The sequence below is a fragment of the Pinus tabuliformis genome, chromosome 4_2 (genome assembly GCF_031772625.1).
Source record: "Pinus tabuliformis cultivar Carrire ecotype Pingquan chromosome 4_2, CPIR1, whole genome shotgun sequence".
NCBI lineage: Eukaryota > Viridiplantae > Streptophyta > Pinopsida > Pinales > Pinaceae > Pinus > Pinus tabuliformis.
This window is the reverse complement of record NC_142304.1, coordinates 87,542,512-87,614,600: the sequence shown is the minus strand read 5'-3', so window position 1 is coordinate 87,614,600 and position 72,089 is coordinate 87,542,512. Positions and strand designations below refer to the sequence as shown.

The following is a 72,089-nucleotide window of genomic DNA, read 5'->3' as shown; positions in this document are numbered from 1 at the left end:
TTTTTTCCATAACATGCCAAAGAAGAAAAACCTCCTTCACTTTTTGCACAGGTGTCATGGTTTTATAGAAATGCCAAAATTACAATCGCTGGATCCAAGGAGTTTGGCCAAGGCACAGAAATGGAAGAAGAAGATCAACCCCCTCCGTATCTTGGCTGAGGCCCCTCTCACTCACCATGATACTCATTAGCATCCTCCTAGCAGCAAACCCAAGAAATTTTGAGAGTTTTGAAGCATTTTTGTCATTTTTGGGAATTTTACAAGTTTTGGCCATTTGACTGGTCTCACCCCGCGCACGACCATACATGGGGGCAACTCAGAATGGGGAAAAATTTGCATTTTTGGAATTTTAATGCAAAAATACACTTTCCTATGGATGGGTTTCAGATTTTATGGAGATTGGGGCTTCCAAAAGCTCAAAATACATGCAATTTTTGACTTTCTGCCCCTATTTTGAGTTGCAGAAAGCTGTCTTGGGAGAAGTGACTTTTGAGGGGTCAACTCAACTCCAAATTCAAAACTTCCAATTGGGTTGGAAAGTTGACTCACAGACCTTTCCAACAAGCCCACTTTTTCTCAATTTTGCCACCTGAAAGTACCCCAAACAGAGCTCCAAAGGGGCGCGACCAGTCAGGCAGGGGGGCGCGACCAGTCAGGCAGTTTTTTGCCAGATTGCACTGTACAGCCCAGAAAACGCAGATTTGACTCAGTTTGACTTTTTGGGGTGGAAGATGATTATCTTTGATGTAATTATTGTAACTCTAAGACACTTTTACTCTTGTTTAACACTTCTAGAAGATTCATTCATGTAAAGGGTAAATATTTAATGAATGGATTGGTTTCCTAGCTTATAGAGGCAAGTTGTTTTGACTGCCTAGATTTTAGTGCTCAGTTTAGAATTGGTTGAAACAGCTCCTAGAAGGATGAGTTCGAACCCTAGAGGCAAGGGAAGAGGTTGGATTGCCTATATTATGTATTTTCTCAATCATTTTCAGGGGTTGGATGGTTGGACTTTTGAGGGAGAAGCTCCTATTGTATATTTTACTTGTATCTCTGCAATTTGAGGAAAAGGAAGACCAGGGTTTTGCAGACATCATTGGGATTCTTGTGGACTCTTGTGTTGATGGTGTGTTCTCTTATTGTAATTGTAAGTGTGTTTATTTGTTCCATCTCTTTCTTTACTGCAGCTTATTAAACAAATGAAGTGATAAAGTTTGAATTCATGCTTGCCATGCTCAGCTTTCAAATTTGTTTAATGTTTATGTTTTCCACTGTCTAGAGAGGATTCAAAGTCATTGTTTGCCCTCTTTAGCCTTCTTATCATTCTTCCTTTATCATCCATCTCAGCTAAAGGCATCAGCACAAACTCCTACCTTGCCCCAAAGACCCACCTGCAGAAACTGTGTCAAATCCCCACACCCTAAAATTGCAGATCCTCAATTTGCCACCAAAAAAACCCCAAAAACCCCCAAATCAACCTTTTAATCAGTTTACTAGCCTAATATCAGTGTCACTGTATTGGTCATCTCTGTCCATTGAATATTTTACTGAGATTGACCGGAGAGAGCCTTCTCATACCCCGTAGGGCTAGCTACGAGGTGAAATGGTTTGATGTTGCCTTGAAGGTTTACCTTCCTCAGCCTAGGGTGAAATCTCAAGCGCTAACAGTAGACACCTAGGTTTTTATTTCCTGCTGGTGATTTTTTGAGAGACATGTGTCTCAGATGTACAGAGAACATAGACTCTATTTGGACATGTACACTTATTTTTGAGCACCTCGGTGCGCCACACGATATATATATACATATTCCTATGGTCTATTATTGTGTTTACATGCTTCTTGTATGCTGTTTTGATTACATTTTACGCAAATGTCTGTCTAATACATGATTAGCCAATGAATCAATTAACGTGTTTAATCATTATGGAATGTGCTGATATGTAATGAAATCAAAATTCCTTTCTAACAATTTAACATGTAAATACAACCTTAAAATCCGATGGTCTCTGACGGAATATCGCCCATTGAGCTGGTGGACGACAATTTGAGAGTCCAGGTTCACAACCAATATACAAATACCGAGATTAATTGCCTTGGCCAGTAACTCAATCACAGCACTATATTCAGCGACATTGTTTGTGGTGCAACCTAAACAAACACCTTGAAGGTCTATCAACTCACCATGAGGAACGTAGATCACCCACGCCATAGAGGACAAGTTGCGAGTACTACGGCAGGCAACATCGGAAAAACCAATGTAAGGTGCACCAGACATCTGCACAAGAAGCAAGAGACACAATAAGCGGCAATCATGCCTTCACACCAAGCCAAAAACATGAAAACACACACAAAAAACACCTGTTAAAACACACGTATGTACAAACCAAAGTGCATAGAATTCACGCATAGTACTTTTTCAAGTAAAGCCCATTTTGGGGCTTATCGAGAGGATTCCCTTCATAATCAATTATCTTGTAGGCCCCTTTCTAAAAAACTCTCTTTACAATATAAGGCCCATGCCACATGGGCTCGAGTTTGCCTGCCCCCAGCTTATCATTCGCCTAATTGTAGAGCAAGACTAAATCTCCCTCAACAAAAGAACGAGGATGGACAGTATGATCGAAGTGAGTTTTCACTCTCTTATTCTATGCTTCGATAGCTAGAGAGGCTAGCCGACAGGTCTCATCCAGCCGTTCTAGGTAAAGAAGACGTTCTTCTACCAGAGTAGTGTTGGGGAGTAATTCGACGACCAATTTCAAAGAAGGGATCTCGCACTCGATTGGAAGGGTAGCCTCCAGTCCATAAACTAATTGAAATGGAGTGAAACCAGTGGAATCCTTCACAAAAGTTCGATAGGCCCACAAGGCGGAAAACAAAATCAAGTGCCAGTTAGACTTGTGCATGCCAACGGCATGTTGAAGCATCGTAACTAGAACCTTGTTAACAGCTTCTACTTGGCCATTGGCCTGCGGATAGTATGGAGTCGAACTATCATGCTGCAAGCCTAACTGGGTTATCAACTCAATCATCATGTGATTATGGAAATGCTTCCCGTGATTGGTGACGATAGCCTGAGGGACTCCGAACCATGAAATAACATGATTAAAAAAAAGTTGCGCCACTATGTGACCGTCTTCAGATAATGTGGGCATCTCCTCGGTCCATTTTGTGAAGTAATCGATGGCAATGATGATATACCCATGCCCCTCGGCCGAGCGAGGGTTACAGGTCGTATAATCAATGCCCCATTTTGCAAAAGGGTTGACGTAACAACAGGGTGCAATGGAGTGGGAGGCGCACGCATCTTCCGTTAGTAGCTCTAGCACGTGTGATAGGAGCGAACGGCAAGAATGTAATCCTTGAAGATGGAGGGCCAAAAATAATCGGCACAGAGGATCTTTTGAGCAGTAGCATATCCGGACATGTGACCACCACAGCCGCCAGAATGGCAGTCATTCAAAACTCGCTCAGCTTCCTCGAATGTTAGGCATCGGCGAAGAATAGAGTTGGTGCCGAGACAGTACAGGGTGTCCCCAATAATACGATAGGGATGAGAATGATGACAAATCCATCGCTGATCATCCTTAGACACATTGGGATGAAAAGAGGACGTCTGCAAATATACAATGATATCCCCGTACCAGGGATCGAGGGTGCTAATTAGGAACAGAGTTTCGTCCAGGATATGGTCCTCTAACCAAGAGGGCATGGTAGGAGATGGCAAAGAGCATAGTAACTCAGCAAAGACAAGGGATTCATTAGACTTGGTAGTGGTGAATTCCAAGTCGAACTGTTGGAGGATAACGATTCACTTCGAATGCTTTCCCCCCAACCACTGACGTGACAGGATGTACGTCATCGGGTTGCAATCAAAAACCATTGTCGTAGTATGCAACAAGATATAATGGCGGAAATGTTGGATAGCACAGACGGTGGCCAATGCCAACTTCTCGACGTAAGCGTACCAAGTTTCCGTATCTAGAAGATTGCGACTGAGATAATATATAACATGCTCAGTGTCATCATTGTCATCTTGAACGAGAACCATGCCAATAGTGGTATCGGTAGTGGCCAAATACAGAGTATAGTCACGATGATAATTCAGAGGATGAAACAATGGAGCGGAAACAAGGAGACCCTTGAGACGCTCGAAGGACTCTTGAGCAGCGGCATCCCAATGAAACGGGTATCTCGCTTTAATAACCTAGCGAAACCTTTAGCCACTTTGGCATAGTTCGGGATGAATCGTCTCAAAAAAAATTCTTTGTCGTACAAGCTGTTATCTCAAAATCAGACCCTGATAGGCTGTTGTGATTAGGTAGACTTTAAGTAACTATTTCAAACCTACTTTAGGTTGAGGCTTAGCCTCCCCAACCTGAGAGGAGTCTCTCATAGGATTAAAGATTTGGATAATGAATAAGATGGCTAACTCTATGAAACAAAATGAACAAGTATAAGAGGTTGAAACACAATTGAAAAGTATCCATTAGGCTTATGGAGTCAGATATGCTTTAGTATTGACAGTTAGGTTAGTTTTGCATAGAAGTCAGGGCATTCAGAATCCAACATATTTAAACACACCAAACACATAGAGGACCAACACAATTTACAAATATATGAAGGAAATTAGAGGAATGTTAGTGATTTATAAGTAATCAGACATTTATAACACTGTAGATAATAGGAAAAAGACAACACAAGACATTTAGAACATCGAATTCCTTTTGATTCCTAAGAAGCAAGGCCAATACTGTATTACTAGAAAACAAAGTCTTTACACAAAGCACAATATGAGAGCTTTTCTCAATAATTTTCCAACCCTTGGTACATTGCTCTGTCTCCTATATATAGAATTCTTGAGATTCCTCCTCTAGCATGAGGGGAACTCGAATCCTGCTTGCTATGACACCTACTCAAACTTTAACTAACTATTAAATGCAACATACTACTAACTGGAAGTTTTTAGAGACCTAAGACAATTAGGAATCTAACTCCACATCATGGTGGTAATAGTATTTATTACAATCAAAACTCGTTATCTAACAAGTGGTCTCCTTCAGTTTAGATTTGGTGGATGTTTAGAACTCCTTGATGGCTCTTAATGTCTCATCTCTTTACTACTCCTGGAAAGTAGGACACTGCCCCTGATTTTCTGCTTTTGGTCTCCTCAAGGACATTTGAAATCAATTATCCATGATGTTCTTCTTTGATTACACAAAAATATATTGGAGTGCCACGTTCTTCATGTGATGTAGACCATTCCGATATACCTGTGTGAAGATAAAACCTCTTCGAAGCTGTTTGAAATGTCATGGACAATACTAGCGGTGATCATTTGTATAACAAAAAGTTTAGAGTTCATATATCTTTTCCTCTGCTTGTTTTACCCTTTCTGGTTGCTTGCACATTATAAATGATCTTTTTCTGAAATCCCCTTTCAAAAAATTTCCCCTTGATTACTCAAAATTGGTCGACTGATTTTAATTATGCAGCTACAGCAGTTTCGAAGCACGCTACGAAACTGCTGTGTAATCACAAAACATAGTTTTAATACCAAAATTTGACTGTCTTGAGCCTCTTTATATTGAAATGTCCCTTTCAATTTCCCTGAAGCTATTCAAAATTGAATGTAGATGGATCATTCTTCAAGAAAAACTGCAACAAGGTAAATCATCAAAATTTGGGATATAACCTTACTTGTTGTGTGATTTCCTAAGGAAATCCTTCTCGCTAGCTTAGCTGTATCTTCAAATCCTCAATTTGCCTCTTCATAACTCTGATCCCAGCTCTCAGTTTCATATTAACTCTTCTGATGAATTTTTCTTCCTTTATTGCAGAAATTGACCAAGTGTAGTATTGAGCATGACAGTCAACCACCTCGGGTATTTGAATTGTTTTGTCTTCCCAGAGAGCCTCCATTTTGTTAAAATGAGCTTCCTTGATTGCATGTTTCCTTGAGGCTTTCTTCAGTTTAACAATTTCTAGGTTTCCTAATTTCAACTTCTTTTTTAACTCTTCAACACTATATTCCTCTTGAGGGATAACTGCCTTACCTTTATCTTTTTTATGCAGCTGAGATGATATTTTTGATGAAGTCACAAGTCCTTCATGAGACTGTGCTATCTCCTTTGTTTCACTTGCTTCTAGCAATGTCTCTTGTACCTGTCTTGAATGCCTCATCACAGGTCTTCTTGGCTTAAAGACAAATTTAGCAATTGGATCATCAAACTTGAGCTTTGGGCTTTGATCTTTTTGGTCTTGTCCTTTCCTGATTCTATCAAATCTGCTCGAACTAAGGGAGATTCTTCAATATCAATAGCTTGCAGTAAGTCATTAAGACTTCCCTTTGAAACTGAGCTTTCCTTAGTAACCATTGTCTTGCCTTTTTCCTTAGCTAACTGTCTACTTGTCATTATTCTCTGGACTACTTCACTTGTAGATGATTCATGTATGCCCTCTTTGATCTGAGTTTTCTCTTTCTAGGACTGTTGGGGTGTGTCTTGGATTATCAGTGGTTTGGTGGGTTCCTTTACCTATTTCCTAGCCTTCAATTTTACAAATCTCCTGGATCTTGTTTCTACACATTGGCCAGTTGCTGTTGGAGAATCTTTTGCAGCTTGAGGACTAAGACCAGTCTCATTCTTGAAACCAGAAATAAACATGAACGTGGGCCAATCCCTACCTACTTTCTAGAGCTCATACAAAATGATTAATTTAACTAAGTCGTGATGAAACAATGAGGTCTCATAGGCTTCCCTTTTAACTACACCTTGTCACACATTTTGCCTATGCTACAAAACAAGTAGAAAGGTAAATCAAGAGATACCTTTCCTGTGAAATGCAGTAGAAGCTTGAAGTGATATGAATACACCTTATGATACCTTCCCTCACAGGTAAAGTACATCTGTATGCAGGTAAGTAAATTGGCATATGAGTCCTTGACAAAATTCCTGGGCACAGACTTGTTTAAACCTGAATCAATAAACTCTGGTTTCATAAATTCCTTGCAGGGGGTCATGTCAAACTTGAAATTTTAAAACCATTTCTCCTGCCCCCTCGGAATCTCAGTGACTGTAGATATGACCTCTGGAGTGATTGGTAATTCAAACATCCCAACTTTTGTATTCAGTCCCGTGAAATTGAACGCAAACTCCTTGGTGATTTGCATATGGCCTCCTTGAATCTTTTCGCAGAAATTCCAACAACCAACCTACTTAAATGTGCGTTCAACTTCTATGTTCTTTAAGATAACGTCTAAACCTTTAGGTTCATTCCTCAAGCACCTGCCTGACCTGTGATCCTTTCCTTCTGTATCCCTCTCCATGGGATTCCAATGGAATGAAAATTTGAAAGACTGGCACTATTTCAATTTTCAATCGGTGCCTCTCTTGAAAGTTGCCTCACTTGAAAGCTAGCTCGCCTGATTTTCAATGAATTCAAATTGAACACTTGACAATTTATTCCTTACGCATGAATCCAACCACAAATCATGACTGTGAATACTTGGCTCTTCTTGAAACTTGAAATCTGAGCGTACCAAGGTACCTAACGACTCTAATGATGAGGATAAGTGGTTGGACATGATAGGCGAAGTGTATAAACTAAAAAATGATGATGTAAACATAACGGGTTTTGATAGATATGACAGTTGAGCAAGATTTGGTAGCAATCCGCACGAATCCCCAATTTCATAGCGCAGCCAGTGCAAAATCTGGGTTTTGCGCTACAAAAACACCTAAACAGAGTTTATGCACTACGAAAACTCCTAAACAGTTTAATAACACATAATAACCTTCGAACAAAGCTTATACATGGAAAATATGTGAGTTATGAGACCAGTGATGAATAAGAACGGATTATTGTCCTTCGTTTAACCATACCACCAAGACTCCTAGACACTACATTAAACATGGAAAGACTGAACTTAGACTAACACCTAACCTTTACAATTAGACTGATGTGAACAATTTAGAAATTGCTTCTTAAGTGATAACACAAGCTCTGCAATTGTTGCAAAGAAGCAGGGGGAGGAAGATTCAGGATAGCCTCAACTTTAAGGGGATCCAAGCGGATGCCCTCTCGGGAGACGATAAACCCGAGTAGTCTGCATGACTCAACACATAAGACACACTTATGAGGATTAATCCTGATGCGGTAGTGTCGACAACAGAGAAATATTTTGTGAAGATGAGTAGGATGGTCCTGGCATTTTACTGAATCAGCTGGTAGATCATCCAGGTACGGTTGTACAATTTGATGAATGTCATGGAATTCATAAGTCATTGCACGTTGGAAGGTAGCACCGGCGTTCTTCAAACTGAAAGGGAGCTTTTTTTAGGTGAAAGTGCCCCACAGACAGATAAAGACAGTCTTGTGCTGATCTGCGAGTGCAATGTTGGTCTGGTTATACCTAGAAAAACCATCCATAAATGAATACATTTCACTCCTAGCACACTCATCAATGAGCTGGTCAATGAAGGGTGTGGGGAAGTTATCTTTGGGATGGCTTGGTTAATATCACGATAATCAACACAGACTTGAATGGTACCCTGTGTTTTAGTTACAGGGACAATATTGGAGACCCAATCTGTGAGTGGTATGGGGTAAATAAAACCAGCCTTAAGAAGCTTTTCAACTTCTGCTTTCATAGCCACAGCCTTTTGGGGGTTCACAGGGTGTAGACGTTGGCGAACAGGCTTAGCACCTAGATACGTAGGTATCTCATGCACCACTATAGTAGGATCAATGTCGTGCATTTCTTCATAGGAACAAGCAAAGACATCACGAAATTCATGAAAAAGATCAGTATAGAGTTGAATTTCCTCTAGAGTACAAGTGACTCCAACATGAATATGCTAGACAATCCTTAGTTTCACAAAGATGTCGATGCGCTGGGTCTACGTGATGTTTCCCATATTTCCTTCAGAAGACACTTGATAAAATTGAATGGTTCTTTGAAGGGGTTGGTATGGGATACAAGGAGCAAACTCCTCGAGATAGGTAAGCATTTCACGGTGGGTAGGGAGAAATGAGGAACGATGGTGATGATTAGACCAAGGGGGTTCCTCGAGAGACATGGTCTCGATAATGGATTCATCAGAAGGAAATATTTCCTTTAAAGGGTCCGAAGAAGCATCATCTCCAAGCCAAGGGGAATGAGCATACGAGTCGAGAGCCCTAATCGGGGGAGTAGGTTCAGAAGGTGGAGCCGATGCAGAAACAATTTCGATGTAGTTGAGCTCTGCAGGGCTTAATGGCATCTCATGGCCCCAAGATTCTACCTGATCAGCAAGGGGGAGAACCCACGAATAAGGGCGGAGATATGCTCCACGAAAGGAACGTTGCCTTCGGAAGAGGAGGAAAAGAAGGACAACTAGTCTATGGTGACAATCTTCCCCTGATGAGGGAAAAAAATAACACGAAATAGAGATGAAGCCACAGCTCGCATGGCGTATGTCCAACTACGTCCCAGAAGGAGGTTTTAGGTAAGATTAACATCAACAACTTCAACTTCCACTTCGACCATCTTCCCTTCCAAAGTAATGGGAAGACGTTGGAGTATACCATAAGGGCGAGGCTTTCTTCCATCAAAGGTTTCCAAGGTCATAGGAGACTAGCTCAGAGTCGGAGAACTAATAGCCTTCCAACAGGCAACAGACATGATGCAAGTTGAAGCGCCTTCATCGATGACTGTATGATGAATCCTTTTGGAATTGATGATGACCTAAATGAGGAAGGAAATTTGGTGAGGCAGTCTTGGTGTATGGCTTTCCAGGTCAAAATTAATCAGATCCGAGTTAGCTGGGTCTATGCCACCGATGGCTGATAACAAGGACTTCCTCTAAGAGGGGCAGCTCTGGAGAACTTCTAAAGCAGACATAGTGGACGGAGCCTGGGCTAAGTCCTCAACGATGCTGTAGTGTTGGGAAGCATGAGAATTAGGGTTGTAAGAGGATTTTTGGAGAACACCTTTAGGAGGGGGTCGAATGGGTGTCTCAGTGCTAGGTCACTCGATATGGAGTGGACCGGAACTGGACGGAGGAGCGCTAGAGGGGACCTCAAGCTCTTTTCCGGTAGGTGACGGATACTCTTTTGCCCGAGTACTAATGTGGACGGGAATCGTCCCAGCCATAAATACTTGAGAACCAAAGGGAGAAGAGGATTGAGATGGATCAACCACCATTTGCGTTTGCTATGAGGGAAAGGTTCTTTAAGCATAGCAGGAGTCCCGGGAGCACCTTTCAACAAACGACTAACTTTAGACCACCTTGGTCAGTCTTTGGTATAGTGATCCTCATCATAGATAAGACAAGGGTACTTGGGCTTGCGTTTGGCACCTTCCTCGGGTGGAGGCTTAGGGGAATCCTGCTTAGGTTGATCTGCTTTATTCTTTCCTTTTCCCTTCTTTGTTCCTTTCGAGGCTTTGTCCATTGTGGTGGACTAAATGGCGTTAACCTCAAAAGTACTACCAGAATTGGATAAAGCCTGAGAAGTATTTTCATTCGGAGCATTTGAATTTTGCTTCCCAGGGTTCGCAAAAGTTTTCTTTGAAGGTGGATTAACGGAACTGATGATACCGTCAACAGATGGTGTTGGTAGGGCTTTTGAAGTTCTGGGTCTCGGGGCATCAGGAAAATAATCATATAGCATACTGGACTTGGAGTAAACCAAGTCAAGGTACTAAGCACATGCAATAGCCTACTCTTCAGTTACACATTCCCCCATAGCAATGTCCCGTGCTATCAGACCGATGAATGAGGTCATGAACCAGTCGGTGAGAAGCTGATCGCGAATCCAAAACTTAATCAAATGATAATGCCATCCCCATTGATGGATGTGATCAGAGATATGGGTAGTCGTTGTCTGTTTTAAGGATGTTAGGAGGTGTGTGCCCGTTTCATATTGAATCGGCAACTGAAAATGAGTTAAAAATGCCATAACCAATGAGTTAAAATCCTAAAAAGATCCACGAGATAACTCAATATACCTTTTAGCAGCAGAGCCAGTGAGTGTCCTTTGAAAAAGGCAGAGCCGGATTGAATCATCAAGCCATGAATTCGATGAACACCATAGATGATAAGTCATGACGTGAGCCTGGGGATATTCTTTAGCTTTACCATGGTCCATCGAATTTGGGACAATCACCGGGAACCTTAGTTGGAACCAGGGGCCAATATGGATTGTTGTGGAGGTAAATCCCCTCTGCGGACAGAGGCGATCCCTACTAGTCCGAACAAGGTCTAGCAACAATCAAACAATGCTAACACGCGGGTTCCTGATTACAAATAAAAGACCAATGATGAAGGTCTACCTGGATTCCAATGCTAATACTTGTAGAAGAGTTGAAGCTCCCGTTCCTTTACTCCGGCTGGTCACAATTCTTACGATCTTCGTGCATGGACACCTGCACATGCAAATAATGATACAAACACAAGCATAAAATCTAGCAGATGTAACTATATATCAGTCAAAAGGATATAACTCAAATACCATCATAAAGACAATAAGAGTGGAACCATAATGATAGTCATCTATTATTAATAAAAAAAGAAGAATACAACCATAGTTTGACGTCAAATCCTTCTCAAGAGGGTCCAGCCAGCAAGTCTCTCAATCATTCACCCTTTAGGGTAGATCTCCCAAGACAAAAACTCTCTCTCTCACAAATTTACACAAGAAAGAAACACTTCACAACCTTCCTTAAGCTCTCTAGCAATCCCACACTTGTCACACCAACTACCTATCAAGCTCACACACTAGCAGCAACACTCCAAGCACTATGAATTCCCAACTAGCAGTTCATGGCAATGGTGGAGGCTTAAATAGGAGAAGGAGTCTCCACGAATGGTGGGAGGATGAGTTTATCTCCAAGGAAGGTGGCTCAAATGATGAAACAGACATGCCAGAGAAGGGAGGGCCACATTTACAAGGCCAACAACTAGGTCTGGAGTCATCTGGAAGGCTAGCTGTTAGAACAAACTCACCCAAACTGGATCAGCGTGGGTTCACAACTGCACTGGGGCACTGACATTACTGATAAATAACATAGAAGGTCATGTCAGCGCGATCAGATATGAATAACAGACGTGCTGTATCAAGAAATTCAACCAGTGTGGGAATCACGTGTACTTCCACGCTGGCAGCGCATTTGGTCTGTTATGGAGCACCCATCAGCACGTTTATTTTGACAACAGTTGCGATGATGCATAAACTTTAGCAAAGTGGGTCATTTGGCAACATTAGAGAGCATGAGCATGGATGAATTGGACTCATGACACAATAGGAAGACTGGTAGGAAGACAGCGACAATTTACTGTGTAACACGGATTATGAAGAATAAGATCATTTTTCAGTTTGGACACATCTGGTAATTCCAACATTGCTAAAAAGGGTAATTGAGGGTTAAAGGACATCTGGGGCCTAGGGTAGGTACCAGAGTTCCAGCTAGCTGCCGGTTGCCCCCATTGATTTTGTCCAGACGGATTTGGCCCAGGGGGGTTTTATCTGTAGGGATTTTGTCCATAGGGGTTATCAGATGGCTGACCTTGGATTTGGCCCCCAACATTCCATTGATTACCAACTTGGCCTACAGGAGCAACATAATGCTGCTGGTAATTCTGATAAGGACTCACCTGAAGTTGTTGATAATTTTGATACGGGGCAAATTTAGTTTGCACTTGGGATTTCTGGAAACCATAAGGCAGCTAGGCTCCAAACTGAGCCTGGGAGACAGGCTGCGTTTGATAGGCCAGTTGGGATTGAGATCCAACCTGCATTTGAAGACTGAATTGGGTCTGGATCCCATCCTGGGGTTGAAAACCAGGTTAAGCTTGAGAAGCAACAATCATCTGAGTGCCCGGTTGAGCAGGCCCAGAAGGATATCCTTGAGAGAATCGAGGCTGAGCCATCTGGCCAGAAGGTTGACCCAGTTGAGATTGAGATTGACCCATTTGCCTAGAAGGTTGAGCTTGCTGGGTGTTGGGTTGTCCTTGCACAACTAAAGGTTGTCCTGATTGATCGGATGGCTGAGCAGACTGGATAGTTGGTTGACCTAATTGGATTTGAGGCTGACCGACTTGTCGAGATGGTTGACCATACTAGATAGTGGGTTGGCCTTGCTAGACATAAGGTTGACTGACTTGCCTAGATGGGTAGCCTTGTTGGACACTATGTTGGCCTTGTTGCATGTAAGGTTGTCCCAGATTACCAGAAGGTTGCGCAAAATAGGTAAAAGACGGACCACCAGAGGCCAAAGATTGTGCCTGGAAGGGTTGTCCTTGTGGGCCTCCAGGTTGCCCTAGATAAGACTTCTTGTAATACTGCTGCCCATAAGAGGTTTGCATGTAAGACGGTTGGCCTTGATAAGTTGGTCCTTGAAGGTGTGCAAGCGATACTTGGCCACCGCCATAACCAATGGCGGTCCAAGCAACGGATAATGGGACCATGACCTCAACCGCAGGCTGAGGTGGCAAAGGTCCATGGAAATAGAGATGGGCCCCTCTAGAATCATAATAATGAAATAGATTTTGAGGATCCAAATTCTGAAGAGCATGGAGATGTTGATCATATGCCCCCTGCTGGAATAAAACCAGAAGAAGGTGGGGCACTTAGTGTAGGATCAACAGCTCCGGGTACGAATGTTGATGGGCCACTATTTGTTGATCCTAAATAAGGTCCAGTAGCAGTGGTCACAATTGAGGATGCAGTAATGGCACTGACAACGAGGGTTGAAGAAGCCACACAGACAGTTGGAATAGTCGGGACAAAAGTGACAGACACATTGTGAATTTGAGGAATAAATTACTCCGAGGTCAGAGTGATGGTGTGTGACCACATAGAACTCATAGGGGGAGTCCTAGAAGACATAACATCCCTCAAAGCCTTATAGCGCAAAGGCAACATAACACCAAGAGGAGTGATACGAAAGGTGCAATTTCCGTTGAGGTGGGAATTTCACCGCTCATCGCAACAGATTCTTCACTTGTGATGGGGGATGTGTCCTCCATATCAGAAGATGACATTGGGACCAAAACACTAGGAGGAGTGCCAGGAATATCTTCTTCGGAAGGCTCCCAAAACGGGTTCCAGTGAATCTCGTAAGTCTTGTCCTCTGGAGCGTGAGAGTTAATCAGTTGGATACTCGGAATAACAGGGAGAGTATCACTCACAACCGGTACCTTAGGAGCAATAGAAGAAGGAGACCCTTGGTTACTTGGAATGGGAGACGGGATCGGCAATTTCACCAGGATGATGACTTCAAAAAATCCTAGGCAAACTAACAAGAAAGGACCCTACTCAAGCTAACACAAAAAAGATCTAATAGGGTAAATGTGAATCGTGGCCGAATAAATTTTAAGACACAGGAACAAAACTTGACCTTTTCATCTTTAAAGAGTCAAGAAAAGGAAAAAAGATGACTCTAGTTGCCTTCGAATGTTTAATGAGCTTGAAGCGACAAATGCTCAGATGGACCTTTTATTTTAGGGAGTCCGAAAAGGAATGAAAGTGATTACTCTGGAGAACTAGGAAAAAAGGTTTACCAGACAAATCCATAAAACTGCATATACACCTTGGCAGTCATATGAAAACCAAGGACATTTTGTATAGCAGTCAATCTTCTCGAATGCTGTGTTTGGTGTGTTACGGCTTGTAAGGTGACAGAAATGACTTCCTATGAATAAAGGATGATAACCTAGTGGGGTCTCCCAGCATATACTCGATGGTACATGGGAGCACAAATCCGTGCTAGACCACTATTGAGTCACAGAAGGAGGAATCACCCAACCTTGAGTGGAAACAAAAGTGACTAGGTTTAATGACGTCAGAGCACGTCTCTAGCCTAGACCTCTAAATGTGTGTGTTATGTTCTAATGTGTTGTTAGATTTATTCAGTTCATTTTAAAGTTGATCTTGGATTATGTTTCAGTTTTCAAGCCTTACCATATGTATATAACAAATCCTAGGATGCAACTAGAATGATGAAATATCCTTTTTCTTATGAACACCTACCTATGGGAGGGTAGAGAGATCATTCCCAAACCAAGCAAACCAAGGCAAAAAAATAGTCACTCAATGCAAACAAACATCAATTCCTAAAGTGCACGGATACTACTATTGAGATATTTAATCATTTGTTTTTCAAAATGCAACTTGAAATGCAAATTCACTTTCACTTTCATAGACTAAATGAATGCAATCATTTTGATTTTGATGCCTCCTAGATCTAAAAGAAACCAATAAGCAATAAACAAATGTGGAAAAGTGGTTGATCCAAACAGTTGTAATCTATGTCCGGGTAGTGAAAAGAAATCGAATCAATGCCGAGATTTGTCCAATAACAACCACTAAACAATCAACCAAAAGTAAGCAAAGGGGAAGGCTCAATCAAACCAACAACAAGCTGCAAATGAATCTTGAGCAACCAAGCAAGCAAGCGAAACTGATCTAAAAGACTTGAAACAATGAAACTAGCTCACAAAGCAAGAAGACAAGATTCATTCCACAAAGCTCACAAGAGAGTGCCTCAACCTATAAACAGTGAAAAACAAGTTATCAAATAGGTGAGAACAAAAAGGGACTAGCAAGATTGACGGATTCAGGAGTCATAATTGAAAAAATCAATTCTACAGCAATCAGCACGAGTGATACACAAGCAACAAGTGCTGATAAAGTATACATCGCAGCAACAAAGCAATGTTAGTGCGGAAGTACACGACTTTTTCGCAATGGTCCAATTTACAAAACCGTTGCAACTGTTAGGCGTAATTACGTGATGAACAGGATACTACAAAAGGGGTGACGCGGTGATAGCACGACTGTTAGATTAAAAGCCGCAATGATGTTCAAAACAGTAATAGGTGAACCAAAAACTCCCAAATTAAAGAGAATCAATCTTTAATCAAATAAGGACATTTCCCAGATCAGGCCAGGAAACTCAGAAGACTGGTAACTAATCCCCAATACTTCAAAAGAGACCAAAACAAAAATCAAGACAGGAGTAAACAAGAAAAGAACAAAGGGCAAGGTTCCCCAGTGGAGTCACCAATTTGTGATGTAGAAAAGTGTTCCCTCTGTGGACAGTGGCAACCCTTCTAGCCCTAGAGTGGGTCTAGTCACAAACAAGGACAGATCAACAATAGCTTTCCTTAAACAGTCATAGTTGGAGGCCTACCTCAACCGGTGGTCAATGGAGTTCCGTTGCACTGCTCCAGCTTCTGCTTCCTTATCCTAATGAGTAATCAACCTGAAACAATGCAAAATAAATACAGAAAAGCACGTAACCAAAACAACAATGATCTATTTACTCACAAAGTCAATAAATCATGAGCTATCAAGTACATTACATACAATACATAGGAAAACATTAGTGATTGAATTAATTATGAAATAAGAGTAAGCTTACAACCAAAGTCTTAACGTCACAAGCCTTCTTAGAGGGATCCAACCAGCCTGTTCCTCAAGAATTCACTCTTTGAAGATGGACCTCCCAATACACAAGTCTCTCTCACTCACATGTTTTACAGAAGATTAAGGGCACTTAACAACCTTCCTCAAGCTATCAACAAACCCACACTTGTCACACTCACACCAGCTATCTAGCAAACTCACAAACACTAACAACGCTATTGGCAACCATTCCAAAGACTAAGAACTCCAAAAACTAGCAGCACATAGCAATGGATAATTTAAATAGGAGAAGGAGTCTCCATGAAAGGTGGAAGAGTGAGCTTATCTCCAAGGAAGGTAGCACAAATGACGGAACAACCACGCCATAGAAAGGAGGGCGACATAAACTAGGCCAACAGCCAGGTTTAGAGTCATCGAGAAGGCTGACTGTTGGAACAAATTTGCCCAATCTGGATCATCGCGGGCACATAATTGGCCTTCCGTGCTGACATCGCTATTGAATAACGTAGCTAATTAGGTCATCGTAGAAATTTACAAGAGACAGTCGTGCTGGCACATAAAATCCGAACATCATGGGAATCAGGTGTACCTCCGTGTTGGAAGTGCTTCTAGGCTTTTTTGGAGCGCCCTTCAGTGCGTTTATTTAGCCAACAGACGCGATGAGGCAAAAACCTTTGGAAAAGTGGGTCATTTGGCAACATCAGAGAGAATTTGTCTAACATGAGCATGTATGACTTGGAAACATGACAAAGTAGGAAGACTGGAGTGAATACAATGACAAATTACTGTATAACATGTTCAGAAGCTTAGTTCGATGGAGGAAGTCAATGAGCACTTGGTTGGTGCACTTGAGCAGAATGCGATGGAGGACAAGCTTGAGGGAAGTCAAGTTGAGCCATGATTGAGTTGCTTAGAAGAGCCAAGCAATGAAGTGACGTACCTTAAGAGAGATTTTGGGTTGGAACATAAGCCAATGGACACTTCTGAGGTCAAATTATTGAAGAAGGTTGCTGATGTGAGACACAAGATAAAGCTGACAGAAGGAGGTAATTCTTTGAAGCTGAGTTTTGTGCAGGTAACCATGAAAGGTAAGAGATTTGTAGCTTTGGTGGATACGGGAGCCACTCATAGCTTCTTGAGCAAGAAGGTAGCATAGTCTTTTGGGAAGAAAGCTAAGATGGGGAAAGAGTGGAGTGCTTTCAAAGTAGTCAACTCTACCATGGAAGTTATTACTGGTGTGATGGAGAACACTCAGGTGAGAGTGGGCTCATGGTTTGGAAAGTTGTACTTGAGGATTATGTACATGGATGATCATTCTATGGTGTTGGGGAAAACTTTTAGGAAGCTTTCACAAGCCATATCAATGGTGGACCGAGACATTCTCTTGATAAAAACTGAAGGAAGAACTATGTTGGTTCCGATGAATAAGAGGAGTTGCTTAGGGTATAGACCAAGGATGAATTATATCACTTTGTATCCCAAAGATCCGAATGTGAAGCATGAGGATGTGGAGCAAAGAGGACTTGGGAGTATGACTCTAACAACGAAGGAAGATAAGTTGACTGAATTCATTGCAAGAGCGAGGAAGAAGGAAGGAAGTGGGAGATCAATCTCACAAATCCTGAAGCACTTGGCAGAGACATATTCTACTGAAGATCTTCACAATGGAGTTGTAGATGAAGGGAGTCTGAGTACTTCTTTAGAGGCAGTGGTTGGAGAGGATTATGCAGGTAGAGATCTGGCTGGCATAGTGGAGTTTTGTAGGTATGCTATGGGCATATATGACTTTCAGTTGACGAAAGACAAGCTTGAGAAGCTTCGATGTACATGTGAAGAGGTTGAGGTTATGCACAGATACTTGAGGACACAACACCAATCTGATACATGGGTGGATGAGAGCTGCGGAGGAAACTTCCTGGCCCTCCTTTCTCAATAGACAACCTTGGAGATGGGTTGGTGCAGGGACCTTGGTTGGAAGGGGCTGCACCACCTTGACAAGCGGCCTTGGAGGAGGCCTCTTTATGATGACAGATTTGAAGACTTGGATGTGGATGATCGACTGTTGAGATGGGTCTACTTATTTGGAAAACATGGGAAACTTGAGTCATGGACATCAGGTCAGAGACATGGAGAATGACAATCTTATGTAGGGACATTATGCAGGAGCACTTGTAGAGGTGTCACTTATGGGCATCCAATGAGGAGCCAAGGCAGGGATGTTGTGCAGGTAGATGACTGGTGTGACATGGAGATGTTTTGTGTATGAGCCGATGAGGTATTGTATACTCTTGTACAACAAGACCATGGACTAGATAGACATGGTGCAGATGGGATGGAGATTCGATGGACCTGAGAATGGGTTTGGAGCAGATTCTTGGTTGAGTTGATGTTGTGGAAGATGTTCTGAGAAAATACTAGTGATGACATAAGGATGTGCATTCTTATGGTTCAAGCATGACAGTTATATTAGCTACCCAACTAGTTCGAGTCATGGGGGTTGATAGTGTGCAGAGATGTGTTAGCATTATGTTGGAGTATCATGGAAGTAGTTCACACGATAGCAATACATGGTGGAGACTGTTGTATTGTATATGTTGCAGGGATGTTTGCAGTGTATGGACTGGTTGATAACATGGATCACGGATATGACTGTTTTGATGGATTATGAGACGTTGGATGACAGCGATAGTGGGTGGCCAGATCACTGAGGACGGCAATGAATTCTGGTGGGGGAGGATGTAATGCCCTGTGGTTGTCACAACAGATGGGTGGCATGGGCGACACGCCAAGTGAGCTACACGACGTGCGAACGAGCTATGGTTGGTGGAGAGCGAGGGCACACAGGCAATGTATGGAAGAGTTGAGCAAGTTGTAGGTCACGCAAGGAGTTTCGGAAGATATGCGATGGAGTTTAAGTGGTGAAACACTTATACCCGTGTGGGTGGTCCCGGGTGCCCCAACCGATGGGCAGGCCGATGGGTGAACCGACGAGCGGGCGAGCAGCCACACATTATACGGGTGGGCTGACGGTGATAAAACTTGGTGAAGCTGAGAGATGTGTTAGATAGGCAGGTCGGCTGGGCGACCACACAACAAGCTGGCCAACATATATATGAGCAGTGCGTTGTGGTGGAAAGTCATCAAGCATTCGATCACCGAAGTCGCAAGTCAAGTTTGAAGTGCAAGGAACCTACGGTTGAACAGTGTGGATGTGCCTGCACGATAGGCAGAATGGGTGAAGGTAACCAGGCAAACAGTGCGTGCACAGACAATAACCCAGGTTAGGTACCGAGTGAATGTCCGGTGGCCATGATCGGTGGTTGAATAGTTTGGGTAGGGCTACACGATGGGTGCACCCACCGAACGAAGCGACCGGGTGAACGGGCGACCTGCGGGTGGGCGTGCCTTATTTAGGTGGATGGTCTGAGTGATGCGACACAGAGTTGTGCCCGCTGATCGGTTGAACGAAATAGAAGTGTTGTGCTTTGCGAACGCAGGTGCGACGAGGTGTGCGGAGGGTGCCTAGGTTGGGTGACACGGACATGGGGAGCGCACCCAAGTTTGACAAATGACGCAGTTCATTTGACGAGCTGAACGAAGTTGTTCGGGAGTAAATGAAGAGTTGGGTAGAACATGTAGTGACCGTTTGGAAGTGCCGACGAGTTGGGCAATCGAGTTTGCCGATGAATGTAAAATTTGGCTAAGTGTAAATTTGGGGTTTCCTCCAAGATTTAACTTGTACTTTGAAAGTTGAATATTTATATATATTGATATACGAGCATACTCACCTCAGGGAGTTTTCCCTCCCTTTATATTATGTGTACATGTTAATGTTGTTATGATGAATGTTCATGGTTTTCATCTTGTATAAAGGATAACTTAATACTTGGTAATGAAGAAATAAACTAAGTATGAATGTTAGGCGTAGTCCATGACCGTGAGTATTGGTGAAAAGAAAAGGGTCGATGGTAATGCACCTCGCTATAGTGCGGCTGGAAGAGTAATGCCAGTGTAGGGGTTTGATAGGGTAGGTCAGGCGAGGGCATCCATGTAAACTTGTTCAAGCAGATCGAGCGAGGGCATCTATGTAAACTCATTTGGGTGGGTCGTTTAGTGTGAGGGCGTGCCCAGGCACATGAGCCTGTATCAAAAATGCTAAGTTTTCACCTGGGGTGAGCTTTGTGCACGTTCGAGCAGCTCATTTTCCTAGCTCTCCCTCGTGCCTTTGTTTTGGTCGTGTGGGTGCCCATGTAAACTTGTTTGGGCGGGTTATTTGAGGGCGTCCGTGTAAACTTGTTTAGGTAGGTTATTTAGGCAGGTTGTTTGAGGGTGTCCATGTAAACTCATTCAGGTGCGTCGAGTGAGGGCATCTGTGCAAACTCGTTCGAGCGAGTCGGGCGAGGGCATCCGTGTAAAATCGTTCGGTTGGGTCATTCAGTGTGAGGGAACGCCTGGGCACATGAACTTGTATAAAAAATGCTAAATTGTGACCCGGGGTGGGCTTTGTGCACATTCATGTAGCTTGTTTACCCGGCTCTCCATTGTGACTTCGTTTCGGTCATGTGGGTGCCCATGTAAACTTCATTCAGGTGAGTCATTTGAGGCCATCTGTGTCAACTCATTTGGGTGGGTCATTTGGGTGGGTCATTTGAGCACGTCCGTGTAAACTTGTTTAGGCGGGTCAGGCGAGGGTGTCCATGTAAACTCGTTCGGGCGGGTTGGGCGAGGGCATCTATGTAAACTTGTTCAGTCGGGTTGTTTAGTGTGAGGGTGCGCCCAGGCACATGAAACCATATAAAAAATGGTAAGTTGTGACCCAGGGTGGGCTTTGTGCACGTTCATTCAGCTCGTTTGCCTGACTCTCCCTTATGCCTTCATTTCGGTCGTGTGGGCACCCATGTAAACTCGTTCAGACGGGTCATTTGAGGGCTTTTGTGTAAACTCATTTGGGCGGTTATTTCAGGGTGTTCGTGTAAACTCGTTCATGTGGGTCATTCGAGGGTGCCTGTGTAAACTCGTTCAGGCGGGTCGTTTGAGGGTGTTTGCGTAAGATTGTTCGGTTGGGTCATTCAGTGTGACGGTGCACCTGGGCACATGAGCCTGTATAAAAAATGCTAAGTTGTGACCCAGTGTCGTCTTTGTGCACGTTCGTGTAGCTCGTTTACCTGACTCTCCCTTGTGCCTTTGTTTCGGTTGTGCAACCACTCATGTAAACTTGTTCACGCAGGTCGTTTGAGGGTGTTCGTGTAAACTCGTTCAGGCGAGTTGTTTGAGGGTGTTCGTGTAAACTCGTTCGGGCAGGTCATTCGAGGGCGCTCATGTAAACTCGTTCAGGTGGGTCCTTTGAGGGTGTTCATGTAAACTCATTCGATTGGGTCGTTCAGTGTGAGGGTGCACCTAGGCACACGAGCCCATATCAAAAATGCTAAGTTGTGACCCGAGGTGGTTTTTGTGCATGTTCATGCAGATCGTTTGCCCGACTCTCCTTTTTGCCTTCGTTTTGATCGTGTGGGAACCCATTTAAACTTGTTTAGGTGGTCGTTTGAGGGCGTCCGTGTAAACTCATTCGGGCGGGTAGTTCGAGGGCGCTTGTGTAAACTCGTTCGGGTAGGTCGTTTGAGGGCGCCCGTGTAAACTCGTTCGATCGAGTCGTTCAGTGTGAGGGTGCACCCGGGTACACGAGCCCATATCAAAAATGCTAGGTTGTGACTCGGGGTGAGCTTTATGCACATTTTTGCAACCTTGTTTGCTTGGCTCTACCTTGTGCCTTCATTTCAATTGTGTGTGGGAACTCATGTAAACTCATTGGGGTGGTTCGTTTGAGGGTGTCCAAGTAAACTCGTTCGGGCAGGTTATTTGAGGGCGTTCTTGTAAACTCATATGAGCAGATCGTTTGAGGGCGCCCATGTAAACTCATTTGGTTGGGTCGTTTAGTGTGAGGGTGCACCCACGCACATGAGCCCGTTCAAAAATGGTAAGTTGTGACCTGGGGTGAGCTTTGTGCACGTTTGTGCAACTCGTTTGCTCGACTCTACCTTGTGCCTTCATTTTGGTCGTGTGTGGGCATCCATGTAAACTTGTTCGGGGCAGTCATTTGAGGGTGCTCGTGTAAACTCATTTGGGTGGGTCATTTGAGGGTGTTCATGTAAACTCATTCAGGCAGGTCATTTATGGTTGGATGTGTAAACTCATTCAGTCAGGTCATTTGACGATGCCCGTGTTAACTCATTCGAGAGGGTCATTTGAGGGCACCCGTGTAAACTCATTCGGGCAAGTTTTTTGAGGGCATTCGTGTAAACTTGTTCGAGTGGGTTGTTTGAGGGCACCCGTGTAAACTTGTTTGGTCAGGTCGTTCAGTGTGAGGGTATGCTTGGGCACACAAGCTTGTATCAAAATTATTAAGTTGTGACCCAGGATGAGCTTTGTGCATGTTTGTGTAGCTCATTTGCCCGACTCTCCCTTGTGCCTTCATTTCGATAATGTGTGGGAGCCCATGTAAACTCAGTCAGGTCGGGTCGAGTCATGTCGTGTCATGTCATGTGAGGGCACCCATAAAAACTCATTTGATTGGGTCGGGTCGAGTTGCGTGAGGGAGCCCATGTAAACTCGTTCAGGCGCGGTCTTGCTTTCATGTGAAAAGTGGTCTGGTAATTGAGATGTTTGTTTGGTTCTGCCTGAAGGATGGCCTTGAGTCATTTTTAGTGTGGCTTATTTTCATCTACTCTACATCCCCACTCAGTAGCACATGAGCGATAATGTTGGCCATACTCATCTTGGTCCCTCGGAGGTCTTTTCGTGTGAAAGGTGGGTTGATAATTGAGTTGTTTTTTCGGGTTTGCCTGAAGAATGGCCTTGGGTCATTTGTAGGGTGGCTGATTTTCATCTTCTCTCCATCCCCACTCGGTAGAACATGAGTGGTAATGTTGGCCATGCCCATCCCAGGAGGCATATTTGAACAATTCCCCTTCTGCTCTCCAAGTTCTTGGAGTTATATGGGTTGTTGTGGTGTAGCTTCCGGGCTCATCCTAGTCCCTCATGCCCATCCAAATGATAGAAGTGATAGGTTTTCTTTTCATGTGAAAGGTGGGTTGGTAATTGAGTTTTTTTTTTTGGGTTTTCCTAAAGGATGACCTTGGGTCATTTGTAGGGTGGCCGATTTTCCTTTTCTCTCCATCCCCACTTGATAGCACATGAGCGGTAATGTTGGCCATGCTCGTCTCGGGAGGTATATGTGAACAATTCCCCTTCTGCTCTCCAAGTTCTTGGAGTTGTATGGGCTATTGTGGTGTGACCTCTGGGCTTGTCCTAGTCCCTCGTGCCCATCCAAATGATACAAGTGATAGGTTTTCTTTTCATGCGAAATGCAGATTGGTAATTGAGTTGTTTTTTCAGGTTTGCAAGAAGAATGGCCTTGGGTCATTTGTAGGGTGGCTGATTTTCATCTTCTCTCCATTCCCACTCGGTAGCACATGAGCGGTAATGTTGGCCATGCTCATCCTGGGAGGCATATGTGAACAATTCCCCCTCTTCTCTCCAAGTTCTTTGAGTTGTATGGGCTATTATGGTGTGGCTCTTAGGCTCGTCTTGGTCCCTCATGCCCATCTAAATGATACAAGTGAAAAGTTTGCTTTCTGTGTGAAAGGTGGGTTGGTAATTGAGTTGCTTTTTTGGGCTTGCTTGAATGATGGCCTTGGGTCATTTGTAGGGTGGCCATTTTTCATCTTCTCTTCATCCCTACTCGGTATCACATGAGTGATAATGTTGGCCATGCTCATCTCAGGAGGCATATGTGAAAAATTCCCCTTCTGCTCTCTAAGTTCTTGGAGTTGTATGGGTTGTTGTGGTGTGGCTCCCTGGCTTGTCCTAGTCCCCTCATGCCCATCCAAATGATACAAGTGACAGGTTTTCTTTTCGTGTGAAAGGTGGATTGGTAATTGAGTTTTTTTTTCGGGTTTGCCTAAACAATGGCCTTGGGTTGTTTGTAGGATGGTCGATTTTCATATTCTCTCCATCTCCACTTGGTAGAACATGAGTAGTAATGTTGGCCATAGTCATCTCGGGAGGCATATGAGAACAATTCCCCTTTTGCTCTCTAAGTTCTTGGAGTTGTATGGTTTGTTGTGGTGTGGCTCCCCAGCTCATCCTGGTCCCATTGTGCCCATCCAAATGATACAAGTGACATGTTTCCTTTTCGTGTGAAAGGTGGGTTGGTAATTGGTGAGCTCCAGTATTGTAGCAATAATGCTACAACTCCTGGGGCTTCCTGTCTCTCATTTTATCAACCCGGTAGTTCGTACAAACTTGGAAGCGACGGTGCTATATGCACAAGTACTAGCTCTTGTCGCAGCTGTCACTTGGTCAGCTGGCACAAGTCCACTAGGGCTCAAGCCAACTTCTATAGGCTCTCAGAAGAAGCTTGCTAATTGATGGACGAAAGCTAATCTCAAAGGAAAGCTACTTTACTTGACAAAAATGAACCGAAAGCAAATCAAAGCATGTAAACCTAGGAAACCCTAATTTAACTAGTCTGACCTCTACAATGCAAGGAATGTAAATGCAACTTCTACCAATGCTGTCATTACCTCTAATAAATGAAAATGCATGGATCTAAACTACTTGCATCATGAAATTTATGTTTTTGTATTTTTCCTTTAAGTGTGTGGAATGATTGTGATCTTGTGCTAACTAGGGTTTGGTTGTGCAGGTGGGATGGAGAAGGAAGGAAAGCGTGGGACAGGTTAGGGAGGCTAGGAGAGGTTCCTAGGGATCCTTAGCATCCATCCACAGAGGTCCCTCACATTCAGAAGCTCGACAACCGAGTGAGTGGCCTCCTACAGGAAGCCTGCAGAGGATCCTACAGGATACTCTGTTTTCTACAGGATGTCTACAAACGGCTACAGGATGACCTACCGTGAGTGTTTGGCGTGATGGAGGAGTGATGAAATGGTAGGGGGAGATGTGTAAGGTAGGAATAAGGCTGGTGATGGCTTTAGAAGTGAAAGAATAGGATGAGGGAAGAGTGTATGCAATGGTTTGATGATTGGAAGGATGGAACCAACGAAAGTTGAAGGAGATGGAGCTATGTGGGAAATGAGAGAGTTGGAGGGTAAATGAGTGAGACAGAGGTTAAATAGAACTTGAGGAGGTGATGAAGATGATAGAGATGCCCTGCACAATGCTCATTTAAACGAATCAATGAATTCTTGCAAACAAACCAAGTCCTAGCTAACTTAATCTAATTGTCAATGAAATAAATGAACAGCAGCTTTGTTTGGAAAGAGAACCATGTACTTCACGTGAGAAAGAGCATTCCAAAAGATCTAAATGCATAAAAAACTCCTACCAATCAATTCTAAGCATAAAAAGCTACGTTACCCATCAAAACCAACTACCATAACAAAGCAAGATCTAAAGAGCAGATTTTTATTATGAGAATGCAGCAAACACATCAAGATACACAAGGGAGGTACTGGGCGCTTGAGATGGGCCCAACCCCAAGAGCTACAGCCTCCCATGAAAGATTTAGAGCTGGTGCAAAGCTGGATCCATCTTTATTACTCAAGAAATGAAAAGTACATCAAAACTGTCCATAAGGAGAGCTTGAGAATGAGCTGAAAGCAAGGCTAATCCATGGCCTAAAAATCGAACTACAAGCTAGCTAACTAATGTCTAAAACAAAATGACTAACTAGCTACAAAAATGACTACCCACTAGCTACCAAAAATGACCAACCACTAGCTAACCAAAATGAGGCCCCAAGCCTTCTTATTTATACAATTTGAGGACCCAACAGTCCTCCTAAAAGTTAGGGACTTGGCTGCCCAAGACTTGTAGTTAACAGCAGTCCAACTTGACTTGCTTGGCTGCCCTTGAGCTCATTGATTTGGTGGCCTTTGAACTCTGAGCTGTTGGTCGAGAATTTGAGGTAAGGGTCCATAAATGAGGGGGACACCTTCCTACAAATCCTCTAGCTTGTTCTCCCACGAATTTGGCTGCCAAGTGCTCATTAAGACCTTCAATTTTGTCTCCAAGTTGACCAACAAGGCTACACAAAGCACCCATTAGACTTGTTGGCATAATGACTAACCAAATTCACTCTATTAACATAAAAATAATCAAAAACATGCGATAAACAAATGAGAATGGTGGATCAAGTCACATTAGGAGGTTGAATGAGCCCAAATATTTGTCCATTTTTGGGGCTCATCATCACCCCCCTACTGAAAGTGTTGCTCATCCTCTGAGCAACCAAATCTCTCCCCTTGTCTTTGATGGCCCTGGTGGCTTCCTTGGCTAACATCTCAGCCGATTTCTCCTTTGGCTTCCCTCTTTTCAAACTTTCCTGTAGAAATTGTTCTGTCTTCCTGTAGAAACAGACTCTGTCTTCCTGTAGAAACAGACCTGTAGCTGAGTTTTGGCTTCCTGTAGAAATTGTTTCAACTGTTTTGGTCTGCTTGGTTGGGGGTTCCTTCTCCTTTCAGCTTTGCTGTGGCAACCTTCATCTTCTCCCCTTCTCTGCTCCTCTTCCTCACTGTTAGAAGGACTGATATCATAGGTGAGGGCTTTCATTTCACTTTCTGCTATCAAGTCCCTGAAGACTTCCCAATTTTGTTTCTAACTGCATGGTGTTGACCAAAAGATTCATTATTAGGATCATATTCAGCAATGGAAGAGGCATGCAAATTCCCCTCTGGTGTATTCTCTCTTTTCTTCCTGGCAGCTTGTTTGAGGAAGGGCAATACATGTGGGAGCAACACCATTATGCTGTGCATTGCTGTGGGCAATATGACTCTACTTGAGAACCTGAAAGTATGCCCTTGCCAACATTAGCTATCACTAAGTGGTTTTCCATGCGTGGTCTTGCATTTATGATTTCATCCACAGCCCTGCCATGCCCAAAATGTGAAATTTTCATTCTCTTTAGATGAGAAGGGTGATCTGTAATGAATAGCCTGCTAGCAGTGCCTTTGTTATTTGTCAGCACAGAAATTCCAAAATAGCAAATTTGAACACTGCAACCAATACTCTAAAATTAGTGATGGAAATCCATTCATACCTGAACACGACAAGATTGATACATTACATTCTCCTTCACTTGGACAACAAGCCAAGCTGATCATGACCTTTCACTCCTTCAAATCAGAATAGCCCATCCACTTTTCTTTCACAAGACAATCTTAAGAAGAGCACATTCCTCCAGGCCTGCTTTCTCTGGACTTCCATAGATATTGAACATATTAAGGTTTACAACAAAGTCCTTATAAAAATCTCACCAACTTTAAAGGGTTTCCTTTATCAGGTTAACTATCAACTTGCTCATTTAAAGTTTGTTCAATCTGACCCTCGAATCTTTAATGCCTGAATGGCTGGAAAGGATTCTTTGCTTCCACTTTTAGACTCCGCAACGTCTTCCAAACGTTTCCAGATCAGTTCACGTTTTTCTTCATTTTCTTTTGCTTTTGCTTGCTTTTCTTGAAATATGCACCGACACTCATGAGAAAGGTCACTATCCATTTCCCTGAACATCTTTCTCACATTCAATGTCAAACCATGAATTGTCTGGTTCCAATGGCTCTGAGTATTCTTTTCCAAAGCTTCATAAATTAGTAGAAGAAGAACACTGCGATTTTGAGCTATCAAACTGACTATATGGTCATTGTTCCACAAGGAGAGAGCTCGTATTTCAGAGTATGTAACTTCACAAAAAGGGAAGCAATACCTAAATTTGAATACACTTCGAGTGAATCATGTTGCAAGTGCAAGTTGACCAACAGCTGAGCGCTCGGATTTCTGCGTGATTTTTTTGGAGTGAGGTGGCACATACGTGTGCTGGCCCATGCAACTGTTGTCTCCACTACAGTGTAATTATGAACTGTAGTCCTCTGCCTGTAATCACTTACCATCAAGCACGCTGTAGTTTAACTGTTCACCACTGCCCGTTTTCAATTTCCTTCCTGAGATGGCTGAGCGCACGTGTCTCATTCACCCACCAAGTGTTGTTGAACTAGATGTGGGTGGCTAGTTAGCTGGCCACCGATTTTTTAATCCTAACCATCCCATTCATTCATGCAATGTTCAGATTAGATTCATGCAAACAGAGGAATCGGTTTTGTCACGTACCTGAAAGTCAGTTGGCTGCCGTGAAGCTTTGCTGCATGCATGTGTTGATGTGGTTGCATGGTGGCTTGATTGATGATTCATGGCTGTTTTTTTTCTGTGCAGGTGTCCTCTGGACGGATCCAAGCTCCAGACAATCGTTTCCACGTTCAAATCTGCACATTCAAGCTGCTGTTGCTGCATCTTCCCCGAACCAGAACTTGTTTTTGACATTTCTCCCAAACGCCAAAGCGGATCGATCTGAAACTTGCTGAGCATGTTTCTACCATCATCATGCATCTCCCATAGCAAATTCGTGATCAATGGATGCACGGATTTCGAGAAAAATGGAAAATGGCTGAAGATTTCAGAGGTCTATTTCTTGGAAACCGTGCATCGGAATTAGCTGAAACTGCTTGGGTAGGCTACTATCATCCATGTGCATCTCCCCATGAAACAGGTTTTGAAACAGATGCACGGTTATGGAGAAAATGCAAAAATGGCTGATGGTGATGGAGGCTAATTTCTTGGAAACCGTGCATTGGAATTGCATGAAACTGCTCAGGCATGTTGTCATCAACCTTGTACAATTCCCCATAAAACGGTTTGTCAAATGGATGCATGGTTTTCAAGTTATGGCAAAAACAAATTCTGCTCTAGGTATTTTTTGCTTCAAGGCTTTTTGCATGTGCTTGCATGGGATGACAAAATGAATTTTGTTTGTGATGCAGGTATGGAGATGATGGAGGATGAGTTGGAAGACTGCATGAGGACCTCTAAACCCTTGAGGAAGCTAGCATGTTCGCCAAACCACTTTTTGAATTGCATGCCTAGTTTCCCACAATTTCTACAGGAAGATCCTGTAGAAGCACAATGAGAGGCACAAGGAGGTGGAAAAAATGATGGATGAAGGCAAGGGATGGACACACAAGTGCTTGCAGGCCTAACCAATAGACTCCCACCATTAGATTCATTTTTGAGATTGAATTTGGCTCGTCCAAAGGTTTTACAGGATGTTTCCTGTAGAAATATAGAGCATCCTGTAGAAAACACAGTTTTGAGGAAAGAAGCATAATGACATGAACAGAATGATGGAAAAGGGGTGAGGAGTGGGAACATAGATGAGTGTAGGCCTCATGGACATATCCCAAGCCTTCAGGTCCTCTTTGGAGATCAATTTGGCTTTTTTGTAAGCTTCCTGTAGAAGATACGAAACTTCCTGTAGAAGGCATAAAAACTCCTTTGACCTTGATTTGAGTGCTCCTCCTGTCATGAAACGTCCTTCTTTAACCTGCAATGTCATTGCTGCAACATGAACTTATTCAATGGAGATTAGCTTTATTTTTCTTTTTCTTTTTTCTCTTTTTTTTTGAAAAACAACTAGGGCGCCTCATGGAGGTTTTCACCCTAATTGCCTACCTTGGGCGCCTCCAAGGGAGGTTTTCACCCAAAGATCTTTTTCTTTTTCCTCTTTTTTTTTCCAACCCATTGACCGCCTCATGGAGGTTTTCAATCAATGAGCCAATCTAAGGCGCATCCAAGGAGGTTTTCACCTTAGATTTCTATTTTACTTTTTTCATTTTTTCTTTTTCTTTTCTTTTTCTACCCTACCCTACTTGAAAAAACAAAATCATTTTCAAGTATAAGAATACTTCCAATGGAGCCATGTGCACATCGAGATTAGAGATAAGATGATGTAAAGGCTCGGAATGCATGCTTTGACAACTATCCAACTTTCAGAGACAACATGATCTGACTTTGAAAGTACAAAACATAGCTGAGGAGGAGAGTACTGCTGCAACTTAGTGACCTTCTGAAACCATATCTCAATATAGCTTTGATATCCTTGGTCATCTTGCTGATTTGGATCATTCTTCATGTCACCTTCTATCATGACCTTCTGATCTTCCTCTTGTTGTTGATTTTTCTCTGGAATACATGGAGGATTTGATGGTAACCATGAGGGAACTCTCTCGATCTCTGATTCTGATCTCTTTTCTTCATCAAGTGCAGCCCTTGGTTCTTTGATCTCATCTTTTGAATCTTCTTTTGCCTTTGGTCCTTCAATGCTTTCAAGATGATCTCTTTTTTGCAACACTCTTCCTGAGCTTTGGTGAAGATCATTGGGCTCAAGAGGAGTTGTTTGGATATGTTGTGCCTCAGGTTTGCAATGGGGTTGAGCTACTCCATTGTATGGCTTTTGAAATGGTACGGGTAGATGAGTGGAGATGTGAGTTTGAGATGGAGATGGATGGCATTGTGGTTGGGTAGGCATTTGGGGTTGCCTTGGTGGAGGAGGAGGCGATGGTTGTGGATGAGCAGGTGGTGGAGGAAAATGAGCGGGATGAGAGTTGTACTGGGGCCTCCACTCCTGATAAGGTGCATTCCACTGAGGCTGTGGCTGAGCATAAGAGTGAAATGAATGAGCAACTGGTTGGGCATAATATGGATCTGTGAAGGAACAAGGAGGATATGACCAAGGAGGAGGTGTAGACCACGAAGGATGAGTAGGGGGATCCCAAGAAGGCATGAAAGTGGCTTGATAAGGGTCATAATAGGTCTCGGGTATCCCTTGCAGTTCTTACTGGTAAGATCTAGGTCCATGTGGCCTCCTTTGGTTCATATAATAGAGTGATTCAGTGGCTCCCTTGGCTCTTTGATATGCAGCTTTGATTCTGGGCAAGGAAGGGCACTGATCTATAGGATGGTATTCTTCACATACAAAACACACTTCTAGGGAGTGCATTGGACATTCGTTCCTAGGATGCTTTTTAAGGCACCTAGGACAAAAAATGACCAAAGCCCTCTTAGCTTCTTCTTGCTTCTTTCGGATCCGCAAGGTATCCAGTTGCATGGCAAGAAACTGCCTCATATCACTCTTGAAATCTTTGGTCTGATTTTCAAATTCATCTTTGGACAAGATGTTGCTCCCAACATCTCTACTTGTAGCCATTTGCTTCAGAGGAATGTTTTCTTCTTCTTCTCCCCTATAGGTTCTTCAGATATGTCTTGATGTCCACCCAGGGGCTCTTTCATCACAACCATCGAGGAAGAACGTTGGCTGTGTGAAGCAGTGGGGGTGTTGTGCAATCATTTTTCTAACTTATCTCTACTCCTACAAAGCATGAAATAGATTGAATTGCAACTAACTATCTTGCGAAATTGAAAGGACTGATTTATTTTGCTCAAATGGAATTGCAAGAATGAAATGCTAGTCTACGCTTGCGAAATTGAAATGCGGAATTGAAAGGCTATTCTAGGAAAGCAGGAAATGCTAATCTATGAAAGCAGGAAATGCTAATCTATGAAAGCAGGAAATGCTAATCTAGGAAAGCAAGAAAGGCTAATCTACTTTTGCATAAATGAAATTGCATAATGGAAATGAAGTAAACTACTTAGAAGAAGGTTGTAGTAGAAAATAGAAGAATAGCAACAATCACCAATACTCTGCCGCTTCCCCGGCAACAGCGCCAAAAAGATGGTGAGCTCCAGTATTGTAGCAATAATGCTACAACTCCTGGGGCTTCCTGTCTCTCATTTTATCAACCCGGTAGTTCGTACAAACTTGGAAGCGACGGTGGTATATGCACAAGTACTAGCTCTTGTTGCAGCTGTCACTTGGTCAGCTGGCACAAGTTCACTAGGGCTCAAGCCAACTTCTATAGGCTCTCAGAAGAAGCTTGCTAATTGATGGACAAAAGCTAATCTCAAAGGAAAGCTACTTTACTTGACAAAAATGAACCGAAAGCAAATCAAAGCATGTAAACCTAGGAAACCCTAATTTAACTAGTCTGACCTCTACAATGCAAGGAATGTAAATGCAACTTCTACCAATGCTATCATTACCTCTAATAAATGAAAATGCATGGATCTAAACTACTTGCATCATGAAAGTTATGTTTTTGTATTTTTCCTTTAAGTGTGTGGAATGATTGTGATCTTGTGCTAACTAGGGTTTGGTTGTGCAGGTGGGATGGAGAAGGAAGGAAAGCGTGGGACAGGTTAGGGAGGCTAGGAGAGGTTCCTAGGGATCCTTAGCATCCATCCACAGAGGTCCCTCACATTCAGAAGCTCGGCAACCGAGTGAGTGGCCTCCTACAGGAAGCCTGCAGAGGATCCTACAGGATACTCTGTTTTCTACAGGATGTCTACAAATGGCTACAGGATGACCTACCGTGAGTGTTTGGCGTGATGGAGGAGTGATGAAATGGTAGGGGGAGATGTGTAAGGTAGGAATAAGGCTGGTGATGGCTTTAGAAGTGAAAGAATAGGATGAGGGAAGAGTGTATGCAATGGTTTGATGATTGGAAGGATGGAACCAACGAAAGTTGAAGGAGATGGAGCTATGTGGGAAATGAGAGAGTTGGAGGGTAAATGAGTGAGACAAAGGTTAAATAGAACTTGAGGAGGTGATGAAGATGATAGAGATGCCCTGCACAATGCTCATTTAAATGAATCAATGAATTCTTGCAAACAAACCAAGTCCTAGCTAACTTAATCTAATTGTCAATGAAATAAATGAACATCAGCTTTGTTTGGAAAGAGAACCATGTACTTCACGTGAGAAAGAGCATTCCAAAAGATCTAAATGCATAACAAACTCCTACCAATCGATTCTAAGCATAAAAAGCTACGTTACCCATCAAAACCAACTACCATAACAAAGCAAGATCTAAAGAGCAGATTTTTATTATGAGAATGCAACAAACACATCAAGATACACAAGGGAGGTACTGGGCGCTTGAGATGGGCCCAACCCCAAGAGCTACAGCCTCCCATGAAAGATTTAGAGCTGGTGCAAAGCTGGATCCATCTTTATTACTCAAGAAATGAAAAGTACATCAAAACTGTCCATAAGGAGAGCTTGAGAATGAGCTGAAAGCAAGGCTAATCCATGGCCTAAAAATCGAACTACAAGCTAGCTAACTAATGTCTAAAACAAAATGACTAACTAGCTACAAAAATGACTACCCACTAGCTACCAAAAATGACCAACCACTAGCTAACCAAAATGAGGCCCCAAGCCTTCTTATTTATACAATTTGAGGACCCAACAGTCCTCCTAAAAGTTAGGGACTTGGCTACCCAAGACTTGTAGTTAACAGCAGTCCAACTTGACTTGCTTGGCTGCCCTTGAGCTCATTGATTTGGTGGCCTTTGAACTCCGAGCTGATGGTGGAGAATTCGAGGTAAGGGTCCATAAATGAGGGGGACACCTTCCTACAAATCCTCTAGCTTGTTCTCCCACGAATTTGGCTACCAAGTGCTCATTAAGACCTTCAAGTTTGTCTCCAAGTTGACCAACAAGGCTACACAAAGCACCCATTAGACTTGTTGGCATAATGACTAACCAAATTCACTCTATTAACATAAAAATAATCAAAAACATGCGATAAACAAATGAGAATGGTGGATCAAGTCACATTAGGAGGTTGAATGAGCCCAAATATTTGTCCATTTTTGGGGCTCATCAGTAATTGAGTTGCTTTTTTGGGTTTGCCTAAACGATGGCCTTGGGTTGTTTGTAGGGTGGCCGATTTTCATCTTCTCTCCATCCCCACTCGATAGCACATGAGCGGTAATGTTTTCCATGCTTGTCCCAGGAGGCATATGTGAACAATTCCCCTTCTGCTCTCTAATTTCTTGGAGTTGTATGGGTTGTTGTGGTGTGGCTCCCTGTCTTGTCTTGGTCCCTCGTGCCCGTCCAAATGATACAGGTGATAGGTTTTCTTTCCATGTGAAAGGTGGGTTGGTAATTGCATTGTTTTTTTGGGTTTGCCTGAATGATGGCCTTGGGTCATTTGTAGGGTGGTCGATTTTCGTCTTCTCTCCATACCCACTTGGTAGCACATGAGCAGTAATGTTGGCCATGCTTGTCCCCATCCCTCTTGCCCATCCGAACGATAAAAATGTTAAAGTTTTCTCGGCGTTCCTTTGAACCTTCAATGTTGTGGTCCCAGATGGAAACCCCAAAACTTCATCATGCCTATCTTGCTATCGTGCCCCTCGGTTGTGGTGAATAAAAAATTTTGATTGGGCTAGGCAGCCATGTGTGGCTCCATTGAAATTATCTCCTCATTATATTGTTCACCTCCTCCCTATTTGGTGGGAAGGGTTTTTCTTTTCATGTGAAAGGTGGGTTGGTAATTGAGTTTTTTTTTCGGGTTTGCCTCAAGAATGGACTTGGGTTGTTTGTAAGGTGTCCGATTTTCATCTTCTCTCCATACCCACTCAATAGCACATGATGGGTAATATTGGCCATGCTTGTCCCAGTGAACAATTCCCCTTCTGCTCTAATTTCTCAGAGTTGTATGGGTTGTTGTGCATGGCTCCCTATGATGGCTAGCCTCTTCATTGTTCGGTTGTTTATGGTGCCGATTTCTTGTGCTTGTGCTCTTTCTGTGTTGGCATTGTCTGTTGAGATGCATACATTTAAGAGGAACATGGAAGGGTTTTGGTTGTTAACCACCTACGCTCCCTCTTGCTTGCTTTTTCCATCGGGCGATGTGAGGTGTTGTTCTCCTTATTGTAAAGTTAAGGGTTGGCATTCATTTCAAAGTGAACATCATCCGTGGTTGCATTAGCTTTGAGGTTTTTATAGATGTGTTGGCCCATATGTTTGATCGAGTGGTCAACTTTTTCCTTGCATCTCACGTGCGTGGCAGGCTTTTAAGTTTGGAAATGTTAAGCCACAACGTTTATGGGCATTTGTTGTTTCAATTGTGTATGCGCTCGTGGTCCAGAGGGGAGGAGGCTTACTACATCAATAGTGGGGGCTATCTGGAAGAAGGATTTTGAGGTGGAATGCTTCGACCTCCCTCCTCTGCATGGAGGTGGTCGTAGGTGAAAATTATTCATTGTCTAGTTGGTAAGGTTGTGGGAAATCTCCTAGGTTGCTTGTATGTAGGGTGCGTGGGGTGCGAATCTCCCCAATCCCTCCTCCTGTTTGGATATGTTCTTGTATTATGTAGCGAACCTCTTGATTTTCATTTATTTCCTTCCTTTACCTTCGGATCATGGTTGTTGCAGGTGGTCAAGTGATCGAGGTCCACCGTTGTTGTTGTCCGGGTGTACTCCTAGGTGGCCTTGGTGCGGGGCAGGGAGGGTCGGGGGGCATTCCCAAGAGAGGTTGTGGGATAGATTGGTTTTTTTTTATTTCCTTCTGTTTCCTTTGCATTGAGGCTGCCATAGGAAACCATGCGATTGAGGTCCATCATTTTTGTTGTCCGGGTGGACTCCTAGGTGGCCTCTGTGCGGGGAGGGGAGGGTTAGGGGGCATTTCTAAGGGAGGTTACGGGCTCGGTTTGTCTTGTATTATTTCCTTCCGTTGCCTTTGTGTTGAGGCTGGCACAGGTGATCATCCGATTGAGGTCCACTATTGCTACTGTCCGAGTGGACTCCTAGGTGGCATCGGTGTGGGGTGGGGAGGTTTTTATGGCCTCTCTATGATAGGATTTGTAGTCGGTCATCCTCTTTTTATTTCCTTCCTTTTCCTTCACATCGAGGCTACTGCAGGTGATCGAGAGATTGAGGTCCATCGTTGCTGCTGTCTGGGTGGATTCCTAGGTGGCCTCGGTGCAGGGCGGGGAGGGTTGGGGCTCATTTATAATATAGAGGTTGCATGGTTGGTCATTCTCCATTTATTTCCTTTGCATTGAGGCTACTGCAGGTGATCGGGAGATCGAGGTCCACTGTTGCTGTTGCCCAGGTGGACTCCTAGGTTGCCTCGGTGTAGGGCATGGAGGCTCTTGGAAGCATTTCTAAGGGAGTGGGTGAGTGATCGCTTGTTTTCTTGTTGGTTGGGGTGTGGTTGTAAACTCTGAAGTGGCCTTGGTGCATTGTGGCTCTGAAGGTCTACCCATTTGTTCACCATGTCCTTGGCATGTTGCGTGTGCTTCCTTCTTGGGATGTAAGAGGTGCAAGGCATAAAAGTGTTACATGATATTTTGTTATCTCTTTGACTTGATGGGTGTTCAAGTTGGTTCTTAGTAAGAGAGTGCCCTAGAATTCCCTTTGAAGTGGGAGGGTGCTACCTGGTTGATCTTGCCAGTAGTCATATGCTTGTCTCAAAGATTAAGCCATGCATGTCTAAGTATGAACTAATTCAAACTGTGAAACTGCGAATGGCTCATTAAATTAGTTATAGTTTTTTTGATGGTACCATACTACTTGGATAACTGTAGTAATTCTAGAGCCAATATGTGCACCAAGTCCTGACCCTTTGTAAGAGATGCATTTTTTAGATAAAAGGCTGACGTGGGCTTGCCCGCTTCTCCGGCGAATCATGATAACTCGACGAATCGCACAGCCCTTGTGCTGGCGATGCTTCATTCAAATTTTTTCCCTATCAACTTTCGATGGTAGGATAGAGGCCTACCATGGTGGTGATGGGTTACAGAGAATTAGGGTTCGATTCTGGAGAGGGAGCCTGAGAAATGGCTACCACATCCAAGGAAGGCAACAGGTGCTTAAATTATCCAATCCTGACATGGGGAGGTAGTGACAATAAATAATAATACTAGGCTCATTGAGTTCGGTAATTGGAATGAGTACAATCTAAATCCCTTAACAAGGATCCATTGGAGGACAAGTCTAGTGCCAGTAGCCGTGGTAATTCCAGCTCCAATAGCATATATTTAAGTTGTTACATTTAAAAAGCTCGTACTTGGATCTTGGGTCATAAAGGTCAGTCCACCTAGTTGGTGTGCACCTGCCCTTCCGTCCCTTTTGTCAGCGATGTGCTCCTGGCCTTAATTGGTTGGGTCACAACTCCGACGTTGTTACTTTGGAAAATTAGAGTGCTCAAAGTAAGCTTATGCTCTGAATACATTAGCATGGAATAACGCGACAAGATTCTGTTCCTATTGTGTTGGCCTTCGGGACTGGAGTAATGATTAATAGGGACTGTCGGGGGCATTCGTATTTCATTGTCAGAGGTGAAATTCTTCGATTTATGAAAGATGGACCACTACAAAAGCATTTTCCAAAGATGTTTTCATTAATCAAGAATGAATGTTGGGGTCTTGAAGACGATCAGATACCGTCCTAGTCTCAACCATAAACGATGCCGACCAAGGATTGGCGGATGTTGCTCTAAGGACCCTTCCAGCAGCTTCTGAGAAATCAGAGTGTTTGGGTTCCATGGGGAGTATGGTCGCAAGGCTGAAACTTAAAGGAATTGACGGAAGGGCACCACCAAGAGTGGAGCCTGTTGCTCAATTTGACTCAACACGGGGAAACTTACTAGGTCCAGACATAGTAAGGATTGACAAATTGAGAGCTCTTTCTTGATTCTATGGGTGGTTGTGCATGGTTGTTCTTAGTTGGTGGAGTGATTTGTCTGGTTAATTCCGATAACGAACGAGACCTCAACTTGCTAACTAGCTATGCAAAGGTTCCCCTCCATGGCCAACTTCTTAGAGGGACTATGGCCATTTAGGCCATGGAAGTTTGAGGTAATAACAGGTCCGTGATGCCCTTAGATGTTCTGGGCCAAACACGCACTACACTGATGCAACCAATGAGGTTTTCTTCCTGGTTCAAGAGGATCATGAAATCTTCTTAAATTGTGTCATGATGGGGACAGACCATTGCAATTATTGGTCTTCAACGAGGAATTCCTAGTATGTGTGTGTCATCAACTCATGTTGACTATGTCCCTGCCCCTTGTACACACCCCCCCTCGCTCCTACCGATTGAATGATCCGGTGAAGTGTTCAGATTGCGTCGACGATGGTGGTTCACAGTCGTCAATGTCGTAGAAAGTTCATTGAACCTTATCATTTAGAGGAAGGAGAAGTCGTAACAAGGTTATCGTAGGTGAACCTGCGGTAGGATCATTGATAGCAGAGGTTTTCTTTTTTGGTTCAAGTTGGTTGGGTTTCGATTGTAATATGGGACTGTGTGGTGTGTCTCTAGGGGAGTGAGTTTGGTGTTTGGTGGGAACATTGTTGGTTGCTTGTCTTGAGGTAACGCTTGTTTTTTCGTGTGTGTGCTTGCAAGCCATGGTTATGCTTGTCCCACCCGTCCTTTGTTTTTCTTTCCCCAAATGTGTTTCTGTAGGGGGTTTGGAAGCTTGTTTCTTGGGATCCCTTCCGAAGGTTTGTTCAGCCGAGCATGGTTGCTGCAGTTGAGGTGCTTGGGAAATATGATGGATAAATTTAGACTCATTCATAGCACCGGTGCTCGGTATTTTGTTCGTTGGAAGGCATGGGCCAAGGGTGCAGGCTTCCATAGTTGGTTCTCTTGAAAAGGCAGCGGTGGTTGATGTGTTGCTTGGGTGAGCTTTTGTGCTAGTGGTTGGGTCGAGGGAGTGGTTACACGCATGCCTAGTAGCTCAAACCTTCCATGAGAGGAATTTGTAGCGGTGGGGTCAGTATGGGATGGATGAAGAGTGGTTCAACCCATTGGGTTGGCCACCCTATTCCTCATAACCATTCCTCAATATGCCCTTGCAAAAGGGTTAGGTGTCCAGGTTATGAAAAACCCATCCCATGGTCTAAGCTCCATCGAGATCGGAATTTTCCCTGCCAATGGGCATGAGGGTGGCCATGTTCCTCCCTTTTGATTTTGGGTTTTTTGTGGGACTTGGTCATTTCTTTATTTCACGGTGTGTGCTTTTCGGATGTCCCTCTCTTTAGTAGCCTTGCACCATCAATGTATTTTTGGCCCATGGCTTTCTCCGGCATTGAGCATTAGCCCGTGACAACTCCTCTTCGGAGTTTGATTCTTGACCCTCGTTGACTTTCTTGCTGGAAAGGTTGTTGGGTGTTTTGTACACGGAGGGGTGCAATAGCGGGGTGGGTTTCCTATTAGTAGTCTATTTGTCATTTGATGCCTTGTGCTAGGTTGCGGGGTTGTTTATCTCTCAGTAACATGCTCCAGAGACTGGTCTCATCATGACCCTTGTCTTTTCTAGTGGTCAAGTTTAGGTTGTGATTTATTTGCCTGGTTGTTTGATTGCTTTTCGTTATGTTGTAAGCTAGAAAGGGTGTTGTTATGTAATGTATGTGGGAGGGTGTGAAGAGGTGGGATGATTTTTGATTGGGTGCCTTGTTTGATTTATTTTTGGTTAGTAAACATCAACTCAGCGTGTTGTTGAGCTTCTCTCTTTTCTTGGGATCTTTGTTTCTTTCATGTCGTTTTCTTCCCTTCTTCCTTTTTCCCCTGGCTTTATGGAGAAGAGGTGGGATTTTTGTGGATTGGTGTTCGGGAAGGACAAAAAGTAGTGTGAGTTCCCGTGGTGGCCACCCTGGTCCTTATCGATCATTGTCCCCTGTAGTTCCCCCCTTTTTGTGAAGGCACTGGATTTGGGAAGCGTGTTCTCTATTTGAGCCTCCCCTTGTGAGCCGGTAGCCACATTTTATATCTCTTGCTTTCATGTTGTTCTCTTCCCTTCTTACTTTTGGACCCTATCTTTATGGAGAAAAGGTGGGATTGTTGTGGATTGGTGTTCAGGAAGGACGAAAAGCAGTGCGATTTCTGGGGGTGGCTACCCTAGTCCTTCTCAATCATCGTCCCCTGTAGCTCCCCCCATTTTGCGAAGGCACGGGGTTGGGGAAGCTTGTTCTCTGTTTGAGCCTCCCCTTGTGACTTGGTAGACATGCTTGATATCTCTCTTTCTTTCATGTTGTTTTATTCCCTTCTTCCTTTTGCCCCCTAGCTTTATAGAGAAAAGGTGGGATTGTTGTGGATTAGTGTTCGGGAAGGTTGAAACGCAGTGCGAGCTCCCAGGGTGGCCACCCTAGTCCTTCTCGATCATCATCCCCTGCAGTTCCCCCCTTTTTTCTAAGGCACGGGGTTGGGAAAGCTTGTTCTCTATTTTAAACTTCCCCTTGTGAGTCGGTAGCTATGGTTGATATCCCTTTCTTTCATGTTTTTTCTTCCCTTCTTCCTTCTGGCCCCTAGCTTTATGGAGAAAAGGTGGGATTTTTGTAGATTGGTGTTCAGGAAGGACGAAAAACAGTGTGAGCTCCCAAGGTTTCCATCGTAGTCCTTCTTGATCGTCGTCCCGTTCAATTCCCTCCTTTTTGAGAAGGTACGGGGCTTGGGAGGCTTGTGCTTTGTTTGAGCCTCCCCTTGTGAGCTAGTAGCCATGTTTGATCTCTATTTCTTTCACCTTGTTCTCTTCCCTTCTTTCTTTAGGTCCCTAGGTTTTCAAAGAAAAGGGGGAATTGTTGTAGACTGGTGTTTGAGAAGGATTAAAAGCAATGCGAGCTCCCAGGGTGGCCACCCTAGTCCTTCTCGATTGTTGTTCCATGCATTTCCCCCCTTTTTTCGAGGGCATGGGGCTTGGGGAGATTGTTCTCTGTTTGAGCCTCCTCCTGTGAGGGGGGTAGACACCTTTGTTTCTCTTTCTTTCATGTGTTTTTCTTCCTTTCCTCCTTTTTGCCATTAGCCTTAAATTTGTTGTGGCGGATGCCCCTATTCAATGTTTGTGGCAGATTTTTCGGTAATATGTGGAAACGACTCTCAGAAATGGATATCTTAGCTCTTGTTACGATGAATAACGTAGCAAAATGTGATACTTAGGGTGAATTGCAAAATCCTGTGAATCATCGAGTTTTTGAATGCAATTTGCACCCAAGGCCTCAGTCGAGGGAAGTCTATCTGGGCATCACATCCCATTCAAATGTGCTCCCTACAATATGTTAACGATTAGCAGAGCTGGTCATCTGTGCCCAATGCGGTGTGGTTGGCTAAAATACCTCAAGCAATGTTTTGTGACGTGCATCAACGAGCGGTGATCTTGTCACCTTGGATGGGTAGTCAGTTTTAGCTGATGCAGGCTTTGTGTGGCATCACTTGAACTTGCTTTGCTCTCTCTTGTCCTCCCAATGGGTAGGGCGGATTTAGCTCCAACTTTGTGACCTCAGCTTAGGTGAGAACACCCACTGAGTTTAAGCATATAATTAAGCGGAGGAAAAGAAACTTACAAGGATTCCCCTAGTTGCAGTGAGCGAACCGGGAAGAGCTCAGCATGAAAATCAGGAGGCAGCGTCACTTGAATTGTAGTCTATAGAAGCATCCTCAATGGCAGACCTGGGCCAAGTCCCTTGGAAGGGGGCACCTGAGAGGGTGAGAGCCCCATTAGGCTAGGACCTTGCTGCATCACGATTTGTTGTCGACTAGTCAAGTTGTTTGGGAATGTAGCCCTAATTGGGTGGTAAATTCCGTTCAAGGCTAAATACAGGCGAGAGTGTGATATAAAACAAGTACCGCGAGGGAAAGATGAAAAAGGACTTTGAAAACAGAGTTAAAGAGTGCTTTAAATTGCCAAGAGGGAAGTGGATGGAGGCTGTCGATGCATCTTGGTCAGATGTGGAACGGCTCAGGCTGGTCCGCCACTCGAGTTGAGGTGCAAACCAACACGGGCTGCTGCATCGTCACAAGCGCGGGTGGATTACTGCTTATCGGTTTGTCATTGCGATGGTCAAGGAACGAAGCGTGCACCCTTGTGGAGGGTTGTGTGCACCTACGCACTCGTGGTGTTGGTTGGTGGTCTTTCCATTCGACCCGTCTTGAAAAATGGACCAAGGAATCTAACATGTCTGCAAGTCGGCAGGTTCAAAAACCTGTGAGGCGCAAGGAAGCTGATGGGCGAGATCCCCTCTTTGGGGGGGTGCATCATCGATCGACCTTGAGCTTATGCAAAGGGTTCAAGTGTGAGAACACCTATTGGGACCCAAAAGATGGTGAACTATGCTTGAGCAGGGCGAACCTAGAGGAAACTCTGGTGGAGGCTCGTAGTGATACTGACATGCAAATCGTTTGTCTGACTTGGGTATAGGGGTGAAAGACTAATCAAACCATCTAGTAGTTAGTTTCCTCCGAAGTTTTCCTCAGGATAGCTGGAGCTCACGTGAGAGTTTATCGAGTAAAGAAAATGATTAGAGACATCAGGGGCATAATTCCCTTGACCTATTCTCAAACTTTAAATAGGTAAGAGGGTGTCGCTTCTCCATTGAGCTGTGCCATGGAACTGAGAGCTCCAAGTGGTCCATTTTTGGTAAGCAGAACTGGCGATGCGGGATGAACTGAAAGTCGAGTTATGGTGCCAAATTGCATGCTAACCTAGATCCCACAAAGGGTGTTGGTTGGTTAAGACAGTAGGACGGTGGTCATGGAAGTCGAAATTTGCTAAGGAGTGTGTAACAACTTACATTTCAAATCAACTAGCCTAGAAAATGGATGGTGCTGAAGTGTGAAACCTATACTCGACTATCGAAGTAATTACTTGGCTCCGATGAGTAGGAGGACACATGGGTTGTTGAGAAACCTCAGGTGTGAGCTTGGGTGGATCGACCCTCGGTGCAGATCTTGGTGGGAGTAGCAAATTTTCAAATGAGAACTTTGAAGACTGAAGTGGGGAAGGTTCCATGTGAACAAAACTTGGACATGGGCTAGTCGATCCTAAGAGATGAGGAATCCTTTTATCAAGGGTGCAATCTGCATGAGCATCAAAAGGGAATCAGGTTAATATTCCCAATCTAGGACATGGCGGTGGGCGGCAACATTAGGATATCCGGAGACATCGTCGGGGGCCCAACAGCTGGAAGAGATCTGCACGTCTTGCAGTGTCCAGTGCGCCCTCAGTGGCCCTTGAAAATCTAGAGGACCAAGTACCTTTCATGCGTGATCGTACTCATAGCCGCATCAAGTCTCCAAGATGAACAGCCTCTGGTCAATAGAACAATGTAGGCAAGGGAAGTCGGAAAAACGGATCTGTAACTTCAGGAAAAGGATTGGCTCTGAGGGCTAGGCCTAGGGGTCTGTACCCTCAACTCGTGGGCTATCAACAGTCTACCTGAGCTGCTCTCGTGGTGACGGTAGGCAGTCGCGTGCCGATTGGGCTACAGGCGTAGAATGCCCCCTGTCGGGGGCTTTTCCCTAGGAGGAAAATAGTCGAATCAGAACTGGTACGTACAAGGGGAATCCAACTATTTAATTAAAACAAAGCATTGTGATGGTCCCTGCAGATGTTGATGCAATGTGATTTCTGCCCAATGCTCTGAATGTCAAAGTGAAGAAATTCAACCAAGCATGGGTAAATGACGGGAGTAAATATGACTCTCTTAAGGTAGCCAAATGCCTCATCATATAATTAGTGACATGCATGAATGGATTAATGAGATTCCCACTATACCTATTTACTATCTAGTGAAACCACAACCAAGGGAATAGGCTTGGTAGAATCAGCGGGGAAAGAAGACCCTATTGAGCTTGACTCTACTCCGACTTTGTGAAATGACTTGAGAGTTGTAGAATAAGTGGGAGCAGTTTTCAGCGCAAGTGAAATACCACTTCTTTTAATGTTATTTTATTTATTCTGTGGGGCGGAGGCGGGCACTACCCCTGTTTTTGGCCTTAAGGCATGTTTCGGCAAGTCGATCTAGGTGGAATACATTGTCAGGTGGGGAGTTTGGCTAGGGCAGCACAACTATTAAAAGATAACACAGGTTTCCTAAGATGAGCTCAACGAGAATAGAAATCTCGTGTGGGACAAAAGGGTAAAAGATCATTTTATTTTGATTTTCAGTACAAATACACTCCATGAAAGCATGGCCTCTCGATCCTTTAGATTTTCAAAATTTCAACTAGAGGTGTCAGAAAAGTTATCACAGGGATAATTGGCTTGTGGTGGCGAAGCATTCATAGCGACATTGCTTTTTGATCCTTCGATGTTGCTCTTCCTATCATTGTGAAGTAGAAGTCACCAAGTGTTTGATTGTTCACCCACCAATAGGGAACATGAGCTAGGTTTATACCATTGTGAGACATGTTATTTTACTCTACTGATGAACTGCATCGCAATAGTAATTCAACTTAGTATGAGAGGAACTATTGATTCACATAATTGGTCATCGCACTTGGTTGAAAAACCAATGGCGCGAAGCTACCGTGTGTCAGATTATGACTAAATTCCTCTAAGTCTGCATCTGCGCTAGAAGCGGTGCATGTGAATCTTTGACTGTATCTCAACCCAAAGTAGGGGTGGTGGGCCCCAGTATTACAACAATAATGCGGCAACTCCTGGAACTCCCTTATTTAATTTTATCAACCCGATAGTTCGTAAAAAACTTGGAAGCGACGGTGCCGTATGCACAAGTACTAGGTCTTGCTGCAGCTGTCACTTGATCAGCTGGCACAAGTCCGCTAGGAGCTTAATCCAACTTCTATGAGCTCTTAGAAGAAGCTCTTTAACTAATGGATGAAAGCTAACTCAAAGGAGGCTAATCTATTTGTAGAAAGAAACTGAAAGCGGAAAGGAAATGCAAACCCTAGTTTTACCGACTAACCCTACTGGTGCAAGAAAAGTAATGAAAGATACATAAAGGAATCACATTGACTCTTAGAAAGGTAAAATGCATGTGACTAAGCTGCTTCTGAAGTGAAATCTGAAAAGAAACATCTTTTTGTATTTTTGAGTAAGTTAGCAAAATTATTGTGCATGTGCTTTAACTGTTTTTGACTGTGCAGAGGTGGATTGGCGAAAGGAAATGCTTGCAGGAGGTTGGGAAGGTTAGAAGAGGGCCTAAGGGGTCCCTAGCACCCTTCCAGAGAGTTTCACAGAGTTTGGCTATCAAGAAACCACTTTCGTGAGCTTCTAGAGGAAGTCTGCGGGGGTTCTACAGGATGTTCCGAAAAGAGGATTTTGGAGGGTTGATGGAGGAATAAAGGTGAAGAAGTGGGTATGGAGGTGAGATAAGGGTGTGAGGAGGTCCATGACTTGGTGAATGAGGCTAAGGAGCGATTGGATTCGTTCGAGGATGGAGAGAGCAATGATGCACAAGAATGTAGAAATTAGGGCAAAGCAAGAGAATGTGGCAAATGTAAGGCAAGAATCTGAGTTATTGGACAAAGTAGGTTTCATTGACGGAGGAAGGGTAGGCAAGGATGGATTATAGGTGATTTGCACACAATCTCTCAAAACTAATCAAATAAAGACTAAAAAAATAAGAGATCTAGTTATTTTGACCTACTTTGACCTACAAACCAAAAATATGATGAACAAAAGTTTATTGGTAGAAAATCATGCAAGATAACTATGGAAACTGAGCAAGAAAAGATTATAACATGCTAGTACAACTGGTATCAACTTCTACAAATGAGAATCTAACACAAATAATTACATGATGAAGCAAAGACAATGTTTTTGGTGGCAGCAAGGACACCTTGGCCCCAACTCATGGTCCCACTGAGGGAGAGGTGAGATCAGAGGTGCTTGATAGCCTTTTTCTAAAGATCTTCTCTATTATTAACCTATCAAATCAATCTGAACATGAAAAGCCTTTAACCATCAAAAGAAACCTAAGTAACAAAACAAGATTTTAATCTAAATAGCAGATTTTATTCTAAGAATGCAGCAAAGACACATAAAAGTAAACAAAGGAGGTACTGGGAACTTGTCTTGGGCCCAACCCCAAGAGATACAGCCTCCTAAAAGAGATTAGAGCTGGTGCAAAGTTGGATTCATCTTTATTGAGCAAGAAATAATAGTTACATCAAAAACTGTCCGCAAGGGAAAGCTTGAAAGTGTGCTGAAATGCAGAGCTAATCTACTGCCTAAAAAATGACTAAAAGAATGACTAAAATCGAACTACAAATTAGCTAAATTCTGCCTACAAAGTGACTAACCGAAATGAGGCCCTAAGCCTTCTTATTTATCCAAATTTAGGACCCCAACAACCCTCCTAAACTTTAGGAACTCAGCTGCGAAAACTTGTAGTTAACAGCACCTTTACTAGCCCTTGCTCAGCTGCCCTTGTGATAATCGATTTGGTGGCCCTTGAACTCCGAGCTGATGGTGGAGAATTCGAGGTAAGGGCCCATAAATGAAGGGGAGACCTTCCTACAAATCCTCTCCCTTGTTCTTCCACGAATTGGGTTGCCAAGTGCTCATTAAAACTTTTGATTTTGTCTCAAAATTGACTAAAAATCTGCACAAAGCACCCATTAGACTTGTTGGCATAATGACTAACCCAATTCACTCTATTAGCATAAATATAATAAAAAACATGCAATAAAATAATGAGAATAGTGGATTAAGTCGAATTAGGAGGTTGAATGAGCCCATATAATTATCCATTTTTGGGGCTCATCATCAACCTCCTACTGAAAGTGTTGCTCATCCTCTGAGCAACTAATCTATCTCCTCATGTTTGATGGCCCTGGTGGCATCCCTATCATGCCAAGCTTCTGAAGTGATGTCCTCTTCTCGGTCATGAAACCATGCTTTTCTCTCTGCTTCTTCCCACTTCCTGTGCTCCTTTTCTTGTAGCAGTTTTGTTAGTGCCTCAACCTCAGCCTGCAGCTTGTCCTCTCTTTGTTGTTCATCAGATGTTTCCTTGTCTTTCCTTCTTCCTGTGATTGTTTGGCTGCCTTTTCCTCCAATTGCTCGGTCTCTCTTAGCTTAGCCCGAGTTTCCTGTAGAGAATTCTCAGCTTCCTGTAGAACTGTCTCAGCTTCCTGTAGAATTGTCCTTGAGTCCATCATCTGAATTCTCTCTCTTCAAGTGAAGGTTTGTGGCTTCCTCATTCATAAGTCATGGATATCTTTGAAGGAGGCTCCTCCTTTTGTTTAGCTGTTATGTCCTTAATGACAATTTGCTCCTTTGACTGTGGCTGGGGTCTGCCTACTTTGATCTGTGTGCTCTTCCTCACTTTAAAGTACATGAAGGTTTGCCTCTTTCTCTTCCTTTTTGGTTTTGGAGGTGTGCTTAAGGTGGCAAGCACAACTGCTACCTCCCTAGCCAATATCTCGGGTGATTTCTCCTTTTGCTGCTCTGTTTTTATACTTCCTGTAGAAAGTCCTGTGTCGACTGTTCTCATGCTTCTTGTAGAAATTGTTTTCAACTATTTCGGTCTGCTTGGCTGGATCTGTCTTTTCTTTTAATTTTTCTGTGGTTGCCTTGGTTGTGATAACTTTCATTTGGGCTTTCTTGGCCTTTTTCTTCCCAACCTTTTTCCTTTTTCGCCCTCTCTGTTTTTTTTGTTGTCTCCTTTTCTGTCTCATGCTCAGCAGTCATGTCAAATTCCTCTTTTTCCTTATGTTTTTCCTCTATTTTTCCTTGTGATCGCTCATCAATGTTCTTCTCAATTTCTTTAGTTGGCATGGTGTTGAGTTTGTGTTTTAACCAAAAAAAAGAAAATTGTTCAGGGAAACAGTCATTTCACTATGACAGAGGATAGCTGAATTTTCTTCTTTTTCTGAGACCAAATAAGGAATTCTTCATGTGCTCCTTACAACATCAAATGGCAGTAATTCCCTTGTGTTAAAACTGCTGTCACCTAGAATTGGTCTGTCTGTTTATGAAAGAAATTTTTTACAGAGCAGAGCATAAGGACGTTGGTTTTTTTCAACACATTGATAGATATGTAAATTCAGGTTTTTCCATACACACAGGTTGGTCTCTACTACTGTATGTCTTCTTTGCAAGGGAATTTTTTATTTTCTTTTTTAAAACTGATGAGGAGATTTTGGATGCAGAAGAAAAAAATGGGTAAACTCAGTGAATCATGTAGGCAGACTTTTTACTCTCATTTTTCAATTTAATGCCGTGTTCAATTCACCATTTTGCACCAACAAATTATGCACAAAGAAGTTTCCCCGATCCTACCTCATTTTGAGCTTGAGCTTCACTGAAAATCCCAGGTTTTCTTTCTACATGGTTGTTTCCTGCGTTTCCTGTAGAAGCCTTCCTGTAGAACAAAACGACGCTTCCTGTAGCGACCGATAGGTGGGAAATTTTTTAAAAAACGGCAGAAATCTCGAGAAATCAGGCAGGAATCTTGTAGAGGATCGCTAGTTAACTGATCTAGACGTGGTGGATGCGTGCTTTGGTTGTGACCGTAGTTGAATAAAGAGTGGTGAGAATTTCAGCCGAGCACCATTTAGTTTTGGCATGATTCATGGTGAGGGAGTGAGGTGGCCAGGTGTACGTGGCCACATGAAGACTACAGTGCTATGATGAACTGTATGTTCTCTTCTTGTTAATCAGTTGCACTGGAGTTCAAACGGCCAACATTACCTGTTTTTTAATTTCACGTGAGTTGTCTATACACGTATGCTGCATGATTTCTGGCTGAGCGCTAGAGAATTGGACAAGGAACTGCCGACTTAATCCCACCACTTCATTCGTTTATGCACTTTTGAATCATATTGATGCAAATAGAGGAACTCTTTTAGACACATACCTGTAAGTTGACGTGCTGTTGGGTCCATTTTTTGTTGCTGCATGCTCACATTCCCTTGCTGCATGTCTGGATCCTTTATGCTATAAGCTTTTTGTTGTTTGATGTATGGTTATTTTCCATGTGCAGGTATCCTCTGGCCGGATCCATGCTGCAGGAGCTGGCTTTGATGTTCAGATCTGCACCCTCATGTTGTTGATGCTGAATTTTCACAGGACAGTAGCTTGTTTTCTCCATTGCTCTCGAACGATAGAACGAATCGGTCTCAAACTTTCTGAGCATGTTCCTACCATCATTATGCACCTCCCATAGAAAAATTGCGATCAATGGATGCACATATTTCGAGAAAAATGGAAAATGGCTGAAGATTACAGAGATCAATTTCTCGGAAACCGTGCTGCGGAATCTACTAAAACTACTTGGGTAGGTTACTATCACCCCTATGCATCTTCCCATGAAATAGGTTTTGAAATGGATGCACGGATATGGAGAAAATGCAAAAATAGCTGAAGGTGATGGAGGCTGTTTTCTTGGAAACCGTGCATCAAAATTGGCTGAAATTGCTTGAGCATGTTACCATCATCTCTATACAACTCCCCATAAGACAGTTTTGTAAATGGATGCACGATTTTCACGTGAGGGAAAAAACAATTTTCAGCACTATGTATTTTTGCTTCCAAGCATTCTGCAGTTTTTTGCATGGTAAGAAAAAATGAGCTTGGGCTATGATGCAAGCATGGAATTGATGGGAGAGAGGTTGGAGGATTGTAGGAGGACTTATGAACCTGTGAGGAAGCTATCATGTTTGCCAAACTGCCTTCCTGTAGAAATCCTGTAATTTCTACAGGAACTTCCTGTAGAACATGCAGTTTTTAGGAAAGAAGCAAAATTAAATGGAAAAAATGATGGAGAAGGGTGAGGGATGGAAACATGGATGTGTGCAGGCCTCATGGACATATTCCTAGTCTTTTGGTCCTCTTCGGAGATCAATTTTGACTTGTTTGTAGGCTTCCTATAGAAGACATAGAACTTCATGTAGAAGACACAGAACTTCTTGTAGAAGGCACAAAACTTCCTCTGTCTTTGTTTTGAGCGATCCTCCTAACTTGCAGTTTCCTTGCTACAACCTGCAATTATTCAATGGAAATTAGGTTTATTTTTCTTTTTTCTTTTTCTATTTTTTTTTTTTGAAAACAACTAGGGCGCCTCATGGAGGTTTTCACCCTAATTGCCTGCCCTGGGTGCCTCCAAGGGAGTTTTTCACCTAGGGATCTTATTTTCTCTTTTTTCCCAACCCATTGATGGCCTCATGGAGGTTTTCAATCAATGAGACAATCTAAGGTGCCTCCGAGGAGGTTTTCACCTTAGATTTTTATTTTCCTCTTATTTTCATTTTTTTATTTTTTTTCTACCCTACCCTACTTGAAAAGCAAAATCATTTTCAAGTATAAGAATACTTCCAATGTGTTGTAGATCTGACCCAAAGATATATGAGAATAGAAAATAACCCAAGAATAACAAGATCAAAATGGATAGAAATGCTTCTTTATTGATCAAAACCCTTAAGGTAGGGCAACACCATACATTCACTCCTTAAGGAAGGAGAACACTCCACAAGCCATATGCATGTTCATATAAGAATACTTCTCTTCATATCTCTCCATGTGGAGTCTCTAGCCTCTATATAGGCCTCATACATACAATACCATGCATCATTACCATGGTTCCCCCATACCATCAACTAATACCATGGGCCCATTACATTATTATTAACTACTTGTGTTCCCTTACATGACATGGGTTAACCACCTTATTTATTACTATGGCCCATCCCATTATTACATTATTACCTTGAGTACCTCCCTTGGTACCCCATATTATCCCCCTTAGGTATATAACATTCCACCCCCCTAAGCATGTTTCGTCCCCGAAACATGGGAAGAACACAAATAATAAGATCTACTCAAAAGAGTAGTCCACTGATACCATGCACGTGCATCTAGCCATCCAAGAGAAAGGTGAACCCTCAATCTTGCTGGTTCCTCGCTCGCTTGAGATGGAAGTTGACCGTGGCAGTTCTTCTGTGTTGATGTGTAGTAGGTGGATCTTTGTTCCTCTCGATCTGTCCTGCAGGGTTTGTTGTCCATGTGGCTAATTGGTTGCCATCTTGATTGTTGTCTTGCTGGGTGATGTGGGTGATGATATGTTGAAGTTTTAACCCACGATGGCTTTTTCTTTACTTCACCTTTCTGTGGTGCCTGTTGTGGTGTCTTCTTTTTCAATATGACTTCAACTACTGAGCCCTCCTCTGATGTATCATCACTTGTAACCTTTTCTTCTGCAGCTTCTGTTTGTGTTTGATTGTTGATCATCAAAGGCTCATCATATGATGTGTCAGTCCCTTGAACATCTTTTGCTTCAGCCTCCTTGGACTCTACCTGCTTATTAATGGAAATATCCTGTAATGTAATTTTCTTCTTTTTATACCAGAGCTTCAAGAATTTCTTCTGCACATTAATATTGGTAGTACCCACTAATTCCATCCAAGGGTATCCCAAAACAACATCCATGTTATTCATATCTGAAGCATAAAAATCACCATGAAACACATACTTATCCATAGAAAGCTTCAAATCCTTATAGATTTGAACATCCTTATCATCAACCTGTGTACTTTCAATTTGTTTCGCTGGAACTTGCAATTTTTTTGCCAAGTTGACATTTATGAGATTATGCTTGCAACTAGGATTTATAGACACAATGATTTTCTCCTTCTGAATCAATCCATGAACCTACAATAAGGATATAACAATAGAAAATAAACCCACATGTTTCTCCTTATCTTGTTTTCTGGCATGAGACCATCTGTCTAAAAGTAACTTTTCAAATTCTTCATCTGGCAGGTTGGAACACTTCTTTTGGTTAAGTAATCCCCACCATGTGGTTGCCTCATATCTAAAGTTCTGCACTACCCACCATTTCCAAACGGGTCTAACTAACCTCTTGTATTTATTTATGTATTCTTCAATAGTAGGGCCATCATCTTTTCCTGTAAAATATAGATCCTTGCTAGAAGCCATGAATGGTTTGGAAAAAAAATTCACTGACTTGGCGAAAATTTGAAAATGTCACAGTTTTGTCAATCTTGCTCAGAATCTCTATTATAACCTGTTTTTGGAAATGGAACAACCATTCTGCATCTACCCATGTGATAGAAATCCTGATTCAGACACTGGAATTACAGATCTGCGCTGCTACTTTCCCGCCGTCACCCAAAATTTCTGAAAAAAGAGCTGATTTTAAATCAGCGATATCTCCCTCATCCGAACTCTGATTCGACTGATTTGTTTTTTGAAGTTGGGTATTTTTCCCCAAAGAATCCAGATATGCAATTATATTTTGTAGATCTTGTACCAGGATGTCTAGATCTACGCCGCAAAATCGCTGCCCTGAAAATTGTCTGCAACCCCACTGATTTTTAAATCAGCGATATCTTCTTCATCCGGACTCCGATTCAACCGATTTTTTTTTTTTGAAATCGGCTATTTTTTCACCAGGAATACAGATCTGCAATTAGATTTTGCAGATCCTGCACCAAAATGTACAGATCTGATCTGCAATTTCGCCACCCAAAAATCCCTGCAAAAATAAAAATAAAAAATTCTCCACGGTTTGCCCAAGCAAGTGCTCTGATACCAATTGTTGTAGATCTGACCCAAAGATATATAAGAATAGAAATAACCCAAGAATAACAAGATCAAAATGGATAGAAATGCTTCTTTATTGATCAAAACCCTTAAGGTAGGGCAACACCATACATTCACTCCTTAAGGAAGGAGAACACTCCACAAGCCATATGCCTGTTCATACAAGAATACTTCTCTTCATATCTCTCCATGTGGAGTCTCTAGCCTCTATATAGGCCTCATACATAAAATACCATGCATCATTACCATGGCTCCCTCATACCATCAACTAATACCATGGGCCCATTACATTATTATTAACTACTTGTGGTCCCTTACATGACATGGTTAACCACCTTATTTATTATTATGGCCCATCCCATTATTACATTATTACCTTGGGTACCTCCCTTGGTACCCCATATTATCCCCCCTAGGTATATAACATTATTATCCCCCCTAGGTATATAACACAGTGGATTCATGTGCACATCGATATTAGAGACAAAATGATGTGGCGGCTTGAAATGCATGCTTTGATAGCTATCCAGATTTCAGAGACCAAATGATTTGACTTTGAAGGGATCAAACATAGCTGAGGAAGAGAGTACTGCTACAACTTAGTGACTGTTTGGAACCATATCTCAATATAGCTCTAATATCCTCGGTCCTCTTGCTAATCTGGATCATTCTTCATGTCACCTTCTATCATGACCTTCTCATCTTCCTCTTTTTGTTGATTTTTCTCTTGACTACATGGAGGATTTGATGGTAACCATGAGGGGGCTTTCTCGATCTATGATTCTGTTCTCTTCTCTTCATCAAGTGCAGCCCATGGTTCTTTGATCTCCTCCCTTGAATCTTATTTTGCTGGATGTGATCCTTCAGTGCTGTCAATATAATCTCTTTTCTCCAATACTCTTCCTGAGCTATGGTGAATATCTTGGAGCTCAAGAGGAGTTGTTTGGACATGTTGTGCCTCAGCATTGTAATGGAGTTGAGCTACTCCAATGTGTGGATTTGGAAATGGTGGTATGGGTAGTTGAGTGGGCGTGTATATTTGAGATGGATGTGGATGGGTTGTGGTTGGGCAGGCATGTGGGGCTGCCTTGGTGGAGGAGGAGGCGATGGTTGCGGTTGAGCAGGTGGTGGAGGCAAAGGAGTGGGAGGAGAGTTGTACTGGGGCCTCCACCCCTGATGAGGTGCATTCCGCTGAGGCTGTGGCTGAGTGTAGGGTTGAAATGGATGATCAGCTGATTAAGCATGATATTGAGGAGGATACGACCAAGGAGGGGGTGTGGACCAGGAAGGATGAGCAGGGGGACCCCAAGAAGGCATGGAAGTGGCTTGATAGGGGTTGTAATAGGTCTGGGATGTCCCTTGCATTCCCTGCTGGTAAGGTATGGGTCCATGTGGCCTCCTTTGGTTTAGATAATAGAGTGGTTTAGTGGCTCCTTTTGCCCTCTGATATGCAGCTTTGATTCTGGGTAAGGAAGGGCACTGATCTATAGGATGGTCTTTTTCACAAACAAAACACACTTCTATGGAGTGTAATGGACATTCATTCCTAGGATGCTTTCTAGTGCACCTGGGACAGAAGATGGCCAAAGCCCTCTTGGCTTCCTCTTGCTTCCTTTGGATCCGCAAGGTATCAAGTTGCATGGCAAGAAACTGCCTCATATCACTCTTGAAATCTTCCATCTGATTTGCAAATTCGTTTTTGGACAAGGTACTACTCCCAACATTTCTATTTGTAGCCATTTGCTCCAGAGGAATGTTTTCTTATTCTTCTTCCCTTGAGGTTCTTCAAATATGTCTTGCGGTCCACCTAAGGGTTATTTAATCACACCCATCGAAGAAGAGAGAAGGTTGGCTGTGTGAATCAGTGGTGGTGTTGTGAAATCATTTTTCTGAATTATATCTACTCCTACAAGGCATGAAAGGAAATCTTTTTGGTTGATTTTTGCTTTTTTCAGCTTGTACCTACAAAACTAAAATAGATTGAACTGCAACTAACTATCTTGCTAAAATGAAAATGCGGAATTAAAATGAAAGCAAGAAAGGACTAATCTATTTTTCGCAAATGAAATTGCAGGAATTAAACGCTAATCAACGCTTGCAGAATTGAAATTGGAGAATTGAAATGCTAATCTACGCTTGCAGAATTGAGATGCTAATCTATGAAAGCAAGAAATGTCTACTCTACTTTTGCGGAAATGAAATTGTAGAATGGAAATGAAATAAACTACTTAGCAGAAGGTTGTAGTAGAAAATATAAGAAAAGCAGCAACCAAAAATACTCTGACGCATCACCGGCAACGGTGCCAAAAAGAATGGTGGGCCCCAGTATTGTAGCAATAATGTTGCAACTCCTGGAACTCCCTTCTTTAATTTTATCAACCTGGTAGTTCGTAACAAACTTGGAAGCGACGGTGCTGTATGCACAAGTACTAGGTCTTACCGTGGTTGTCACTTGATCAGCTGGCACAAGTCTGCTAGGAGCTTAAGCCAACTTTTATGAGCTCTTAGAAGAAGCTTTTTAACTGATGGAAGAAAGCTAACTCAAAGGAGGCTAATCTACTTGCAGAAAGAAACTAAAAACGGAAAGGAAATGCAAACCCTAGCAAACCCTAGTTTTACCGACTAACCCTACTGGTGCAAGAAAAATGATGAATGCTATAGAAAGGAATGACATTGACTCTTAGAAAGGTAAAATGCATGTGACTAAGCTACTTCTGAAGTGAAATCTGAAAAGAAACATCTTTTTGTATTTTTGAGTAAGTTGGCAGAATTATTGTGCATGTGCTTTAACTGTTTTTGACTGTGCAGAGGTGGATTGGCAAAAGAAAATGCTTGCAGGAGGTTGGGAAGGTTAGAAGAGGGCCTAAGGGGTCCTTATCACCCTTCCAGAGAGTTTCATAGAGTTTTTCTATTAAGAAACCGCTTTCGTGAGCTTCTACAGGAAGTCTGCGGGGGTTCTACAGGATGTTCTGTAATTTTCTACAGGATGTTCCGAAAAGAGGATTTTGGAGGGTTGATGGAGGAAGAAAGGTGAAGAAGTGGGTATGGAGGTGAGATAAGGGTGTGAGGAGGTCCAAGAATTGGTGAATGAGGTTAAGGAGTGATTGGATTCGTTCGAGGATGGAGGGAACAATGATGCACAAGAATGTAGAAATTAGGGCAAAGCAAGAGAATGTGGCAAACTTAAGGCAAGAATTTGATTTAGAGGATGAATTAGGTTGCATTGATGGAGGAAGGGTAGGCAAGGATGGATTACAGGTGATCTACACACAATCTCTCAAAATGAATCAAAGAAAGACTAAAAAAAAAGAGATCTAGATATTTTGACCTACTTTGACCTACAAACCAAAAATATGATGAACAAAAGTTTATTGGCAGAAAATCATGCAAGATAACTATGGAAACTGAGAAAGAAAAGATTCTAAACATACTAGTACAACTAGTACCAACTTCTACAAATGAGAATCTAACAAAAATAATTGCATGATGAAGCAAAGACGGCGTTTTTGGTGGAAGCAAGGAGACCTTGGCCCCAGCTCATGGTCCCACTAAGGGAGAGGTGAGATCAAAGGTTCTTGATAGCCTTTTTCTGAATATCTTCTCCGTTATTAACCTATAAAATCAATCTGAACATGAAAAACCTTTAACCATCAAAAGCAACCTAAGTTAAAAAACAAGATTTTAATCTAAATAGCAGATTTTATTCTAAGAATGCAGCAAAGACACATAAAAGTAAACAAAGGAGGTACTGAGAACTTGGGTTGGGCCCAACCCCAAGAGATACAGCCTCCTAAAAGAGATTAGAGCTGGTGCAAAGTTGGATTCATAATTATTGAGCAAGAAATAATAGTTACATCAAAAATTGTCCGCAAGGGAAAGCTTGAAAGTGTGCTGAAATGCAGAGCTAATCTACTGCCTAAAAAATGACTAAAAAGAATGACTAAAATCAAACTACAAATTAGCTAACTTCTGCCTACAAAGTGACTAACTGAAATGAGGCCCTAAGCCTTCTTATTTATCCAAATTGAGGACCCCAACAACCCTCCTAAACTTTAGAAACTCGGCTGCGAAAACTTGTAGTTAACAACACCTTTACTAGCCCTTGCTCGGCTTCCCTTGTGATAATCGATTTGGTGGCCCTTGAAATCCGAGCCGATGGTGGAGAATTCGAGGTAAGGAACCATAAATGAAGGGGACACCTTCCTACAAATCCTCTCCCTTGTTCTTCCACGAATTTGGCTGCCAAGTGCTCATTAAAACTTTTGATTTTGTCTCAAAATTGACTAAAAATCTGCACAAAGCACCCATTAGACTTGTTGGCATAATGACTAACCCAATTCACTCTATTAGCATAAATATAATAAAAAACATGCAATAAACTAATGAGAATGGTGGATTAAGTCGAATTAGGAGGTTGAATGAGCCCATATAATTATGCATTTTTGGAGCTCATCAAGGGGCGTCGCTTTGTCACCTCCAGGGGCCCGTGTCATTTGCAAAATGAGACAGTGAAGCATCTCAGTTAAGGGATCTTCGAAGTTCAATTCCAAATAGTCATTGAGCAGAATCCTTTGCAGACAACTTAAATAAACGACGGGGTATTGTAAGTGGCAGAGTGGCCTTGCTACCATGATCCACTAAGATTCAACACTTGGTCGCCTCGATTCAGAGCTTCGCTCTTGTCACAAACAAATCCAGAAAATCCTCCCACTCTCGTGCCTTTGCCTCTTCCTCCAGATGACAATTTTTTATTGCTTCGGGGTGGGAAATTTGGGGTTTCCACATCACAATGGAAAAGGTGCCGAAGCCTGGGAAAATTGGGGTTTCCATGTCGTGCTTTGATGCCCAAAAGTTTGGGGTTTCTATGTCGCACTTCGATGCCCAAAAGTTTGGGGTTTCCATGTTGCACCCTGGTGCCCAAAATTTGGGGTTTCCACGTTGCGATGAAAAAGGTGCCCAAGCATGGGAAAAATTGGGGTTTCCATGCCACACCCCATGTGATGCAAGAAAGTGTTCCCTCTGCGAACAGAGGCAACCCCTTCAGCCCTAGAGTGGGTCTACTCATAGCAGGGACGAAACAACAATTAATTCCATTAAATAGTCATCATTGGAGGCCTACCTCAAACCGGTTGTCGATGAAGTTCCATTGTGCTGCTCCAACTTCTGTTTCCTTCTCCTTAACAAGCGATTAACTTGAAACACCACAAAGAAACAACAGAGCATGTAACCGAGAAAAAACAATGATCTATTCACTCATAAAGTCAAGAAGTCATGAGCTATCAAGTTAAATACATACAAGACATATGAAATCATCATTGATTGTATTAATGATAAATCAAGAGAAAATATTACAACCAAGTATTGATGTCACAAGCCTTCTGAGGGGGTCCAACCAGTGTGTTTCTTCAAACATTCACTTTCAAAGATGGGTCTCCCAAATAGCAATATATCTCTCTCTCTCATTCAAAATCTTTACACAAGGTTAAGGGCACTCGACACCTTCTTGCAAACTATAAAGCAATCCCATACTTATCACACTCACACCAACTATCTATCAAACTCAAAAGCAATGGCAGCACTGTACAACCAAAAGAACTAGTAGATAATAGAAATGGTGAGTGATTTTATATGAGAAGGAGTCTCCATGAAATGAGGGAGAGGGAGCTTATCCTCAGGGCAAATAGCACAAAAGATGGAACTACCATGGCAGAAGGGGAAGGGTGACCCAATTTGACCCAACAACTAGGTCCAGAGACATCCAGAAGGCCGACTGTTGGAACAAATTCACCCAATCTAGATCGTCGCTAGTGCATAACTAATATTTAGCACCGACATCGCTAGGAAGCAATGTATTCAGTCAAACCATCGCTAAAGATAGCAAATAGCCTTGCGCCAGGGCATGAAATCCAATCGTCACTCAAAATAGATGTACTCTTGCGATGGTGGTGCGACTGGACTGTTTATGACGAAGGTTTGTCACGTATATTAAGTTGATTCTCATGACGAGGTATAAAAATTAGGAAAAAGTGGGTCAATTGGCAACATAAGAGTGAATTTGTTCAATATGAGCATGTTTTACTGGACACATGACACAGTAGAAAAACTAGGGTGAACGTAGTGACAAATTACTATGTAACAGATGCCCCCTAAAGTATGAAGCCCGAGAGAGTGGGAAGGGTGAAATGCTTTACAAAACTGTCTAAACTAGAACACCACCTGGAAGAACCTACATGCACAAGAACAACTAATATCTCTCATAGTGAAATACATATAGTCGAGGCATGCGCGCATCCATCCAAAAGACATACCAACTAGGTCTATGGTATGGACACAGCCACCCAGCTATTAAGACCATGATAATGATAAAGGTATGGTCACAGCCATCATGTAATCACGAACCAATCCACGCATCCCGAACATGTGTAATCTGAGTTCGGGGTCTTGAAACCCAACTGATCATAGTACAAATTCTAGCATGCGAACAGATGTGTTGAGGTCGATCATGATAGAAAGTCACTTGATTACTGGCCAATGATGAAAAGCGTTAACAAGTGCAAGAGAAACCACCAATAATGCCAATGGATCTCAAGGTATTATTTAGTACAATCCACAAAGTGTGAAGAATAAGCGGAAGTCCAACACTCGTGGAATCACCCAATCAACGCCCAATGATGAAAGTCGATTGTTAGGCGCGAAGGACTTGCCATTGAGGCATGCAAGCTCCAAGATACCAAAGGGGAACTCTAGATCAGTCTCCTGGGTAATGAGCTGGCCTCGACAAGAGACGATCTGTCATAGGAGGGCCATAATGGTTCCCCCATCAATGACATGAGATAAGGAACAAGTGGTAGATGGTGAAACAGAGTATCAGAGGAGGAGGTAAGGATGTGAAACGCAAAAGGATTATACTCTTAAACATATCGGCGACATGACTCTCGAATGTGGCAGCATTCAGGTACCGAGGGATCAGAGGCTTGATGGAGACAGCATGGATCAGATGGAATAAGGCTAAATGGCAACCCAAAAACCCTGGAAGTCCAAATGATGATGTATGGATATCCTAACCCGACAAGAAGAAAAAGTGTCAATGTTCAAGAGTGACTAGCTATCGTAGGTAACCAATGACAACTTCCAAAATTTCCCCCACCATTGCTAGCGAGTATCCCAATTATTTTTGAAAACAAGCTTGAAGGGGATAGCATGTGCTTGTAATATAAGTTCGACCTTCAGTCGAATCCAACCTAGTAATAGTTTACAAGCCCTAGGGAGGAAAAGCTCAAGTCCCATCATGGTGATGAGTCCAATGCCGTCAGGGTTTAATGAGTCTGACATAGGTAAAACTCAGAGTCTTTTTCATGTTTAGATATTTTGAAAAAGACACGAAAAAAAAAATCTAGGGGGGTCCTTTTTCGTAGATTTGTGTCTTTCGAGCTCGAAAAAGTATAAAACAATACTTGAGAGAACCGCTTGACCGTTATGATCAATGAGTATTTTTCATCATTAGTGACCTTGATCTGAAAGAGTAGAAAAGCGATCGAAGACACGTCATTTCGTAACCAATAACGAACCTGAAATGGAAAAAGCCCGATAATCTTTTTCGTGTTTATACAGTCGGAAAAGAGCTTAAAGCGGACCATCTCTTATTTTGTTTAATGAGTCAAAAGGAATAATTCGGCAATCTTTTCATCTTTTAAGTCAAAAAAGAGCGTTAAAGAAGACTTTTGAAAAATACAGACCAAGTGTATACAAAGTATGACATAACCTCGCCACCTGTAGTTATGCACAAACCACGTAAAACGTAAGACCCATTCGACATAAATAGATAATATATGCGGAAATGCAGTCGAAACCCTAATTAAAAATGTGATATAAATGAGAAAACCCAGACCCTAAAGTATAATTTTTTAATTTTTCAAAAAATTACTATAAAAAGGGGTGTGATAACTCATTTTTTACCATTCTCATTGCACATTTTTACCTTTGGGCATTTGGAGTGCCAACCTAAGTGAATTCCTCAAGCTGATTTTGGCACCATCCTAAGTACATTCTTCCTTGCGCTGCATTTCAGTAGTTTTTTTATGCAATTTAGCGTTAGCTAGGTGGGTTTAGGCGGATTTTCAAATCCAAGTCCGCCTCTCGGTCATCGCAGAAAAGCCGCTCGGGTTCATGACGACGGAGCATGGTTACATGCACCATCTCCGTGATTATCGCGAGAAACAGATGTACTCTCACGATGATCACAGGAAAAATGAACTATTGACTCTGCGCCATCGCCACTATTTGGAAAACATCCACGATGGTGACGTGAAGTTGAATTTTTGTATAAATTATGGATTTAAATTTATGAAAAGAGTTCTAATTCATTTTTCTTTTAATGCAGGACAACATGGCATTTGTTTGGTAGGAACAAACTCACGATAACAACAATGAGCAAACATTCAATGATGCTGGGTGCTAAAATGCTTTACGTGCTTGCGGGTTACTAAAATTTTTCCTTACTCTGCATCTTCGGGCACAACGCGATTTGTTAGAGTTGCTAATTCGTGCTTGGAACCCAGCACACAAAAAGTTCATTATCCGGGGTAGAGACATTGAGTTTGATGCTATGGATATATATTTCCTGACTGGATTGTCCCGTTGCGGTGAGAGGTCGATTCTAGAGGGCCAACGAACTGGGGACGAATCACTGGACATGTTGATGGCACAAGTGTGCCCTAGGGAATGCAAATCAAACACTAGCAGGAAAGTGGCAATTCCCACAGTAGAAGACTTGGTTCTTCACTCGGTTCTATTTATGGTGATGAGGGTAGCAGGCTCCCAAGCCCAACATGAGGCAACAAAGACCTACCTCCGGTTGGCTCTTGATTGCCTCAACCCGACCATGTACAACTGGGCAGAAGCGGTGACCATAAACATGAAGAGACAACTCAGCAAATGCTGTCACGGGGAGGCAAAGCAATTTGGTTATGGGTCGATCTTGATCTTGCTCATGCTGGAGTGGGTGTCAACGCTTCAGTTACAGGACATGGTCTTGGACAGGCCCAGACCGTGGGAGACCCAGATCACTCACTGGGCACATGTTATGCCACGAGGGGGTGGTGGACGACCAGTGTCATGGGGACACTATTCCACGAGTGACTGGATCGCCAAACAATCTTCGTCGAGGACTGGGCATATGATGGTATGGATTTTCGTGGAGATCTCGACATGTAGCTGCCCGTTGGCGAGTAGTGGGATGATGGAGGTAAAATACCTGATCACACTATTTTTGTATTTTGTCTTTTATGATATTTTTTGGTTTTTTTTTTTAATGCATATGTCTTAATGATGTACTCTATGTTACTTGCAGGTGTGGGACTAGAGAGGCCTGTGGGACTAGCTCCAGAGGCACAGAGGGATCCACAAGGCATCAGAGAGCTGGCCTTGGTTCCCCCAGCTGGCAGTTCAGTGGAGACAGTGGCCCACAATCTTGAGGGCCTGATAGAGGGGATCCCTGATTATAGGGGGATCGAGGAGGTCCCCATAGAGTACCAGATACATACAGTAGGGGTGATACCTAGGGTGCATAGACTCTTGAGGCGAGTCGCATGAGCAGTGGTGTGCTACAGGGAGCATAACCCACTATAGTAGACACCTAGGTTTTACTTCTTGCTGATTTTTTGAGAGACATGTGTCTCAGATGTATGGAGAGCACAAACTCTATTTGGAAATATACACTTATTTTTTGAGCGCCTCAGTGCGCCACACGAGATATATATATTTTTATATAAAGATATATATATATATATATATATATATATGGCTCATTATTGTGTTTTGAATGCTTCTATATACTGTTTTGATTAAATGTTGCGTAAATGTCTGTCTAATACATGATTTGCTAATGCATTAGTTAATGTGTTTAATCTCCTGGGATGTGTTCATATGTAATAAAATCAAAATTTCTTTCCAACAATTTAACACGTAAATACAACCTTAAAATCCGATGATCTTTGATGGAATAATGCCTATTAAGCTAGTGCACAACAAGCTGAGAATCTAGATTCACAACCAATGAATGAATATCGAGGTTGATAGCCTTGGTTAGTAATTCAATAACAGCACTGTATTCAGCGACATTATTTGTGGTGCAACCCAGACAAACACCTTGAAGGTCTACTAACTCACCGTGAGGATCGTAGATCACCCACGCTGCAGAAGAAAGGTTTCAGGTACTGTGACATGCACCATCAGCGAAACCAACGTAAGGTGTACTAGACATCTGCACAAGAAGCAAAAAGACACAATAAGCAACAATTTTGCCTACACACCAAACTAGACATGAAAACACACACACAACACACCTGCTGAAAACACATGTATGTACAAATCAAATGCATGAGATTCATGCATAATATTTTTTCAAATAAAGCCCATTTCGGGGTTTATCTAGAGGGTTCCCTTCATAATCAATCATCTCATAGGCCCCTTTTTGCAAAACTCATTTCACAATATAAGACCCATGCCACATAGGCTCGAATTTGACTGCCCCCAGCTTATCATTTGCTTGATCATAGAGCAGGACTAAATCTCCTTCAACAAAAGAACGAGGATGGATAATATGATCTTTGTGAGTTTTAACCTTCTTCTTATATGCTTCAATGGCTAGAGAGGCTAGTTGACGAGTCTCATCTAACCGCTCTAGGTAAAGAAGACGTTCTTCTACCAGAGTAGTGTTGGGGAGTAATTTGACGACCAATTTAAGAGAAGGGATCTCACACTCAATCGGAAGGGTAGCCTCCAGACCATAAACCAATTGGAATGGGGTGAACCCGGTGGCATCCTTCACTAAAGTTCGATAGGCCCATAAGGCAGAGAACAACATCAAATTCCAGTTGGACTTGTGCATGATGATTGTGCATTGAAGCATCGTGACTAAAACTTTTTTGACAGCTTCCACTTGGCCATTGGCCTGAGGGTAGTACAGTGTCAAGCTATCATTATGTAAGCCTAGCTAGGTTTTTGACTCAGTCATCATATACAGAAATGTTTACCGTGATCATTGATGATAGCCTGAGGGACCCCGAATCATGAAATGACATGATTGAATAAAAATTCCGCCGCTGTGTGACCGTCCTCGGATACTGTAGGCATCGCCTTGGCCCATTTCGTGAAATAATCAACGACAACGATGATATACCCATTCCCCCCAGCTGAGCGAGGGTTATAGGTCATATAATCAATGCCCCATTTGGCAAAAGGGCTGATGGTAACAACAGGGTGAAAAGGAGCAGGAGGCGCACGCATCTTCTGTTGGTAGATTTGGCACTCATGACAGGAATGGACAGAAAGAATGCAATCCTTTAAAATAGAAGGCCAAAAATAACCAGAACAGAGGATCTTCTAAGCAGTAGCATACCCGGATAGATGAACACCACAAGTGCCAAAATGGTAGTCATTTAGAACTCGTTCAACTTCCTTGAACGTTAAACATTGGCGGAGAACAGAGTCGGCGCTGAGACAATACAGGGTGTACCTAATAATGCGATAAGGTTGAGAATGATGGTGAATCTGTCGCTGAGCATCCTTGGACAAATCGGGATGAAAAGAGGACATCTGAAGATAGACAATAATATCCCCGTACCAAGAATAAAGGGTACTAATCAAGAATAGAGTTTCATCTGGAATATGGTCCTCTGACCGAGAGGGAGTGGTAATAGATGGTAGGGAGAAAAGCAACTCAGCGAAGATGAGGGACTTCTTAGATTTGGTGGTAGTGAAATCCAAGTCAAACTATTGAAGGATGACAATCCACTTTGAGTCTTTGTCCCCCAGTAACTGGCGTGATAAGATGTACGTCATTGGTTTGCAATAAAAAATCACCATCATGGTGCGCGATAATATATAATGGTGGAAACGTTGGACGGCGCAAACAACGACCAATGCCAACTTCTTGACATAGGCATATCGAGTTCATATCAAGTAAATTGTGGCTGAGATAGTAAACGACATGCTCAGTACCATCATCATCGTCTTGAACTAGAACCATGCCGATGGTGGTATTGGCAGCAGCTAAATAAAGAGTGTAGTCACGGTGATAATCAGGGGGACGTAACAATGGAGTAGAAACAAGGAGAGTCTTGAGGTGCTCAAATGACTCTTGTGTAGTGGTATCCCAAAGAAAAGGGGTGTCTCGCTTTAATAACCGTGTATAGCCTTTGGCCACTCCAGCATAATTCGGAATAAGTCGTCATAAAAAATTTGCTTTACCTTGTAGACTTTGTAACTGCTGCAATGAAGCAAGGGGACAGAGATTTAGTATGGCTTCGACTTTAAGGGGATCCAAACGGATACCCTCTCAGGAGACGATGAACCCGAGAAGTCTGCCTGATTCCACACAGAAGACACACTTATGAGGATTAAGACAGATACGATAGTGTCGATAGTGAAGAAAAATTGCGCGAAGGTGGGTTGGATGGTCCCAACACTTCACTGAATGAGCTCGAAGGTCATCTAGGTAAGGATGCACAATGTGTCGAATATCATGAAACACATAAGACATTGCGTGCTGGAAGGTGGCACTAGAATTTTTTAAACTGAAGGGGAGATTTTTATAAGAAAAAGTGCCCCATGAATAGATAAAGGCGGTCCTGTGTTGATCCGCGGGTGAGATATTAATCTAGTTATAACTAGAAAAGTCATCCATGAATGAATATATCTCACTTCGAGCACGCTCATCAATGATCTGGTCAATGAAGGGTGTAGGGTAGTTGTCTTTGGGACAAGCACGATTAATGTCGTGATAATCAACACATACCCGAATAGTGCCCTGTTTTTTAGTCACAGGGACAATATTAGAAACCCAATCTGTGAGCGGGATAGGATAGATGAAGCCAACCTTAAGAAGCTTTTCAACTTCCACTTTAATAGTTGCAGCCTTTCGGGGGTGCACAGGACATAGACGCTGTCGAACAGGTTTGGCACCTGGATATGTAGGTATTTCATGCACCACAATGCTAGGATCGGTGTCTGACATCTCTTCGTAAGACCAAGTGAACACATCACGAAATTATCGAAAAAGATCAGTAGAAAGCTGAATCTCCTCCGGAGTACAAGTTACTCCAACATGGATGTGCTCGACAATCCCTGGTTTAACAGAGATGTCGATTGGTTGATTTTGCATAATGTTCCCCATATTCCCTTCAGAAGACACTTGATGAATTTGGATGGGTATCTAGAGGGGTTAGGAGGGGAGACAAGGAGCAAACTGCTAGAGACAAGTAAGCATTTCCCGATGGGTAGGGAGAAATGAGGAACGATGGTGATGATCAGGCCAAGGGGGTTCCTCAAAAGACATGGTCTCAATAATTGCTTCATCAGATGGAAAAAATTCCTTTAAAGGGTCTAAAGAAGCATTGTCTCCAAGCCAATGGGATTGAACGTACGAGTCGAGAGCTCTACTCGAAGGAGCAAGTTCAAGGGATGAAGCCGATGCAGAAACAATTTCAATGTAGTTGAGCTCGGCAGGACTCAATGGCATCTCATCGCCCCAGGAATCTATCTGATCAATAGGAGGAAGAACCCAAGGATTAGAGGGAAAAAAAATTATATTAATGGGAGTGACGTTGGGTGGTGGGAGTGAAAAAACACCCATAAGGGTAGGATCTTTAAAGAGTCTAGCACCCACACTCTCACACGGAATGGAGGTATGCTCCACAAAAGGCACGTTGCCATCGGAGGAAGAAGAGGTGAAGAAGGAAAACTAGTCTACCGTGACAATTTTCCTTTGATGAGGAAAATGATTAACATGAAATAGATATGAAGACATGGCTCACATGGCATATGTCCAGCTTCGCCCTAAAAGGAGGTTGTAAGTTAAATTGGCATCAACAACTTCGACCTCCACTTTGACAATCTTCCCCTCCAAATTAATAGGAAAGGGTTGGAGGATACCATAGGGATGAGACTCTCTCCCATCAAAAGCTTCTAAGGTCATGGGAGACTGACTCAGAGTTGGAGAACCGATAGCCTTCCAACAAGCAAAGGACATAATGCAAGTAGAAGTGCCTTCATCAATGATGGTCGATGAATAGTTTTAGAATTAATGATGACTTGAATAAGGAAGGAAATTTGGTGAGGCAGTATCATAATATGACTCTCCAGGTCAAAAATGATCACATCTGAGTCAGTCGGGTCAATGCCACCGATGGCCGATAGCAAGGACTTCCTTTGAGAGGGGCAGCTCTGTAGGATTTCTAATGCGGACATAGCTGACAGAGCCTGGGCTAATTCCTCAATGATGCTATAGTGCTGAGTAGCACGAGCATTAGGCTTGTAAGAAGACTTCCGGAGCACCCCCTTATGAGGAGGTCAGATGACCATTTCAGTGCTAGGTCACTCAATGTGGAGGGGACCAGAACTAGACGGAGGAGCACTAGAGGGGACCTCAGTTTCCTTCTCGGCAGGCGACGAGTACTCTTTTTCCTGAGTACTAATGTGGAGAGGAATCGTCCTAGCCATAAATACTTGAGAACCAAATGAAGAATAGGATTGAGATGGATTATCCACCATTTTAGTTTGCTGTGAGGGAAAAGGCTCTTTGAGCACAGGAGGAGTCCTAGGGGCACCTTTCAACAAACGACTAACTTCAAACCACCTGGGGCAGTATTTAGTATAGTGATCCTCATCACAAATGAGGCAAGGATACTTAGGCTTACATTTGGCACCTTCCTCGGGTGGAGGTTTAGGCGAACCTTGCTTCGATTGATCGGCCTTATTCTTTCCTTTTCCCTTCTTTTTCCCTTTCGAAGCTTTGTCTTCGTGGTGGACTGGACGACATTACCCTCGGAAGCGTTACCAGAATTGGATACAGCCTGAGAAGCATTTTCATTTGAAGTGTTTGACTTTTTCTTCCCAGGGTTCATGAAAGATTTCTTAGAGGACGTATTGACAAAACCGATGACGCCGTCAACAGATGGTGTTGGCGGGGCTTTGGAAGTTTCGGGCCTCGGAGCATCATGAAAATAATCATATAGTGTATCAGACTGGGAGTAAACCAAGTTAAGGTACTAAGCATGCACAATAGCTTTCTCTTCAGTTACACATGCCCCCTGGTGGGCCCCAGTATTGTAGCAATAATGCTACAACTCCTGGAACTCCCTTCTTTAATTTTATCAACCCGATAGTTCGTAACAAACTTGGAAGCGACAGTGCTGTATGCACAAGTACTAGCTCTTGCCGCAGCTGTCACTTGATCAGCTGGCACAAGTCCACTAGGAGCTTAAGCCAACTTCTATGAGATCTTAGAAGAAGCTTTTTAATTGATGGATGAAAGCTAACTCGAAGGAAGCTAATCTAATTGCAAAAATAAACTGAAAGCCAAAAAGAAACACAAACCCTAGCAAACCCTAATTCTACCAGCTAGTCCCACTGACACAAAGGAGAGCATGAAAACTACTGAAAGAGATGCCATTACTTCTATGAAGGTAAAATACATGTGCCTAGACTACCTCTATCTGAAGAAAACATATTTTTGTATTTTTGATTAAGTTGTTGGAATTATCATGCATGTGCTCTTAACTATTTTTGAATGTGCAGAGGTGGATCAAGGAGGAGAAATGCTTGGAAGAGGTCGGGAAGGTTCAGAGAGGGTCTAAGGAGTCCCCAACACCCTTCCAGAGATTTTCACAGAGTTTGGCTATCAAGAAACCTCATTCGTGAGCTTCTACAGGAAGTCTGCAGGGGTTCTACAGGATGTTTAGGATTTCTACAGGATGTTTTCTAATTTTTCTACAGGATGTTCAGAAATGGGGTTTTGAAGCATGGATGGAGGAAAAAAGGTGGAGGAATGAGTATGGAGGTGAAATAGGGGTGTAGGGGAGTTCAAGACTTGGAGGATGGAGTTGAGGAGTGGCGTAGATGGTGAGATCTGTTCAAGGAGGGATGAAACGATGTTGCACAAGAATATGAGAATCATGGCAAAGTAAGCGGATGAGGAAAATGTAAGGTAAGGGTTCTAAGTGAAGGGTGAAGCAGGTAGGTTGGATGGAGTATGGGCAGGTAAGGAAGGATAACATGTACTTTGCAAGTGGTTTTTCAAACTAAACAAACAAACACTTATAAAACCTATGACCTAGTTACTTCACTCTAATCTGACCTAACAGCTAAAGGAAATGAACATAAGTTTATTTTCAAGGAAACCATGTGAAAAAACTATGCAACTAAGCAATCATAAACCTAAACGTGCATCCAAAACTGATATCAAGTTTTGCAAATGAGATTCGAACACTAATAATTGCATGGTGAAGCAAAGAATGTGTTTTTGTGGGCAGCAAGGTTACATTGGTCCCAGCTCATGATTCCACTGAAGGGGAGGTGAGATCCAAAGTACTTGGTAGCCCTTTTCTGAATATATTCCATGTGATTAACCTATCAAGTAAATATGAACATGAAGAACCTTTTTAATCACCGAAAGAAACCTAAATAACAACACAATATTTAAATCTAAATAGCAAATTTTATTCTAAGAATGCAGCAAAAACACACAAATATAAACAAAGGAGGTACTGGGCACTTGAGATGGGCCCAACCCCAAGAGCTATAGCCTCCTAAGAGAGATTTAGAGCTGGTTCAAAGCTGGATTCATCTTTATTGAGCAAGAAAAGAAGAGTTACATCAAAACTGTCCACAAGGAGAACTTGAAAATGAGCTGAAAGCAAAGCTAATCTATTGCCTCAAAATCGAAAATACAAACTAGCTAACTTCTGCCTACAAAATGACTAACCATTGGCTAACTACCAGCTAACCCCAAATGAGGCCCTAAGCCTTCTTATTTATACAAATTGAGGACCCCAACAGTCCTCCTAAACTTTAGGGACTCGGCTGCCCAAGACTTGTAGTTAACAGCAGTCCTACTTGACTTGCTTGGCTGCCCTTGTGCTGATTTATTTGGTGGCCCTTGAACTATGAGATGATGGTGGAGAATTCGAGGTAAGGGCCCATAAATGAAGGGAACACCTTCCTAAAAATACTCTCCACGAATTTGGCTGCCAAGTGCTCATTTCAACCATTGATTTTGTCTCCAAATTGACCAAAAAGGCTACACAAAGCACACATTAGACTTGTTGGCATAATGACTAACCCAATTCACTCTATTAGCATAAATATAATAAAAAAAATGCAATAAACTAATGAGAATGGTGGATTAAGTTGAATTAGGAGGTTGAATGAGCCCAAATAATTATCCATTTTTGGGTCTCATCACCCCCATAGCAATGTCCCGGGCTAGCGAACCAACAAATGAGGTTGTGAACTAGTCAATCAGAAGATGATCGAGAATACAAAACTTAATCAAACAAAGACATCGTCTCCATTCATGGATATGATCGGAGATATGTGTGGTCGTGGTCAGTTTTAAGGATGTCAAGAGATGTGTGCCCATTTCATATCGAATCGGAAACTGAAAATGAGTTAAAAATGCCATAGCCAACGAGTTAAAGTCCTAAAAAGATCCGCGGGCTAGCTCAATATACCATTTAGCAGCAGAGCCAGTGAGAGTCCATTGAAAAAGGTAGAGCCAGATTGAATCATCAATCCATGAGTTTGATGAACACCATAGATGATAAGTCATGACATGGGCTTGGGGACCTTCTCCAGCTTTACCGTCAAACTTGGGACAATCACCGGGAATTCTAGTTGGAACCGGTGGTCAATACAGATTATGAAGAATGGGATCATTTGTCAGTTTAGACACATCCGGTAATTCCAACATTGCTAGAAAGGGTAATTGAGGGTTAAAGGATATCTAAGGCCGCGGGTAGGAAGTAGCACCAGATTTCCACCCAGTTGCTTGTTGCCCCCATTGATTTTGTCCAGACGGATTTGGCCCATAAGGGTTTTGTCCATAGGGATTTTGTCTGTGGGGGTTATAGCTATAACTGGACAGTTGACCCTAGATTTGACTCCCAGCATTCCACTGATTACCAACTTGGCCTGTAGGAGCAACATATGTGTTATCGGGAAAACTAGTTTCTATGCAGAGCTGCTAGTCCCTTTAAGGCTGGTAGCTACCTTAGAAACAAACAAACTAAAAACTACTTTCGTTTTCCTTTATGATAAATAGATGGGAGAAGAATAAGGAGACCAACCTCTATCTTGTGCTTGGTTCCTTGCTCGTTTCCTCTCTCTTCTGATAGGTCTTTGTCACTCGCTTCCTTGTCTACCCAGATTCAAAGAGTACCTGCAGAATCAAAGCAGCATAACACTATCCAAGAACATAGATCTATTATCATAAACAATATAGGACCAGATGTATATTGACCACACAAATGCATAAATCATCAATCACACAAGAATGTGGAGGAAAACTTGAATAGCTTTATTGATAATCAAGAAAGAGAAAAGAGGATTACAACCAATTCTTCTGACCTAGCATCATCCTCTCAGCAAGAAAGCCCTTCTTCACCTCATGAAAAGCTTAGATCACCCAACACTATGATATTGCACCAAGAAACCAACAACACTTCCTTACAAGATATAAAATTCCAGCCTCTGGATCTCTGGGATGAGAGATCCATATATAGATGATCGTAAGGGGAATGAGTTAGCTTTTGAGATTTGATTAGTGTCCTATCTCTGATAGTTCTTGATTCCACTTGGAGATTGATGATCTCTTACTCATCCCTGGTCGAATGCAGAGAGGCAAGTATCACAAGAGAAGTTTCTGGAAGATTTCATGCTCCTCCACCTTGCGGATTGACCCTACCATTTGTCCACTCTCGCCCAACGCACCCCATAGAAGGGATTTTCAACATGCATCGTTCCTACTATGTGTATTCAGGTGGGATGCAACGCACTTTGGCTATGGAGCAGGTGAAATGGTCCAGTTTTGAGCAATTCTGAGTAGTTTTTCATGGAGAACTTCTAGGAGATGTTGTAATCAGTTGACCTTGTTCTTTTAGGGGTTGGAACAACACCTTTAGGGAATTAGGAGCCCTTGGTTTATGGACATTTATGCTTGGGGTTGTAGTGCCCAGAAATGTCTATAGCAGTTGCCCCCTAAAGCATGAGGTCGTTAATATTTTGATGTCGGGTGAAATGCTTTATCATGAGGAACCGAAGTTTTTTTCGAGCTGGAAGGTGACCTGTAATAAAATAAAATACAATACATTATCTTCATAATATTTTCATGATCTAGCTGAGGCGGGCATTCCCATGCTTAGCTTTATAAATTCATTTTCATGTACATAGGATAGACAATCGTCTGAGTGTAGACTGATGATTCTGGTAGAGCCATCATCCCTTATATTGGATGATTATCTGTGCAGCAATTATGTACATTTGATGTCTTTATTTTCCTGAATATATATCCCAGCCCAGATGGATGAAACTAGTTCCAGGGTCTTCAATCTCATTCGATATTCACTCAAAGTAAAAGTCGATCCACGTGAGAGATGTTCTGGAGTCGAACATGGAAAGACATCGCCTGATTACCAGCCAATGATGTAAGTTGTTAACAGGCGCGAGAGGAATCACCGATAATGATAATGACCCTCAAGGTACTACAGTACAATTCACGTGGTGTGAATAAGGGACTTGGCGTCGAACACCACATAAATCTTTCAATCGAAGGCCATTGATGTAAACTTGTCGTCGGAAGTGAGAAACTTGCCATTGAGGCATGCAAGCTTCAAAGTACTGAAAGGGTTG

At 42.7% G+C, this 72,089-nt stretch overlaps 2 non-coding genes and 1 pseudogene across 2 annotated transcripts; all 3 read left to right on the top strand.

Moving 5' to 3' along the window:
- Positions 1–36,534: 36,534 nt before the first annotated feature.
- Positions 36,535–38,346, top strand: LOC149168360 (18S ribosomal RNA; annotated as a pseudogene).
- Positions 38,347–40,970: 2,624 nt separating this feature from the next.
- On the top strand, positions 40,971–41,123 carry LOC149168359 (5.8S ribosomal RNA). The gene has a single exon (XR_016260026.1). It is a non-coding gene; the product is annotated as a 5.8S ribosomal RNA (ribosomal RNA).
- A 247-nt stretch (positions 41,124–41,370) lies between these two features.
- Positions 41,371–44,679, top strand: LOC149168358 (25S ribosomal RNA). Its single transcript, XR_016260001.1, has one exon. It is a non-coding gene; the product is annotated as a 25S ribosomal RNA (ribosomal RNA).
- Positions 44,680–72,089: the final 27,410 nt, after the last annotated feature.